We start from the raw sequence: 72089 nt of genomic DNA, 5'->3' as shown, positions 1-72089 counted from the left end.
ACTACTACTAATAATAATAATAATAATAATTAATAATGATAATAATAATAATAATAACAACTAGAAAAGGGACTCGGTAAAGCGTATATCTTCTATAAAATGTTGCACATGAAAAGATAGGCAGTTGAATTGTGTACATTTTGGCACTATTGTATGCAAAATTGAATAAATATTGACCACAATATAGCAAATAGACGTTTTTTTACCTTTCATGACCTTGACTTTGGCTATTAACCCAATCCTTCCAAAAATTTAATCAAATTGTCCTTGGATCATCGCCAATCATCCCACAAAGTTTCATGTGATTCGGTCAAACAGTTTTTCAGTTACGCGAATCACAAATAAACATAAATAAATACACGCCTATCAAAACATAACCTTCTGGCAAAGGTAACAATGATAAGAGAAATAATAACAATTCACAAGATTGAGGAACAGCACGAACAAAACAGAAGTGAAAATATTCTTGGCGTTCTAAACAAATGAATCACCATAAAGAGTCCAGCTATATCTTTGAATGTTCAGTCGTTCAATCACATTGACGGCGTCAATGACCTTGGATGTCAGGATGCCTGAAAACTTTAAATCAATCAATCAATCAATCACATTGAGCACTTGCCCACTTTCAGAAACGTCAGAAGCGAAATAAGCAGCTTTTATAGACATCAAAGTACTTTTTTCTCGTACCTGTACCTTTCCCACTCACGAAGCTTTTGTAATCCACAGCATAAATTTCTTAAAATAAATCCTCTAATCCTCTTTCCCATGGTTATCTAATCTTATTAATGTCTTATACTCGCTATGTTTTCTTAACACTATCTTAAACTATTCAATTAACACACACACACACACACACACACATATATATATATATATATATATATATATATATATATATATATATATATATATATATATATATATATATATATATATATATATATATTATATATATATGTATATATATAATATATATATATATATATATATATATATATATATATATATATATATATATATATATATATATATATATATATATATATATATATATATACCAAGTGTGACCACTTTCTTATATACCAGCGAGTTTTCGCCAACTTCCCAACCAACTATTTGACCTAATCAGCTAAAACTGGCCGGTTTGTGAGACACTGGTATTACCAAGGTAAATCTCAAAATTCAGTTAGCATTTACGGCCTCCACTGCCGTGATTATAACCAGCTTTCCTTTCATTTAAATGAAACAGCGGGGTACTCCAAGGAAATGTGTTGTCACCTATGTTGTTTATCCTACTCATGAATTTTGTAATGTGTAGCACAGTTGGACAGGATGGTGAAGCATTGGACTGGATTGGTAATAGGAAATTAGTTGACCTAGAGTATACTGATGACGCTGTCCTTATCAGCAAAATACCACAGGATTTGCAAAACTTGCTTAATAGAATGCATGAAATATCCCACGAGGTTGGGCTCAAGATAAATAAATGAAAGACGGAAGTGATGAGAACAGAATATGCAATGGAAGAAGAAATATCATTGGAAGGAGAAAGGATTAAAGAGGTAGAATCATCCAAGTATTTAGAATTTAGTTTAATGGAAGATTTAAAAAAAAAAAAAATCAGAACATGACTAGGGTAAATAAAATTTGGAAATCAAATCGTCTGAAGTTACAAATAAAAATCAGGTTTTATGAGTTTATTGCGATCGGTATAAATGTATGGACATTAGTCATGGTATGACAATGAAACATTATCCAACAGATTTTGTAGCTTTTAGAACAAAGCCCTCAGAAGAATATTATACAGGATTAAAAATGAAACTATAAGAGAGATTACTCGAGTGCCATATGTAGATGAGATCATGGTGACAGGTATATGGAGATGGCTTGGGCATGCTTTTCGCACTCCCCAAGAGAGATTAGTTCACCAAACTTTTAACTGGGCTACATAAGGCACTAAAAGAGTTAGAAGACCCACGCCTTCATGACTGAGGACTATGAAGCGTGAAGTAGAAGATGAATGGAGAAATTTTGAATTAAAAGTTCAAGATAGAGACGCCTGGCAAAATCTAATCGAGGTCCTTTGCGTCAATACGCGTAGGATATATATATATATATATATATATATATATATATATATATATATATATATATATATATATATGAGGCCCTTTACGTCAATAGGCGTAGGAGATTATATATACATATATATATATGCGTGTGTGTTTGTGTATATGTACTTTGAAGAGATAAATAAAGAAATTTCAACTCCATTTACTTTATTATTAGACCAAAGGAAATGCAATGCATTAGACTATATCCAGTAATCAAATAATTTCTGAAATATAAAATAATAATTTGTTTTTATGTATGTACAGTATACAAGAATGAAGATAATGTCAATGCTTTATAAATATACATTATTATTTTAATTATTATTATTATAATTATTATGGATGGTGTGAGAGCTGAGATGTTGAAGGGAGGGGGTTTGACTGTACTTGGATGGTTGGTGAGATTGTTTAATATGTGTTTTGTGTTGTCAATGGTACCAGTAGATTGGGTTTGTGCATGTATTGTACCACTATATAAGGGTAAGAGAGATGTGCATGGGTGTTGTAATTCAAGGGGTATTAGTTTGTTGCGTGTAGTTGGAAAAGTGTATGGTAGAGTACTGATTAATAAGATTAAGGTTAAAACAGAGAATGCAATCTTAGAAGTACAGGGTGGTTTTAGAAGAGGTAGGGGTTGTATGAATCAGATTTTTACAGTTAGGCAGATATGCGAGAAATATTTAGCAAAAGGTAAGGTGGTGTATGTTGCGTTTTTGGATCTGGAGAAAGCGTATGATAGAGTTTATAGGGAAGCAATGTGGAATGTGATGAGGTTATATGGAGTTGGTGGAAGGTTGTTGCAAGCAGTGAAGTTTCTACAAAGGTAGTAAATCACGTGTTAGGATAGAAAATGAAGTGATCGATTGGTTTCCGGTGAGAGTGGGGCTGAGACAGGGATGTGTGAAGTCGCGGAGGTTGTTTAACTTGTAGGTTGATGGAGTGGTGAGAGAGGTGAATGCTCGAGTGCTTGGACGAGGATTGAAACTGGGAGGTAAATCAGTTGTTGTTTGCGGATGATACTGTACTGGTTGCAGATTCGGAAGAGAAGCTTGGCCGATTAGTGACAGAATTTGGAAGGGTGTGTGAGAGAAGGGAGTCGAGACTTAATGTGGGTAAGAGTAAGGTTATGAGATGTACGAGAAGGGAAGGTGGTGCAAGGCTGAATGTCATGTTGAATGGAGAGTTACTTGAGGAAGTGGATCAGTTTAAGTACTTGGGGTCTGTTGTTGCAGCAAATGGTGGAGTGGAAGCAGATGTATGTCAAAGAGTGAATGAAGGATGAAAAGTGTTGGGAGCAGTTAAGGGAGTAGTAAAAAATAGAGGATTGGGCATGAATGTAAAGAGAGTTCTGTATGAGAAAGTGATTGTACCAACTGTGATGTATGGATCGGAGTTGTGGGGAATGAAAGTGATGGAGAGACAGAAATTGAATGTGTTTGAGATGAAGTGTCTAAGGAGTATGGCTGGTGTATCTCAAGTAGATAGGGTTAGGAACGAAGTGGTGAGGGAGAGAACGGGTGTAAGAAATTAGTTAGCATCTAGAGTGAATATGAATGTGTTGAGGTGGTTTAGCCATGTTGAGAGAATGGATAATGGCTGTCTGCTAAAGAAGGTGATGAATGCAAGAGTTGATGGGAGAAGTACAAGAGGAAGGCCAAGGTTTGGTTGGATGGATGGAATGAAGAAAGCTCTGGGTGATAGGAGGATAGATGTGAGAGAGGCAAGAGAGCGTGCTAGAAATAGGAATGAATGGCGAGCGATTGTGACGCAGTTCCGGTAGGCCCTGCTGCTTCCTCCGGTGCCTTGGATGACCGCGGGGGTAGCAGCAGTGGGGGATTTAGCGTTATGAAGCTTCATCTGTGGTGAATAGCGTGGGAGGGTGGGCTGTGGCACCCTGGCTGTACCAGCCAAACTCAGTTGAGTCAATTGTCAGGCTGGGAGGAACGTAGAGAGGAGAGGTCCCCTTTTTTGTTTCATTTGTTTGATGTCGGCTACCCCACCCCAAACTGGGGGAAGTGCCTTGGTATATGTATGATGTATGTATGTATAATTATTATTATTATTTGCCAAGCTACAACCTAGTTGCTATGAGCTCAAGGACTCCAACAGGAAAAATAGCCCAGTGAGGTAAGGAAGCAAGGAAATGAAAGAGTTCATTAACAATTGAAATAAAATATTTTGAGAATAGTAACAGCACTAAGCTATAAAAACTGTAACAAAATAAGATAAAGAGAAATAACAAAGAAGTGGCCCCAAGTGTACCCTCAAGCAAGAGAACTCTACCCCAAGACAGTAGAAGACCATTGTACAGAGGCTATGGCACTACCCAAGACTAGAGAACAATGGTTTGATTTTGGAGTGTCCCTCTCCTAGAAGAGCTGCTTACCATAGCTAAAGAGTCTCTTCTACCCTTACCAAGAGGAAAGTAGCCAATTAACAATCACATTCTAGTAGATAACCACTTGAGCGAGGAAGAATTGTTCGGTAATATCTGTGTTGTCAGGTGTATGGGGACAGAGGAGAATATTTAAAGAATAGGCCAGACTATTCGATGTATGTGTAGGCAAAGGGAAAATGAACTGTAACCAGAGAGAAGGATCCAATGTAGTACTGCCTGGCCAGTCAAAGGACCCAATAACTTTCTAGCGGTAGTATCTAAACGGGTGGGTAGTGCCCTGGCCAACCTACTACCTACCTACCATTTGGAACAAAGGAGAAAATATCCTTCCGTGAAATATCTTGAATTTTACTCATACTAGAGAAAACGAGATGGTGAATATGGCCGCCTCTGAACACCAAGGAAATGACGAAGTTGTATTTAGTAGCGAATGTTGAAAATATCATCATTATATATTTCGGTACAACTTGAATTGCAACATGGAATCGTAAGGATGAAGGAAAGGCTAAATCAAAAGTAACAATTGTCTTGTTAAGAAAATCCAATTCTTTTGAATATACTTAAAATGAATAGTAAAAAGAATGTACAAAGATATGAAGATGAAGCAAAGACCAAGAGTTTTAATAAACCAAGTTGAGAATTTAATTTTTAATGAAATATGAAGAAAAAATATTTTTTCCATAAAACAGTGAACGAATAGGGAGACTTTTACTACATATATTTTCTTTTACCATTAAACTGTTTCACGTAAGATGGTGTGACTGCAGATAAAAAAGTCACAGTCACATTCATCCTTTAAATACTCAATCAAGAACGAAACGCTATGCAGTAAAACTTATATACAGCACGCTTCATATACCTACACAGAAGTCTCATCAGCAGCACTTCTGAACCCCCAGCCGCAGCAAATCATGCCATTTACCCTGATATAGCGGCCCCCTCATGCACTTCCTGAATATTGTCATCAATATTACTAGCCAGACTACAACCCTGGCTGGAAAAGCAGAATACTACAAGCGCAAAGGATCCAACACAGAAGGCAAGGTCCTTCCTTTGTGGTGGCCGATGTGGTAACGTCCCTGACTGGCGAACGCCAGACTGGGGTTTGAGTCCCGCTAAAACTCATTAGTTTCTTTGGTCACTGCATCCTCCCCATCCTTGTGAGCTAAGGATGGGGCGTTTGAGAGAGCCTAATAGGTCTGTCAGCTGAGTCATAAGCAGCCATTGCCTGGCCCTCCTTGGTCCTGACTTGGGTGGAGAGGGGGCTTGGGCGCTGATCATATGCCCTGCTTGATAGGGCAATGTCACTGTACCTTGCCTCTGTCACTCATGATCGGCCTTTAAGTCTTTAAACCTCCTTCATCCAATCTAACTTGACTTTTGTAGGCGACTCTTTCCTCCTACCTCCAAGCACTTCTGAAATACACTAACTTATCGCCATCCATTCCATCCAAAATCTCCATATTGCAATTGTGCTGCGTGGTGTGACACTCACTACATGCCATGACGCACCGTGTTTAAAGTACTGTACCCTATATTGTATTAAGAAATAACAGGAAAAGGATGTCAAACCAAATTTTTCATTTTCAAAGAATCTTAGTTTTCATTTTTTTTTTATCGGAATAGCCTTTTTTTTATCATATCTGAAACATTCACCACTATACCCTATATTATGAAGTATAATTCCACCGTTCAAACATGCTTAACCAATGTCGTCCTGACGAGGAATCACGTTAAGGAAGTAGTAGAGTAAAAGGCTAAAAAGTGGGTGACGCTATGAATTGAAAGAAAGCAGCAAAGATTCTTTAGTAGAACCAATGTTCTCTAGTCTTGGATAATGCCATAGCTTCTGTGCCATGGTCTTCCGCTGTCTTGGGGTGGTGTTCTCTTGCTTGAGGGTACACTTGGGTACACTTTTCCATCTTATTTCTCTTCCTCTTGCTTTTTTTAAGTTTTCAAAGTCTAAATATTAAAGATCTGTTTTAGTGTTGTTACTGTCCGTAGAATACTTTACATTAATTGTTCATTACTTCTCTCGTAGCTTATTTACTTATTTCCTTTCCTCCCTGAGGTATTTTCCCTGTTGAAGCTTTTTTTTCCAACTAAGGTTCTAGTTTAGCAAGTAGTAATAATAATAATAATAATAATAATAATAATAATAATAATAATAATAATAATAATAATAATAATAATAATAATGATAATATTACTATTATTATTATTATCATTATTATTATTATTATTAATAATAATAATAATAATAATAATAATAATAATAATAATAATAATAATAATAATAATAATAAACTGCATGTGATGTCCTGGTAGCAATAACCATTTCAAAGCCAGGGGTTGATAGATGTTGAATGCAAATAAAAGAAACAAAGCTGATGCTGCCATGATGAGCTGTTTGGGCAAAGAATGTGGCTTCAATTGATAGTGATAATTGTAGATCATCAAGAGTATTTTGTGGTGGTTTGGTCATGTGAAAAGACGTGATCACAAGTTACCATCAACTGAAATACTAAGAGGTAAAAGAAGAGGAAAATCTAGAGAGGGTTGCATAGATAGTATGAAATGGTTTGGTCATGTGAAAAGACGTGATCACAAGTTGGCATCAACTGAAATACTAAGAGGTAAAAGAAGAGGAAAACCTAGAGAGGGTTGCATAGATAGTATGAAATGGTTTGGTCATGTGAAAAGACGTGATCACAAGTTGGCATCAACTGAAATACTAAGAGATAAAAGAAGAGGAAAACCTAGAGAGGGTTGCATAGATAGTATGAAAGATGTATTTGGAAAGGAAGTACCTTGATAATCATAACTCTAAGAATACTGTACAAGCAAGAAAGGGTTAATGGTACAATGCGTGCATTGCGTTCATCACAATGATGATTAATCGTATGTGAAAGTATGAAGCCACTAATATTGTGTAAGTTTAGCTTCACTGTGTGTTCATTTACAATTGAACAGTTAGGAGATTTATCAGCAGTGATTATTTTTTTTTCTTCATAGCCACCCTCTATTGGGGGAAATGGTTTGAGTAAAAAGAGCTATTGTACACATATGTATGAATGTATCCCATCTTTTGTATTCAGTATAAGAAAAAATATTCAATTAATGATTTGTGAAATCTTTGATAACTCATGGTATGCACTAGACTTACTACAACCTTGGTAGTGTTTATCTCAACTCCCACCGACGTTCTATTTCAAGACGACAGATAACATTATCATTGATGGAGTATTGAAAACTTTATACCTTTAACCTGACGAAAGCTAAGATATAGACACACCAATATAGGGATTGCTTACACTCATCTGCAATTAAATACTGTACTGAATAAAAGACAAATTAATTCCTTGGGAAACGTCTAAATTAAATTATTAGTGGAGTGTGAAGTGCATTTCCGGGGCCTAACATATTGCGTCATTATGACACCACATAAATTTATCGTTATCGTCTTTTTTAACAAGGCTTATCGGATGTACAGCCGACTGCATGAAATCATACACTCTTAACAACACGAAGTTCATGCGTTAAGGAAACTCAAATAGACTCTCTTATTTCTCTTCCTCTTGTTTTGTTAAAGTTTTTATAGTTTATATAGGAGTTATTTGTTCTAAAGTTACTCTTGAAGTATTTTATTTTTCCTTGTTTCCTTTCCTTTTCTCACTGAGCTATTCTCCCTGTTGGAGCCCCTGGGCTTATAGCATTCAGCTTTACCAACTAGGGTTATAGCTTAGCAAGTAATAATACTAATAATGTTAATGACTAACACAAATTTTGTTAAAGTGCTTAAATTTGAAGCCTTGGTGAAATATACTTGGTTACAAAGTCCTATAGACAGAAACAAAGACTGGCACATAAATGTATAAAATTATAGATACACGTTTGTACTTACAGATAATCATAAAATGATGAAATGCACGTGTGGAAAAATTTGGGTTATCTAATCGGGGATCATCATGATATTTTATTTCACTTAGGTTGCAATCAAGGTCAATAGATTAAGAGTTCTTCTCAACCCCGACCAAAATATGTAAACTAAGGATCTTTCTTTTTATAGATTCCCCAAGGATATCACAAGGATATCAACACAAGGAAAACGTGAACTCCCCTATGCAAACGGGAAGATCCTATTGACGAGGAAAACGCTCAGCTTATTATTATTATTATTATTATTATTATTATTATTATTACTTGCTAGGCTACAACTCTAGTAGGAAAAGCAGGATGCTATAAGCCCAGGGGCCCCAACAAGGAAAATAGCCCAGTGAGGAATGGAAACAAGGAAAAATAAAACATTTTAGGAACAGCAACAACACCTAAACAAATATTTCTTATATAAACTAGAAAAGAGTTTAACCAAACAAGAGTAAGAGAAATTAGATAGAATAGAGTGCCCGAGTGTACCCTCAAGCTATGTAATATACTCCTTGAAGCCGATTCATAAGAAAAAAAATTTGATGTATGAATTGCTGAATCGCCCAAAACCTCGATCTCCCAAAAGAATAAAGGAACCATCAACTAGACGTTCACGTTCATCACAACGTAAGAAACCAATATCGTACACTGTTGGTTAAATATTAAGATATAAAAGACGCCTTAATCAACTTATATAGTAAATGATTATTGGATTTCCTCTTTATTAAGGAGAAATAAGTATAGTAGTTTGGAAATCGAGAAACCAGATTTGTTGTCCTCGCATACCATTTGGAAAAAAAAGTTTTGATTGCATTTCGCTTAATTAAAAAAAAAAGTACCATTCATAAATTCTACATTAGTTCAAATTGTTATATATTTACTTATGTCTGAAAATTCCATAGCATTGTTCTCTAAATTCTAACAGTATTGTTCTCTATACGAGTCCATTACTTTAACAATTCAATTTCATCTTAATCAGATACGTCTAGGATAATGAGAACTGGAAAAAGGGACGAAACGACTTGCAGATGAAATCCCTAGTCAAGAACACAAATTATTATTATTATTATTATTATTATTATTATTATTATTATTATATTATTATTATCATTATTACCTGTTAAGCTACTACCCTAGTTGGAAAAGGAGGATGCTATAACTATGCCCAGGGGCTACAACAGGGGAAAATAGCTCAGTGAGGAAAGGAAACAAGGAAATAAGAGAAGTAATTATCAATCAAAATCTGGGCCAACGATTGAAGATTTGCAACATGCAACAGAGCAACTGGAGAAGGAGAGAGATCATAAACAGTAGGAGGAAGATCATGGGGGGTCATGTGGAAGCATGAAAAAAGCAGTCGCAAGTTAATGAAAGATTTTGTGTCACTGAAATTGATATATGAGGAAAATGAAAAACTAAATGGTTGGATGATAAAGTCCTATGGGAAAAAGAAAGGAGTAACTGGGGAAAAGATTAAACAAACATGGAGTGAATTATGAGACAAAAGTGATCTACGGACAACATGAACTTTTAGAAAAGCACATCAACGTTAAGGGTATGCAACACATTAATGTTCAACTAACGGCGCAATTACCGTCCCAAATAACATATAGATAACACGCGTACTTCGGTTGCAAGTTAAGTCTGCTTCAAGATAAGGGCTTTGAAAACACAACCCATTTTTCTCCTTGTAGATATCTGTTTCAAGTCTCGAGTGCCTGGTGATATAGCAAGCCATCAAGAAATTATGCATGTGGTTGAATCTCGTCTCACATAATATAGCGCAACAGGATATGAGTCTAGTATCTAAAGAAATGAAAGTAATTAAAAGAAATAAGCTCTACCTTTTCGAAATAGGCTTAATTATATCTTGCATTTCACTAGTGAACCTGTCGAGAAGGACAAATTAAATCTAATGCGTCTTTTATTATTATTATTATTATTATTATTATTATTATTATTATTATTATTATTAGCTAAGCTACAACCCTAGTTGGAAAAGCAAGATTCTATGAGCCCATGGGCACCAACAGGGAAAAATAGCCCAGTAACGAAAGGAAATAAGTAAACGATATAAGACGTAATGAACAATTAAAAAGTATGTTAAAAGTATTAAAAGCATTAAAACAGATATTTCATATATAAACTATAAAAGGACTTGTGTCAGCCTGTTTAACATAAAATCATTTGCTGCAAGTTTGAACTTTTGAAGTTCTACTGATTCAACTACCTGATTAGTAAGATCATTCCACAACTTGGTCACAGCTGGAATAATACTTCTAGACCACAGTGTAGTATTAAGCCTCATGATGGAGAAGGCCTGACTATTAGAATAAATCACGATAGTCTTAAAACAAAAGTCTGACTACATAAGACAGATGGATGCATGTATTCAACACATATCATCTGCTGCATTTAAGCACCAAATCATATCCCACATTCTGGGCAAAGACAGGACACAATTCAACGCTCAAAGAGATATGATGACACCAGGTTCATTTTTCAGTATTATTATTGTTATTATTATTATTATTATAATTATTATTATTATTATTATTATCTAAGCTACAACCCTACTTGGAAAAGCAGGATGCTATAAGCCCAAGGGCTTCAACAGGGAAATATAACCCAGAGAGGAAAGGAAATAAGGAAATAGATAAACTACAAGAGAAGTAACGAACAATTGATGTAAAATATTCTAAGAACAGTAACAACACTAAAATAGATCTTTCATATATAAACTATACAAAACCTGGTTGAACATAACGTAATCTTTGTGGATGAAGAAAATTCTACCCAAAAAGAGCTGTGACTATCAGCTATGATGTTTTGTTCACCATTGGAATTTAATAATGATTTGCAAAATTAGGAAAATGTAGAATTTAAAATTGAAAAAAATAAGCATTATAAAATGCGCTGTAAGATAGACGCTTACAATATGTAGGTGGTTATAAAGCTTGCAAGTTTCCTCAACGTGAATTCCTTGGGAATATATCAACGAAGGAAGATTGAACGTGGAAAACTACTGCAATCGAGCGAAGAATTTTCCAGTCATTTAAAAACTATGGGAAAACTAATTATCATCAGGGGGGAAAATATCCAAAACTTAGAAAACGCGTAACAGATAAAATGCTGATTTGATTATCAAGGTTTAAAAGCTATGCCATCACATTACCATAAGAAGTAATTAAAGCTTTTGTTATATATTGTGCATTTCTTGGAATTCGTGTTTTGAATAGGAATATTAGTTCATCAAGAAAACCGAAGAAAATTAAAATTCTCGGAACGTGATTAATAAAAGTAATTTGAATAATTATATGTGTATCATTATTCATTCTATCAGTATAAACTATTAAATGCTCGTCAAATTTCAGTTACCTAATCTGTAAAATATTTGTTTGGTTGTTTTAATGTTATAAAGTTACATATTTGTCATCTAACACATTTTCCTAATAAATCCAAATATAAAAACTAAAAAAGTTAAAGAAAAAACAAAAGATAAAGAATGTTTCTTTTATTTTCATGATCCTCAGTGAACTTTCCACTCGGGAGGGTCGTGGGCGTTGTACAAGTCATATGACTTTATCTCTCTGGAATGAGGCCCCGCCACATCACCCCATTCTATCTAGATAATTAATACACCCCCAACCCCTAAAACATATAAGGCCATACGTGTGGCCCTTCCCTCTAAGCAGTTCCGTGGCGAGTGCGAAAGAGTCTACAGCAACCTCATAGATTCCTTAATTCAAGAATGTAAGTTTTGCTTTCGGAGGTCACACGATTATCACTACATTCTTCGTAGTTATGTGTGTGTTTGTGTGTGTGAGAGTGTGTGTGTATTTATTCTCAATCTAAATTTGAATGTTGGTGTCTCCTGCACTACCGTTGCATATCTAGCAGACAACGGTATACTTCTAATTGGAGATTAACATCTGGCAGAGTAGACATGGAATATTCTCTTATGCAAAGACGATTTTTAGCTCTGAAGGACTTCAAAATTTTGAGATTATACCGTATCAAGATTTTCAGATCCAATGATAAATGGAATTTTGCACTAGGTTTGCTGTAAGAAACCTTCAAGCTCCCCCCCCCCCCCCCGAGCTTTTTGCTTCCTATTACCTCCTACTATATTTCACAGCTCTCAGAAAACATCCTTTTAAGGAAAGTTAGTCAATATCATTGTTCAAAATGCGTCCACATCTGAATGAAACAAGATAAGAAAGAGCATTAACGTGAAAGGCAAACTTCCACCGAAGGAAATAGTGTGATTAATGAATTGATTTTTCTGGCAACATACGGTGTTAACATGAAACATAAATCCAGTCTTATAAATCCCCAGTTTAGTGATTTCCTGATGAAGAAAATAAAAAAAGAAAACAAGGTCCAAGAAAGCTTGCCAGTATTTATATTGTAAAAAAGTATATGGACTCCATTAGATCTTTAAAGACTTCCTAGAACTGAAGAACGATTGCGAGATTCAATGCAATTTCGATTTATTATCTTTATGTAAATTAAAAAGAAAAATTTCAGTGATTGTCATCGTTTTCATTATTACTTGCTAAGCTACAACCATCGTTAGAAAAAAAGGGTGCTATAAGCCCAAGGGCTCCAACGCTGAAAGAAGCCCAGTGAGCAAAGGAAATAAATAAGCTACACAAAAATTATGAACAATTGAAATATTTCAAGAACAGCAACACCATTAAAATAGATCGTAAGGGTACACTCGGGCTCACTATTCTATATTATTTCTCTTCCTCTTGTTGTTTCTTCAAAGTTTTTATATTTCATGTATGAAAAATTTAGTTTAATGTTTTATATCTTAATTATTCATTACTTTTATCTTAGTTTATTTATTTCCTTTCCTCACTGGGCTATTGTTGGAGCCCTTGAGCTTATGGCATCCTGCTTTTCCAACTAGGGTTGTAGCTTAGCAAGTAATAATAATAATAATAATAATAATAATAATAATCTATAAAAACATAAAAAAAGAAGAGAAATGAGGTAGAATAGTGCCCGAGTGTACCCTCAAGCAAGAAAACTCTACCAAAGGCAGTGGAAGACCATGGTACAGAGGCTATAGCACTACCCAAGACTAAAGAACCAACAATTGATTTTGGAGTGACCTTCTAGATCTAGAAGAGCTGCTTACCACAGCTAAAGTCTCTTATATCCTTACCAAGAAGAAAATGGTTACCGAACAATTACAGTGTAGCAGCTAACCCCTTGTTTGAAGAGGAATATTTTAGTAATCTCATTGCTGTTAAGTGTATGAGGACAGAGGAGAATGTGGAAATAGGACAGACTATTCTGTGTATCTGTAGGCAAAGGAAAAATTAGCCATTTCAAAGTTATTCATTAATGTGAATATTGGTCATGGATCATACCATCCAATGTTTAGCAAATACTGAAGTCTACATACTCTAAAATTCTGTAGGAAGATATGAAACCATTAAGAGAGAGATTGATAATTATGCCTGAATTCTGAAAATTTCCTTTTTATACTTTTCAATCTCTTTTTAAGGATATCATATGTGGAGACATGCAATTGTGTATCCTTCTTTCAAGTCCTGACCTCACTAGAGCCCCGACCAAATAGTCTTATCGTTTCCAAATCGTGTCCTGGCAATCTTACTGTTAAGAAACCGGACACTGTTCACAAACAGGTTACCAGGCCAGGCCACGGTAAGGAAACCCTCAGATATTAACTTCTGGCACCGTCGTTCAATTAGTTCGATATGCATGTTGCATAAGATTTTTCATAATTCTGATCATCCTTTACATTAAAATCTTCCCGGACAGTTCCATCCTGTTCATAATACTAAGCATACAGTTAATTCTAATAGGCAGGCCTTCACCACGAGGCTCAATGCTACACAGTATTCTAGAAGTTTTATTCCAGCTGTGACCAAATTGTGGAATGATCTTCCTAATCGGGTAGTTGAATTGGTAAAACTTCAGAGGTTCAAACTTGCAGCAAATGTTTTCATGTTGAATAGGCTGATATAAGTCTTTGATGGCTTATATTTGAAATATCTGTTTTGATGTTGTGACTGTTTTTAAAATATTTTATTTCAATAGTTCATTATTTCTCATATTGTTTATATATTTTCTTATTTCCTTTCCTCACTGGACTATTTTTCCCCGTTGGAGCCCTTGGGCTTATAGCATCTTGCTTTTCCAACTAGGGTTGTAGCTTTGCTAGTAATACATACATACATATACCAAGGCACTTCCCCCAATTTTGGAGGGTAGCCGACATCAACAAATGAAACAAAACAAAAAAGGGGACCTCTACTCTCTACGTTCCTCCAGCCTAACAAGGGACTAAACCGAGTTCAGCTGGTACTGCTAGGATGCCACAGCCCACCCTCCTAGTAGTAGTAATAATAATAATAATAATAATAATAATAATAATAATAATAATAATTCGTTGACTGTGGCAATATCAATACTTTCAACGAGATTAATTGTACTTTTCCTCGACAGGTTTTCTCTTCCCGTGAAGGTAGTTGCAATTGCCATCGTGGTATTTGCTGTCTTCCAAACAGGTAAGCTGCTTTTATTTATCTGATCTATTTTCATATTTGGATATCTACTTTTCATATGATGTGTCATGTCTCGAACAACTTTGCTATCATGCTTGCCTCTTCAAGAAAATAGATGTAAAGTCATAAAGCATAAATGGGAGACTTTCATCCCAATTTGATTTATTATTCATTATTAAATGCTTTCTGACGTCAAACTTGGTGGGATCACTGACGCCGACATAAGCTTCATGCAGCAATGTTGCTGTAGAACAGATGAAGCAATGTTGCTGTAAGCTACATTATTCAAAATGCTTTCATTTGAATACCTGAAGTCTAAAAGATTTTGTTGTTGGTGTCAATTAGTGAATGTAGCGAATCATGCAGAAAGAAAATCGTACTAATTATCAAACAACTTAATAACTCTCTCTCTCTCTCTCTCTCTCTCTCTCTCTCTCTCTCTCTCTCTCTCTCTCTCTCTCTCTCTCTCTCTCAATATATATATAATTATATATATATAATTATATATATAATCATATATATACATACATATATACATACTGAACATGTATATAGAGCATATATATCTATCTATCTATCTATATATATATATATATATATATATATATATATATATATATATATATATATATATATATATATATATATATATATATATATATATATATACAGTATACTGTACACACACACACACACACATATATATATATATATATATATATATATATATATATATATATATATATATACATATATATATATATATATATATATTTATATATATACCTATATATAATGCATACATACATATATATATATATATATATATATATATATATATATATATATATATATATATATATATATATATATATATATATGTGTGTGTGTGTATATAATACATGAACACATATATATGTATGTATATATATTATATACACATATATATGTATGTATATATATACATAAATATATATATATATATATATATATATATATATATATATATATATATATATATATATATATATATATATATATAGTTATGCGTGCGTACATGCGCACGCACTTTACCTCCCAAACGTTATTATGCGTTCGCACCAAGAATGGACTAGATTTGAATGTGAAAGATCTTATGAACTTATTATATAATCCCCTGCATAATCCATCTGTAATGTATATGCCTTGAATCAAGATTGTTTACGTTTACAGGTTCACTTATTCCTCACATCATCTTATTATTTCTTCAGGTTACTGCTTGCAGTGTTACCTTGGGGACGACCACAAAACCAATGAGGGAATTTGCCCTTACGCCTGCATGAAGGTTACCGGTAAGTTTAGTGAGTTCGCTAAATGTTTTCCTAAATCTAAAGCCATTACCGGGTCTCTTTCAATATTACCATTAGAAATATTCATATATACTCGTTGAGGGTTGTTGTGGCCTGATTGGTAACGACTCTGTCTGGTGTTTGCCAGACGGGGGTTCGAATCCCGCTCAGACTCGTTAGTGCCATTAGTGTCTGCAACCTTACAATCCTTGTGAGCTAAGGTTGGGGGTTTTGGGGGTGCCTATATGTCTATCTGCTGAGGCAACAGCAGCCACTGCTTGGCCCTCCTTGGTCCTAGCTTGGATGGAGAGGAGGCTTAAGCGCTGATCATATATTATATGGTCAGTCTCTAGGACATTGTGCTGATTTCTAGAGCAATGTCACTGTCCCTTGCCTCTGCCATTCATGAACGACCTTTAAACCTTTAAATAGAATAGTGATGATTAATTTTCAAAGCTTTATCAAATATCTGTCGAGTTCTTTTATTTAAAAAAAAAAAAAAAACCATACATTCAAAATTACGACCGATACAAAAATCTTGAAATTTTTTCTTAAAAACAATGATACATTGTATAAACCCTACCAGGGATTGTTTCATACCAATCTGCTTCAATGTTTAAATTTCATCTCTTATACTTTCAGAATAAATATTAGATTTCTAGAAGCCATTTCTCTGACTGGCGGAAATTTACCATCCCAAATACACTATTTATTTCAATGATATATGAATAGAATTCTTTGTTTTTTAAAGATTTGTTTCCAGGACGAATTGCTAGCTCCGATCCCTTGATCTGGAGGGTATTTGTTAAAGATTTCTATCATTCACTGGTGGTTACTCAACCAATTGCTGACCTTAACCAGACAATAACTCTTGAAAAATCACTATCGTTTCATCGAGCATACTGCTCATGACATGTGTGCAATTTATGCTGTCATGTATTCCTTTCTTAATTACACTAATTCCATATGGCATAAAATAACCTTCTGATTTCAATTAGACGAGCTTTATATTTTATTCCTATATTCTAACCTTTATTTATGCAACTCAGTTAATCTTTCTTTCTTAACAGAGGATAGCGACGGCGCCTCGATTTACGTCTGTTCCCTTTCGAAACATGAAGATGATTGTTCGCCGGGCAAATATCTGGGAGTCAAATCTGAAATCTGCTATTGCAACACTGATCTCTGCAACAGTTCCTCTGTCAGTACAGTGGCCCTACCTCTCCTCTTAGGAGCCCTTCTCATGAAGATGGTGAATTAATCCCAATACAAAACATGAAATAACAACAATAGCATTAATGATAATAATTAGCAAGATTGGGGAATAACATCAACAAAACTTAAGTGAGAATACTCATGGCATTCTAAACAAATGAATCACCATCTAAAGTTCAACTATATCTATGAATGATCAGTGGTTCAGTCACCTTGAGCACTTTCTAAAACCTCAAAAAGGAAATAAGCATTGTTTATATCTTTCAAAGTACTTTTTCAAGCACTCAAAGACCTTGCCCATTTTCTAAGCTTTTGTAAACCAATGTATAAATTTATGAGAATAAATTATCTTTCCCAGTTTTATCTAATCTTTTAATAGCATATTCTTGTGATGCATTCTTAACAATATCTTCAATTAGTGAACACACACATACAGTAAGTATATACATACATACATGCATATATATATATATATATATATATATATATATATATATATATATATATATATATATATATATATATATATATGTGTGTGTGTGTGTGTACACAAACACACACACATATATATATATACATATACATATGTATATATGTGTGTATATATATATATATATATATATATATATATATATATATATATATATATATATATATATATATATATTGCCACACACCCGACCAACCAGGTGCCCTAATGAGGTACAACTCGCTGACGCAGAAGGCAGTGAGTGCTCTTACCAAGGTACATCAAAAAATACAATCACAACTTGGGATCTTCAGTGGCATGATTTTAGATAGCTTCCTTTAATTTATTGATATATTATACACACACACACAATATATATATATATATATATATATATATATATATATATATATATATATATATATATATATATATATATATATATATATATATATTATATATATACACATATACATATATATGAGAGTGTATATATGTATATATATGTATGTGTGTATATATATATATATATATATATATATATATATATATATATATATATATATATATATATATATATATATATATATATACACATATATACATATATACATATGTATACATACATACATATATATACATACATATATATATATATATATATATATATATATATATATATATATATATATATATATATATATATATATATATATATATAACGGATTTTGAGCGAAGCGAAAAATCTATTTTTGGGTGAGATGGCCATGTCGTCCTGATGGAAGTTCCTATAGGGTAGCATCCTAGGGTATATTACAACTACGGCGATATTCCCAGAGAATTTACCTTAAGGTATCAGAATTCTTACTCCTGGAGCGAGTATCCCTCGTGAAAGGGATATCGCGACATATCAGAGGACGTATTCTTGACACGCCATATGGCAATCTGCATCCCGAACAGAGATTTCGTCTCGCACGGGGCAAATGGCAAGAAACGAATTCGGGAAAGAAAAAGGGGGAGCCGCTCCCAAGGCTCCATATCTCCCGATTCGTAAGCGTGCCTGGCGGCAATCCTGGCGCCATCTGTATTCCTTGTAGCGAACACGAGGCGCTACAGATACTGTATGTAGGGAGGGGTCCTACTGCCCTTTCTTAGAAAGGCAAGGGCGGGTCCATCAGGACGACATGGCCATCTCACCCAAAAATAGATTTTTCGCTTCGCTCAAAATCCGTTTTTTGGGCTCAAGCCATGTCGTCCTGATGGAAGTATACCAGAGCATTACTGTATCTGTGGATTCTCAGAACGTGCCGTACTCCCCGGATGTAATTTTTCCCGGTCGACTGAACCTAGAGACCTAAGATGTTACCGTTATACATCTTTTCAACTAACTATAAACCATGTTAGAGCTTCCTGCCCCCTACAGGGAAAAGTCCTACTAGACTCTGGAAAAGTCTCGAAGAGTACATATACCTATGTATGAATACCAGGCAAGCTAATATAGTGGTCTCGCCCTATATTAAGTAGAGCATAGTTTGTAAAGAATCACTGAGTCAATATGAAATATCGACCAGTTCTCCGCACAATACTTGTATTGGACAAAGGTTTTATATCCGCATAGGAGGAAAACCAATGCAACATAGCTTGCATAAAGGAACAATTCTATTAGAATTATCCCAGATAAGGTACATAGAATGAATGCTCAATTATACCAATAAATTGACACAGGTGAAGGAGACGCAAGGTTCTCAAGAACCAGTTTATTGACAGGCAATAAATAGACAGGTTAACCACAATTATATATATATATACATAAGAAGAGGATAACCCAAAACTTCAAGCATAAGTATGATAGTAAACAGAACTTGTTTGTCTGAAAGAAAAAACATTAAATGCCACTTTTAAGATACCGAGGTATCAAAGTCATAAAAGTCTGTATTACAAATCAATGACATTAGCGTTAGAAACGCTCGGCACACATGTCTGCACTTATGCTAGGTTCACCTTTGGAAATGGAACAGTCTACATGGGCAACACAGTGCCCTCACTTAGTTTGTAGTACAGTATGTAACTACACACTCACCCTGGACCCAATTAAAACCACTGTTCCTCGCAGAGTTAAACAGTAGGGTTAACACCCGCGACCCACTGCTACCACAGATCTCTTTAGTTCCTCTACTTGCTTCGCATAGTGGCGAAAGAACACTCTGGAAGACTTCCAGCCAGTGTATGAACGAAGATGTTCAAAATCCATACAATTAAAGAAATTTAAGGATGAGGCAACTTTCCTCGGATCGTGACCTGCGGGTGTACTGTCAGGATCCGCTCTGCGAATAAAATATGTGATTTTCGCTCTGAGTTGATTCAGAGATAAATTTGAGCCTGATGTTTCTCCCCTGAATAGTTGACCACCCTAGAAGTCTGAAGTTCTATAAAGATAGACCTTTAGGCATTCTACTGGACATAGAGATGCATCTTCTTTCAGAGGGCAGATTCTCCAGGGACCCCACCTGTTGGTGGGTAACTCATTCTTGGCGAGAAACCTAGGATCCGGAAACAGGTTCAGTTCTCCCCCATCCAGGAACTGAACACGACCTGCCTCTCTCGAGAGGGCTGCAATCTCACTAACCCTGGCCCCGGACGCGAGTGCAAATAGGAAAATAACTTTTTGTGTCAAATCCTTTAACGCACACTCTTCATTGCTCAACAGAGAAGCGAAATGAAGAACTTGTCTAAAGACCATGAAATGGGCTTTGGAGGTGCTGAAGGTCTGAGCCTAGCGCAGGCTTTCGGGACTTTATTAAAGATCTCGTTACCTAGGTCGACCTGGAAGGCATATAGAATGGGTCTTGTCAAAGCAGACTTACACGCTGAAATCGTGTTAGCTGCCAATCCTTGACCATGGAGGTGGAGAAGAAAGATAAGCAGAAGTCTGTCAAGATCTCCTGCGGATTCTTCGCCTTGACAAAAGGCCACCCATTTTCTCCAAGATGACTCATATTGCCTCTAGTAGATTTGCACTTATATTCCTCAAGGAAGTCTATGCTGGCTTTCGAAATCCCGAAACGCTTTCTCACCGCTAGGGAGAGAAAATCATGCTAGGGAAAACATGCGGGTCCGGGTTTTCTGTAATGAAGCGCAGACAGTTGACTTCTGGACTCGCTGGGTCAGAACTGGATCTGGTAGCTGGTACAAACTTCAGCTACAGTTCCAATGCTCAGGGGGAACCACACGCTGTTCGGCCACTTGTGGGCCACTATTGCCGCTACCCCCTTGAAGGATCTCAGTTTGTTGAGGACCCTCAACAGAAGGTTAGTGTGAGGATGGGAACAGATAAATCTTTGGACCATCTGTTCCAGTCGAGGGACATCGCGTCCACTGCTTCCGCTAAGGGGTCCTCGTACGGGGACACATACAGGGGCAACTTCTTGTTATCTTTCGTCGCAAAGAGGTCTATCTGCAGTTCTGGGGACTTGATTCAGAATGAAGGAGAATGATCCTGCGTCTAAGGACCATTCCGACTCTATCGGTGTGAAACCTGGATAGAGCGTCCGCCGTCACATTGCGGACTCCTTGAAGGTGAACTGCCGGACAGGTACCACTTCTTCTTTTCCGCCAATCGGAAGATGGCCAACATCACCTGGTTGAGAGGTTGGTGACCTCGATCCTTGTCGATTCAAGCATCTCACAACTACCTCGCTGTCCATCACCAACCTTATGTGGATCGAGTGACGCGGGGAGACTTTCTTTAAGGTAAGGAGCACTGCCATAGCTTCTAGAAAGTTTTATGTGAAAGGTCTTGAATAGCTTGGACCAAGTCCCCTGGACTTTATTCCGATGAGAGTGACCTCCCCATCCCTCCTTCGAGGCGTCTGAGTGAATCGTCACCGACGGGGGAGGTGGCTGAAGAACCGACTTCTTTAGATGTCTGGCTTGGGACCTAGGCCTGAGAAGAGTACTTAGCCGAAGCGGAACTGGTCTTCTCAGATCTCTTCGCGCGTTTGATGCATAACTTCTCCAAACTCCGGTTGCATCCTTTAGCTGTGCTCTTAGCACTGGGTCTGTCACCGAAGCAAACTGGAGAGAGCCCAGTACCCTCTCCTGTTCGCGTCTTGATATCCTTTCGGAATCTAGAAGTCTCTTGACAGAACCCGCTATCTCCTTCCTTTTCTTCGCCGGGATGGAGAAACGGTGTGACAAAAGGTCCCAGTGGATTCCCAGCCACTAAAACTTTTGAGATGGAGAAAGTTGAGACTTTTTTCTGTTGATCTTGAAGCCTAGGTACTCTAGGAACTGGATCACTTGACTGGAAGCTTGCAAGCATTCTGTCTCGGATGCTGCCCACACCAACCAGTCGTCCAGGTAGGCTACTACCTGAATTCCCTTTAGGCGTAATTGTTTGAGAGCTACGCTCGCAAGCTTCGTAAAAATCCTTGGGGCTATGTTTAGCCCGAATGGCATGGCTCCGAAGGCGTATAGTCTTTGTTGTAGCCTGAACCCTAGGTAGGGGGAGAGTCGATGGCTAATTGGAATGTGCCAATAGGCGTCTGACAAGTCTATAGAGACGGAATATGCCCTCTTGGGCAGTAAGGTCCTTATGTGTTGCAGTGTTAGCATTTTGAATTTGCAATTCACTATGAACTTGTTGAGTGGCGACAAGTCCAGAATGACTCTGAGCTTTTCCGAGTCTTTCTTGGGAACACAAAACAGCCTCCCTCAGAAATTGATGGGCTTCACCCTTCGGATCACCTTTTTTCTCCAACAGTTCTTGAACGTACTCCTCCATAACGGGGGTGGAGTGTTGGAAAAACCGAAGGCACGGGGGTGGAGTGCTGTACCAGCTCCAGCCCAGTCCATTCTTGAGTAGGCTGTGGGCCCAGGGATCGAAGGTCCTCTGATCCCGAAATTTCAGAAGTCTCCCTCCTACCGGTATCATCTCACTTGGACTGCCGTCCTGAGGTCTTGCCTCCCTGACCACGACCACCCCTGAATCCCCTTCCCCTTGAGGGGCGCCTAAACGAGCCTCTGGCTGCTCCTCTAGGCTTTGCTCGAAAGGAAGTAGACTGCCCTTCGAACGCTGGGGTGAATGCCGTGGACTGTGTCGACACGGCCTGGGGTACCCACTGAAAAGTGGTCGGGGTTTGTGCCACGATCTGGGGCACTGGGGGCAATGGCAATTGCAGTTGCTGTTGCTGTCTAACAGGCTTGGCTGGCCGAGACGGTAGCCTAGTCCTCATAGTCTTCCTCATTGGTTGAGGACCCTTAGGCCGTGGGGCATACAGCAATATTGTTCACTTTTATTTGACCCACCCTGCAACTATCCAATTTTTTTATATGTTATTCAGTATGTTCTTAGCTACAAAAAAATACAATGTTCTCCAAAAATAACTTGCACATTAATTAGTAATTACTAATTATTAGCCTCCTAATATTCAACAGAATTTAGTTCAATTTCTTGCCACTAGATGGCTCTGCACAGGTTCTTATCCAATAAGAGCATTAGAAACGGAATCTCGTGCTGGTGCCACATCTCTAATGCGCTGTTGCCATATTTCTCTCGGATGCGGAAGATAGCGTGTTTTAAAAGGTACAATTCCACTTTACATCATCATAACTCAACATTATCTCAACTCAAGACATCAAATTCTTTTCCGTTCCTGGTATTTTGCTGTAGTGTTGGTTAAAAAGGTTCGTAACTCAGTTTCGTTGATCAATATTGCATATATATGTATATGTGTATGTATATGTGTATATGTATATATGTATGTATGTATGTATGTATTTATATATATGTATGTATGTATATATATATAAAATATATATATATATATATATATATATATATATATGTATATATATATATATATATATATATATATATATATATATATATATATATATATATATATATATATATATATATATATATATATATATATATATATATATATATATATATATATATATATATATATATATATATATATATATATATATATATATATATATATATATATATATATATATATATATATATATATATATATATATATATATATATATATATATATATATATATATATATATATATATATATATATATATATATATATATACGTATATATATGTGTATATATATATGTATATATATGTGTATATATATATGTATATATATATATATATATATATATATATATATATATATATATATATATATATATATATATATATATATATATATATATATATATATATATATATATATATATATATATATATATATATATATATACAGATGAAGATAGCTTGATACAAGATACCGATTTTGATGATGACATTAACGAGGAAGGCGAGCTATGAGTAAGTTGAAAATGATTATAATCAGGCACGATTTTTAGCATGAGGATGAGCATGAGCATGGACTGAAATGGACATTACTAACGATTTTGATTTTAAGAAAAATGTCTTTTACAAAAATTTACTTTAAATGAAAAAAAAAACACTTTTTATCTAGCACAAACGGAAACTGTATCAGCATTAGGCATATTCCCTGATAGAGAAGAAGACTCATTTTTTAAAACTATATTATGTAATTTGTAAAAAAATGTCTATATAAGATATCCTTTTTGGTAAACCATGGACAGAAATTGTGAAAAAAAACATTCCTTCAGTGGAGAAAATGTGAATTTCATAGGTTAATGTATTTCGCCTGTAGTGGGTTAATGTGCAACTTTACAGAGGAGAACATTGAATTTTTGGAAAGAGCACCCCAAAATTACATTAGAACAAGTGTTTTCAGGTAGTTGCGAGGAGGGTCAATCAAACTTCATTATTTAGGCATCTTTTGTCAGCATGCCCCACGGCCTACCTCATCCTGGGAAGACTTTCTTTTGATAGGCAGGCCCCACTTCTGGAGAAGGTTTCTATTCTCCAAGGCGGCCTTATCAACAACTTCTTTGACCAAGTCGGTAGGGAAAAGGTCTTTTCCCCAAATGTTGGAGGAGATTAGTTTCCTTGGCTCGTGCCTCACCGTAGCCGAGGTGAACACGAACTCCCTACAAGCTCTCCTTGCCTTGACGAAGCCATAAAGATCCTTCGTCACTGTGGCCAGATGAGTCTTGGCCACCACCATGAACATTTCATGGACCTTGGGGTCACTTGCCATCGTCTCGAGAGTAGTCTGAAGAGACATTGAGGCAGCCAGTCTTTCTTTTGTCTCGAACTCTCTTCGCAAAAGAAAGTCAGACAGCTTAGGGAGGTCCTCGCCGAACTGACGTCCGGCAATATCAGCCTCCAACTTTCCAACTGAGAACGTAAGATGGACGTCCTTCCAGTCTTTGTGGTCCACAGGCAGGGCCAGCGACAAGGGTTTACACTCCTCCAGGGAGGGGCAAGGCTTGCCGGCCTCGACTGCTTTTAGTACAGCCGCAAACCCTTTCTGTAAAAAGGGGAAGGCTCTAGTAGGCGAGGACACAAAGGAAGGGAGCTTCTTGCTCAATGCGGCTACCTTTGAGTTAGAGAAGCCCCTCTCTTTCATCGAGGATGAAAGTAGAGCTTGAGCCTTAGCATGGTCCATCACTATGACCTCCTTCGGCTCTGTCTCCTCCTTTGAAGCTGGTTCCTTCCTCAGCCGGACATAACAGTCCGGATATGATGCCTTGCTGGGCCAGAATTCCACCTCCTCCAGGGGAACTGAGCCCAGCTTATCCGAGATGACGATCTTTCCAGTCGTCATCGGCATGTGCTCAGCATACCTCCATGGGTTAGCATCTGAGCACAAGGGAAGGTCTTTCACATTGGGCTTTTTCTGGGGCCCATGTGATTCTGCAAGGCACTGCATCCGCAGTTCCATTGCAGCCGCCTTCTCCTGATTCTCCTTCTGCATTTGTTGGATCATTCCAACAATAGAAGAGAGGGCCTGTCCCAGCTCTACTGGGAGACCGGCCGATGTTGAGGGAATAGGCTCCGGAATCTGAACCGGAGTAGCCGACACCTCGTTGACCTCTTCCTCTACAACGTCTGGGGCTTGAACTTCATCCTGGGTTTTTGCCAGGAGGTCTTCCTCCAGACGCTCGTCCACATCAGACATCCTGTCATCTAACTGGATGTCTTGCATCGCGACTGCGACTTCAGCATCCACCTGGATCAGTACTTGGGGGATCTCCTCTTGAGGCTGGGGAATCACTGCATCAGCTGATGCCTTAGGGAAAAGATACGCCCTCATCTTCTCACTTGGAAGATAAGGGCCAGAAGTGTTCTTTTGGAAGCCCCTTACCCAGGTACAAAGCTTCTTCCTAGCTATATCCCTTGATTCCGCCGTCCTAGGGGAATCAAAGGCCTCAGTAATCAGGTTAGTGCACACAGTACATACCTGAGGGTCCAAATACCGGAGATCATCCTTGGAGACAGCGCATGCTGCGTGTCTCCTACAAAACTCATGTCCGCAGAGGTTCTTGCTGCGGACATTGCAGAAAGCACTTCCGCACTTCGGAGGGTCCTTCTGTAAAGAGAAGAAATTTCCATGAGTATCAAGTGAACTATGTATCACTGGATATGCATAGTATAGCATAACAATTCAGAAAGGAAAGACACACACTTGTGTTTCCCTCACAACCCATTGCTGCAGCCTTCCAGATAATAAAATCAAATGGTTAATCTCTTCTAGAGTAACCAATGCAAAGTTTCCAGAGGAAACAGGTGGAGCTCACACCTAAGCAATGATTTTAAAATCCTGGATAATATACAGGAAAGAACTCACTTTCCTATCTGTAGGGCAACAGCAAAGGACTGTGCAAGAAAACACAAAAATGTTAGAACACACAGTGCTGTACCAAAACCCATACTATAGTTTTCTTCTTACTGTATATGTTATACTGAAGAATACTAGTACAGTATAGGAGGATACGTGCCGGCCGGCACACACCCTAACCAGCTTTAAAGTATACTACTTAACAGCTATAAGGCGGCAGAACTCTGGTTCAAATGCATGTGCCGGTCGGCAGCAATTGCCAGCCGGCAACAGCCAATGTCGGCCGGCAATGGCTGCCGGCCGGCAACTACACAAGGTAGTACCCAGCTGCTGGCCACACTCTTGGTGACCGGCAGACAAGGGCTGACATTAGCCGGCCGGCAAAGGTACAGGACCGATGCCAGCCGGCAGCAAAAGAACCAGAGGACTACACCTGCCCGGCTGCCGGCCTATGAGGCCGGCAGCCGGGTCGGGTACAGCACTAGAAGAAAAATAGGATGGATGCCGGGATAAGAGTGTACACTACCTCCAAGCCCGGCAATCCGAAAGAATGCATATAAGGAAGGGGAGAATCTAATTCAGGCTTCCTGGCCAATGCCGTCTGGCTCTAAAGGCAGGCATGGATGAGGGACCAAGGGAGGTCCGGGCAGCACTCAAAAAATAAGACCCTTGCCAGCCGGCAGCTCTGCCGGCCGGCAGGGGGCTGAGTCAATTCCACATCCTAACCTATACTAGGTCCAGATGTAGAACGACGTACAGTACTGTAATGGCTACAGTACTGTAATGGCTAAGCCATTACGGAGATAGAGGGGGAAGGGACAAAAGAGGGTCCTACCAACCTTGCTTTAGTGACGGATCACCCGCAGCCAAGAAACTTATCTTAGCCTAAGGGAGATCTAAGGGGGGAGGCCAGCAATACTTGCCAGCTCCCAGAGCACCAAAGCAAGGAAGGTGTTGCCACTCCCAGGGAAAGAAACTTATCCTCCCCCGAGAACAGCAACAAGGACTAGTCTGGTAGATCACAAAAGAAGGAATCATATCCACAGAAACCTTTGGTAGTGACCTAAGGAGGCTAAGCCACCTTTGTCTGTATCAGGCCAGCGAGGGAGACTCTACCCCAAGCCAGACAAGCACAGACTCAGACTAAAAACTCTGTTGTTCTGTCCCTCTTTGAACCAGACTTACTGGAACAGGAAGGTACAGTAACACCCCAGTATAGTTTTATCGAAAATTAATTCGGAAAAAACCACTTAGGGATAAGCCCAAGGCTTAAACAGAGGGAAAGGGATTGCAGACCTTCTCCGAAGAAAAGAAAGCAACCGGGGAGAAAGTATACTAAGGCTCCATAAGCAACTTAGCCTAGGCACCAAGAGAATCGATTACCTAAATCACCGAAACTCACTCGTATACTATCTTGGATATATTCCACACAATCTTAGATGTATAAAACATAGCCTAAAGCTTCAATAAAATTTTAATACACTCGGAAAAACCAAAATCATGCATAAAGTACTAAGACCAAACGACTAGGCTACATGGCCTAGCGTAGGCCAGAATGGCGAATACTTCGCCAAAATAATACTAAGCACGAAAGGAAATCCAATGTAATGCTAAATAGCTAAAATTTTTTAAAGCAAAACAACCGGGAATGTCGCTCTGACTAACTAAACTTATACCTAGCGAGCGACAGCATCCATGACGCCTCCGGTAGGCTACGGCTCTTGTAACAAAGATTAATCCTATTAATCACTCAAAAAATTACCAAGAGCCTACATTTATACATAAAAGACATGGTACTCAACTTATCGGAGGCCGACGAAGACAAAGAAGCCATGAAAAGCAGAATAAATCCAAGATTTGCGAGAAACACAGGAAAAAACCACGAGTTGTTAAGCTACGCAAAAAGGAATACAGATGGCGCCAGGATTGGCGCCAGGCACGCTTACGAATCGGGAGATAGGGAGCCTTGGGAGCGACTCCCCCTTTTTCTTTCCCGAATTCGTTTCTTGCCATTTGCCCCCTGCGAGACGAAATCTCTGTTCGGGATGCAGATTGCCATGTGGCGTGTCAAGAATACGTCCTCTGATATGTCGCGATATCCCTTTCACGAGGGATACTCGCTCCAGGAGTTAGAATTCTGGTACCTTAAGGTAAATTCTCTGGGAATATCGCCGTAGTTGTAATATACCCTAGGAAGCTACCCTATAGGAACTTCCATCAGGACGACATGGCTTGAGCCCAAATATATATATATATATAATATATATATATATATATATATATATATATATATATATATATATATATATATATATATATATATATATATATATATATATATATATGTCAATGTAATAGACTCTACCATAAGAAATGTGTGCATATAGTGACAGCCATCACTGATAACCTAGATTGGTTATGCCCACACTGCGTACGTGAAGCAAGACACAACAATTTAGTAATATCCAAATTAAAGGAAGATGTGAACGTGAGAGATCTGGCCCTGAATGAACAAGATGCGAAAATAGATGACTTGAAAAACAAACTTGCGGACCTTACCGCAGACACAGAAATTCCACCCAGACCACCGACCTCACTGAGAAAATTGACATTCTTGCCACGAATATGGAATCAATTAAAGCAACACTTCAAACATTGATAGACCCAAACCGGGAGAAACCGATATTTGCTGACAAAGTTAAGGAAAAAAAATCTGTTGATAATCAAATCAACTAATACAACAACTAAAATTACTGAAATAAAACACGAGGTTGAACAAGCACTTGGAGACATTCCTATACTTAACACGAGGTCAACTACGAATGGAAATGTTGTTGTAAACTTTGCAAACAATATGATCAGCGAAGAGGCGGCAAACAAAATTCAGACATTGGTGGCTGACACTGAAACGAGAAGAATCGGAAAACTAAAACCAAAAATAATGATACGCAATGTATACAATGATGAAGATGATGTAGTAAATGCTTTGATTCAAAGAAATCGCTGCCTGGACCAAATCCAAAATATAGAAGAGAAGATAAGTGTAGTCCTGGAGAAAAATGCCTGGGGGGGGGGAGTGGGGGGGGGGGGGCATCCACTATGCGCTGAAATGTGATCCTGAATTTCGGAGAGCTATTCATGATAATAGGGACAAAGTTCCGTTACGTTACGGCGGGAGATGTTCAGGGAGACATTCCACCAGGGAGTGTAATTAGCAAGTGTCCAAGTGTATAAACTGCAAAGTTAAACAAACCAAGTGACCACACAGTAAATTCTAGAGACTGCTAAGCTTATGACTTGGAATTGAAAAGACTCGCGGAAAATACTGATCATCGTTACTAGGGATATCATAAACTACGGCTATGTAAATATACAATCTGTAGGTGATAAGACGGTTCAAATTCGAGAATTGATAAAAGAGAAATATTTGGATATGCTAGCATTATCTGAAACTTGGTTAAATAACTTGGACAAGGCAAAGACCACCAAAATGAGGCCCCCACACATGCCTTCTTTTACATACCGAGAGAAGGCCGGTCTGGTGGGGGTGTTGGACGCTTTATTCATGAAAGATACTCAAATGCCAAAATGTTGAAAAGAATTAGTGTAACAAGCTTTGAATATATAGAAAAAAAAACAGAAGAATATCCTTTGTAACAATCTACAAACCTCCTAGAACAAACACTAGTATCTTTTTTAAAGATTTCGGTGCTCTCATTGATATGATTATCATGGAAAAAACGAATTAGTTATCTGTGGAGACTTCAATTTTTGGATGGACGACGCATCAAATCCTGACGCTTTGCCATTTAGTGAATTACTAGAATCATATCGACTAGTAAATAATGTCGACTGTACAACTACTTTAACTTTAGTTCTAAGTGATGACACGAATAATAACCCCTTGGAGAAAAATAACTGGAGATGACATGCCCCTTGGGGGAAAATAACTGGAGATGACATGCCCCTTGGGGGAAAATAACTGGAGATGACATGCCCCTTGGGGGAAAATAACTGGAGATGCCCTGATCCCTTGGTTAGAAAAATAGCTGGAGATTCCCTGACCCCTTTGAGGAAATATAACCGGAGATACCTTGATCCCTTAGAGGAAAAAGAACTGGATACGCAATAACCCCTTGAAGGGAAAAAACTGGATATGCCCTGACCCCTTGGAGGAGGAATAACTGGAAATTCCCTTACCTTTGGAGGAAAAAAAAAAACTGATAATGTCCTCACCCCTTGGAGGAAAAATAACAGGAGATACCCTGAACCCTTGGAGGAAAATAACTGGAGATGACCTGACCCCTTGGAGGAAAAATAAGTGGAGAGTTACCCTGATCCCTTGGAAGAAAACTAACTGGAGATGCCCTGAGCCCTTGGAGGAAAAATTATTGGAGATGACCTGACAAACTGGAAATCAAAATAACTAGAGATGCCCTAACCCTTGAAGGAGAAATAACTGGAGATGCCCTGACTCATTGGAGGATGAATAACTGGAGATGCCCTGACCCCTTGAAGGAAAAATAACTGGAGATGTCCTGATCTCCCTTGGAGAAAAAGTGACTGGAGCTGACCTGACCTCTTGGAGGAAAAATAACTGGAGATGCCCTGGCCCCTTGGAGGAAAAATAACTGAAGATGCCCTGATCCCTTAGAAAAAAATAACTGGAGATGCCCTGATCCCTTGGAGGAAAAATAACTGGAGATGCCCTGACCCCTTGGAGAAAAATAACTGGAGATGCCCTGACCCCTTGAAGAAAAATAACTGGAGATGCCCTGACCCCTTGGAAGAAAATAACTGGAGATGCCCTGACCCATTCGAGGAAAAATAACTGGAGATGGGCTGTCCCGTTGGAAGAAAAATAACTGGAGATCCCAGCCCCCTTAGAGGAAAAATAACTGGAGATGCTCTGATCCCTTGGAGGAAAATTAACTGGAGATACCCTGTCCCCTTCGAGGAAAAATAACTGGAGATGCCCTGATCCCTTGGAGGAAAAATAACTGGAGATGCCCTGACCCCTTGGAGGAAAATAACTGGAGATGACCTGACCCCTTGAAGAAAAATAACTAGAAATACCCTAACCCTTTGTAAGAAAAATAACTGGAGATGCCCTAAATCCTTAGAGGAAAAATAACTGGAGATGCCCTGTCCCCTTATGTCAGCCTGTTCAACATAAAATCATTTGCTGCAAGTTTGAACTTTGGAAGTTCTACTGATTCAACTACCTGATTAGTAAGACCATTCCACAAATTGGTCACAGCTGGAATAAAACTTCTAGAACACTGTGTAGTATTAAGCCTCATGATGGAGAAGGCCTGACTATTAGAATAAAACAGGATAGTCTTAAAACACAAGTCTGACTACATATAGACAGAGGGATGCATGTATTCAACACATATCATCTGTTGCATTTAAGCACCAAATCATATCCCACATTCTAGGCAAGGACATGCACTCTTAGGATCAAACTTCAACACTCAAAAGAGATATGATGACACCAGGTTCATTTTTCAGGATTATTATTATTATTTTTATTATCATTATTATTATTATTATTATTATTATTATTATTATTATTATCTAAGCTACAACCCTACTTGGAAAAGTAGGATGCTATAAGACCAAGGGCTCCAAGAGGGAAAAATAGCCCAGTGAGGAAAGGATATAAGGAAATAGATAAACTACAAGAGAAGTAATGAACAATTGATGTAAAATATTCTAAGAACAATAACAACACTAAAATAGACCTTTCATATATAAACTATTAAAAACCTGGTTGAACATAACGTAATCTTTGTGGATGAAGAAAATTCTACCCTAAAAGAGCTGTGACAATCAGCTATGATGTTTTGTTCACCATTGGAATTTAATAATGATTAGCAAAATTAGGACAATGTAGAATTTAAAATGGAAAAAAATAAGCATTATAAAATGCGCTGTAAGATAGACGCTTACAATATGTAAGTCGTTATACAGTTTGCAAGTTTCCTCAACGTGAATTCCTTGGGAATATATCAACGAAGGAAGATTGAACGTGGAAAACTACTGCAATCGAGCGAAGAATTTTCCAGTTATTTAAAAACTATGGGAAAACTAATTGTCATCAAGGGGAAAATATCTAAAACTTAGAAAACGCGTAACAGATAAAATAACTGATTTGATTATCAAGGTTTAAAACCTATACCATCACATTACCATAAGAAGTAATTAAAGCTTTTGTTATATATTGTGCATTCCTTGAAATTCGTGTTTTGAATAGGAATATTAGTTCGTCTAGAAAACCGAAGAAAATGAAAATTCTCGGAACGTGATTAATAAAAGTAATTTGAATAATTATATGTGTGTCATTATTCATTCTATCAGTATAAACTATTAAATGCACGTCAAATTTCAGTTATCTAATCTGTAAAATATTTGTTTGGTTGTTTTAATGTTATAAAGTTACATATTTGTCATCTAACATATTTTCCTAATAAATCCAAATATAAAAACTAAATCCACAGCGAACTTTTCACACGGGAGGATCGTGGGCCACGGCGGCGTTATACAAGTCCGGTGACTTTATCTCTCTGAAATTGGGCCCCGCCATATCCCCCCCCCCCCCATTCTATCTTGATAATTAACATACCCCCAACCCCTAAAACATATAAGACCATACGTGTGGCCCTTCCCTCTAGCAGTTCCGTGGCGAGTGCGAAGGAGTCTTTAGCGACCTCATCGATTCTTTTATTCAAGAATGTAAGTTTTGCTTTCGGAGGTCACACGATTATCGGCTACATTCTTCGTACTGTTATGTATGTATGAGAGTGTGTGTGTATTTATTCTCGATCTAAATTTGAATGTTGCTGTCTCCGGCTCTACCGTTGCATATCTAGTAGGCAATGATATACTTCAAATTGGAGATTAACATCTGGCAGAGTAGACATGGAATATTCTCTTATGCCAAGACGATTTTTAGCTTTGAAGGACTTCAAAATTTAGAGATTATACCGTATCAAGATTTTCAGATCCAATGATAAATTGAATTTTGCACTAGGTTTGCTGTAAGAAACCTTCAAGCTCCCCTCCCCCACCCCCCATCCCCGAGCTTTTTGCTTTCAATTACCTCCTACTATATTTCGCAGCTCACAGAAAGCATCCTTTTAAGGAAAGTTAGTCAATATCATTATTCAAAATGCGTCCCTATCTGAATGAAACAAGATAAGAAAGAGCATTAACGTGCAAGGCAAACTTCCACCGAAGGAAATACAGTGTGATTAATGAATTGATTTTTCTGGCAACATACGGTGTTAACAGGAAACATAAATCCAGTCTTATAAATCCCCAGTTAAGTGATTTCATGATGAAATAAAAAAAATCAAGGACCAAGAAGCCTTTCCAGTATTTATATTGTAAAAAGGTATATGGACTCTATTAGATCTTTAATGACTTCCTCGAACTGAAGAACGATTGCAAGATTCAATTCACTTTCGATTTATTATCTTTATGTAAATTGAAAAGAAAAATTTCATTGATTGTCATCGTTATCATTATTACTTGCTAAGCTACAACCATCGTTAGAAAAAAAGGGTGCTATAAGCCCAAGGGCTCCAACGCTGAAAGAAGCCCAGTGAGGAAAGGAAATAAATAAGCTACACAAAAATTATGAACAATTGAAATATTTCAAGAACAGCAACACCATTAAAATAGATCGGAAGGGTACACTCGGGCTCACTATTCTATATTATTTCTCTTCCTCTTGTTGTTTCTTCAAAGTTTTTATATTTCATGTATGAAATATTTAGTTTAATGTTTTATATCTTAATTGTTCATTACTTTTATCTTAGTTTATTTATTTCCTTTCCTCACTGGGCTATTGTTGGAGCCCTTGAGCTTATGGCATCCAGCTTTTCCAACTAGGATTGTAGCTTAGGAAGTAATAATAATAATAATAATAATAATAATAATAATAATAATAATAATAATAATAATAATAATCTATAAAAACATAAAAAACAGAAGAAAAATGAGGTAGAATAGTGCCCGAGTGTACCCTCAAGCAAGAAACCTCTACCAAAGGCAGTGGAAGACCATGGTACAGAGGCTATAGCACTACCCAAGACTAAAGAACCAACAATTGATTTTGGAGTGACCTTCTAGATCTAGAAGAGCTGCTTACCACAGCTAAAGTCTCTTATATCCTTACCAAGAGGAAAATGGTTACCGAACAATTACAGTGTAGCAGCTAACCCCTTGCTTGAAGAGGATTTTTTTTAGAAATCTCATTGCTGTTAAGTGTATGAGGACAGAGGAGAATGTGGAAATAGGACGGACTATTCTGTGTATGTGTAGGCAAAGGAAAAATGAGCCCTTTCAAAGTTATTCATTAATGTGAATATTAGTCATGGATCATACCATCCAATGTTTAGCAAATACCGAAGTCTACATACTCTAAAATTCTGTAGGAAGATATGAAACCATTAAGAGAGAGATTGATAATTATGCCTGAATTCTGCAAATTTCCTTTTTATACTTTTCAATCTCTTTTTAAGGACATCATATGTGGAGACATGCAATTGTGTATCCTTCTTTCAAGTCTTGACCTCACTAGAGCCCCGACCAAATAGTCTTATCGTTTCCAAATCGTGTCCTGGCAATCTTACTGTTAAGAAACCGGACACTGTTCACAAACAGGTTACCAGGCCAGGCCACGGTAAGGAAACCCTCAAATATTAACTTCTGGCACCGTCGTTCCATTAGTTCGATATGCATGTTGCATAAGATTTTTCATAATTCTGATCATCCTTTACATTAAAATCTTCCCGGACAGTTCCATCCTGTTCATAATACTAAGCATACAGTTAATTCTAATAGGCAGCCTTCACCACGAGGCTCAATGCTACACAGTATTCTAGAAGTTTCATTCCAGCTGTGACCAAATTGTGGAATGATCTTCCTAATCGGGTAGTTGAATTGGTAAAACTTCAGAGGTTCAAACTTGCAGCAAATGTTTTCATGTTGAATAGGCTGATATAAGTCTTTGATGGCTTATATTTGAAATATCTGTTTTGATGTTGTGACTATTTATAAAATATTTTATTTCAATTGTTCATTATTTCTCATATTGTTTACATATTTTCTTATTTCCTTTCCTCACTGGACTATTTTTCCCCGTTGGAGCCCTTGGGCTTATAGCATCTTGCTTTTCCAACTAGGGTTGTAGCTTTGCTAGTAATAATAATAATAATAATAATAATAATAATAATAATTCGTTGACTGTGGCAATATCAATACTTTCAACGAGATTAATTGTACTTTTCCTCGACAGGTTTTCTCTTCCCATGAAGGTAGTTGCAATTGCCATCGTGGCATTTGCTGTCTTCCAAACAGGTAAGCTGCTTTCATTTATCCGATCTGTTTTCATATCTACTTTTCATATGATGTGTCATGTCTCGAACAACGTTGCTATCATGCATGCCTCTTAAAGAAAATAGATGTAAAGTCATAAAGCATAAATGGGAGACTCTCATCCCAATTTGATTTATTATTCATTATTAAATGCTTTCTGACGTCAAACTTGGTAGGATCACAGACGCCGACATAAGCTTCATGCAGCAATGTTGCTCTAGAACAGATAACAGATGGAGCAATGTTGCCGTAAGCTTAATTATTCCCAATGCTTCCATTTGAATACCTGAAGTCTAAAAGATTTTGTTGTTGGTGTCAATTAGTGAATGTAGCGTATCATGCAGAAAAAAAATCGTACTGAATATTAAACAACTTAATAACTCTCTCTCTCTCTCTCTCTCTCTCTCTCTCTCTCTCTCTCTCTCTCTCTCTCTCTCTCTCTCTCTCTCTCTCTCTCTATATATATATATATATACATATACATATATGTATATATATAATATATATATACATATACATATATGTATATATATAATATATATATATATACATATACATATATGTATATATATATATATATACAAAATTATATATCTATCTATATATATATTATATATATACTGTATATATACATATAGATATATACTTTATATATACATATAAATATACTGTATATATGCATATATATGTATATATATAAAAATAATATATATATATATACAGTATATATATATATATATATATATATATATATATATATTATGCATCCGCACCAAGAATTGCCTAGATTTGAATGTGAAAGATCTTATGAACGCATTATATAATTCCCTGCTTAATCCATCTGCAATGTACATGTCTTGAATCAAGATTGTTTATACAGGTTCATTTATTCCTCACATCATCTTATTATTTCTTCAGGTTACTGCTTGGAGTGTTACAATGGGGGCGAGGAGACTACCACAAAGGCACCTTGCTCTGGTTCCTGCTTGAAGGCAACCGGGAAGTTTAGTGAGTTCGCAAAAAATATTTTCCTTAGTGTAAAGCCATTACCGGGTCTCTTTCAATATTTACATTAGAAATATTCATATTTATTTGTTGAGGGTTGTTGTGGCCTGATTGGTAACCGCTCAGACTCGTTAGGGCCATTAGTGTCTGCAACCTTACCACCCTTGTGAGCTAAGGTTGGGGGTTTTGGGGGTGCCTCTAGGTCTATCTGCTGAGGCAACAGCAGCCACTGCCTGGCCCTCCCTTGTCCTAGCTTGGATGGAGAAGAGGCTTGGGAGCTGATCATATATCATATGGTCAGTCTCTAGGGCATTGTCCTGATTGCTAGGGCAATGTCACTGTCCCTTACCTCTGCCATTCATGAGTGACCTTTAAACCTTTAAATAGAAAAGACTAGTTATATATGAGGGAAGTATAGAATCAATGCAGAAAATATAAATTAATTGTGATGGCAGTTAATAGAATCAGCGTATTAAAATAATATTCCTTCAACTAAACACTTACAAAAATTTATCAAAAGCTGCACGAAAGTTTTGTTCTTAGTGGTTTCATTCTGTTAGAAAAAGCCCATACATTAAAAATAACGAACGATACAAAAATCTTGAAAAGAAGATTTTAAAGCAATGATACGTTATATAAACCCTACCAGTGATCGTTTCATACCAATCAGCTTCAATGTTTAAATTTCATCTCTTATACTTTCAGAAGCATATTAGATTTCTAGAAGCCATTTCTCTGACTGGCGGAAATTTACCATCCCAAAGAAAAATACACTTAATTTCAATGATATATATACAGAATTCTTTGTTTTTTAAAGATTGGTTTCCAGGACGAATTGCTAGCTCCAATCCCTTGATCTGGAGGGTATTTGTTAAAGATTCCTATCATTCACTGGTGGTTACTTAACCAATTGCTGACCTTAACCAGACAATAACTCTTAAAAAATCACTATAGTTTCATCGAGCATACTGCTCATGACGTGTGCGCAATTTATGCTGCCATGTAATCCTTTCTTCATTGCACTAATTACACATGGCATAAAATAACCTTCAGATTTTAATTAGACGAGCTTTATATTTTCTTCCTATATTCCAATCTTTATTTATGCAACTCATGGTTAATCTTTCTTTCTTAACAGAAGATAGCGACGAAGTCTCGATTTATGGCTGTAACATTGTAGAACAAAAAGAAGAATGTTCGTCGGGCAAATATCTGGGAGTCACAGCTGAAATCTGCTATTGCAACACTGATCTCTGCAACAGTTCCTCTGTCAGTACAGTGGCCCTACCTCTCCTCTTAGGAGCCCTTCTCATGAAATTGGTAAATTAATCCCAATACAAAATATGAAATAACAACAATAGCAATAATGATAATAATTAGCAAGATTGGGGAATAACATCAACAAAACTTAAGTGAGAATACTCATGGCATTCTAAACAAATGAATCACCATCTAAAGTTCAACTATATCTATGAATGATCAGTGGTTCAGTCACCTTGAGCACTTTCAAAAACCTCAAAAAGGAAATAAGCATCGTTTAAATCTTTCAAAGTACTTTTTCAAGAACACAAAGACCTTGTCCATTTTCTAAGCTTTTGTAAACCAATGTATAAATTTATGAGAATAAATTATCTTTCCCAGTTTTATCTAATCTTTTAATGGCATATTCTTGTTATGCATTCTTAACAATATCTTCAATTAGTGAACACATACAGTAAGTATATACATACATACATACATATATATATATATATATATATATATATATATATATATGTGTGTGTGTGTGTGTGTGTGTGTGTGTTTTTGTGTGTCTGTGTATGAAGACAAACATATATATATATATATATATATATATATATATATATATATATATATATATACTATGTGTGTGTGAAGACAAACATATACATATATATATATATATATATATATATATATATATATATATATGTGTGTGTGTGTGTGTACACAAACACACACACACATATATATATATATATATATATATATACATATATACATATATATACATATATATATATGTATATATATACATATATATATATACATACATACATACATATATATATATATATATATATATATATATATATATATATATATATATATATATATTCAGCCACACACCCGACCAACCAGGTGCCCTAATGAGGTAGAACTCGCTGATACGGAAGGCAGTGTGTACTTCTTTTAATTTATTGATATATTATACACGCAATATATATATATATATATATATATATATATATATATATATATATATATATATGTGAATGTATATATGTATAAATATATATATGCATATATATACATATATACATATATATATACATACATATATATAATATATATATATATATATATATATATATATATATATATATATATATATATATATATAAATCAAGCGACCATAAAAGAGTGAGAAGCTAAATTATTTCAGATCTAAGGGAAAAAAAAGATAAAAATTTATTAAAATAAATGAAATAAACACTCCTGTAATAAGGGAAAAAATCTGATGAGTTTAGTAAAGCAATAAAAAATATGTTCTCTCCGTTACATATTGAAATGGAAGCTCATAAAGAAGATATGACCAGTAATTTAACAAAGTTAGTGGAATCAGCACAAGAAAAAGATGGAAAAGTTTATAAATAAGATCAAGGAAAAAGAACAGAAAAACCAAAAAACCTAATAAAGAAATGAGGGTAAAATCCAAGAGATGAAATAGAATTAGTGAAACTACCCAAAACAATAAATACACAAAAATCAAAAGACACTAGTAAACACAAAAGGCCAAAATTGAGGAAACACTAAAGAAAGGAAGAAGCATCACATCGATGTAAAAGAAGACTCTGAACCGGGCGCCAGCGGTTGTTTGCTTTTAGGGATAAAAATGAAAATATTATCAACAATAGAGATGGAATGATAAGAAATGCAGAGGATTTCTATACAATACTATACAATAGTGGTATAAGAAGTAACTTTGCCAATAGAAATAGTGAAACGCCTGAGCCAGTACCACAAGTAACAGTGGGAGAGGTAAAGAAAGCATTAAAAGGCATGAAAAGAGGCAAAGCACCAGGAGGAAATGGCCAAGCATTTTATTTAATAATAGATGAAGGAGATTTCATAGTTGTAAACTAGCTGAACTTTACACAAATGTCTGCTGTGTTACTAGAAGAGACGAAATAAATAAATTAGGATAAATAAGGAATGAGTGAAATTGGAACTGGAGAATCTTTTAAAGTTATATTTTTGCTTTAAAGGACATGAAAGGAACGAAAAAAATGGAGTGGGTTTTCTTAATGATAAAAATCTTCCGTTAACATTGATAAATTTTGTATTATTGGTGATAGAATTGCAGGATTGTTTATCAAACTAAATAAGAAGTATAAACTGAAGATCATTCAAACATGGGAACCAATAACACCCCATAAAGAGGAATCCATCTGGAGAGATCTTTGAAAAAAAAACACTTAGATTTGTTTCAAGTGATTTCAGTATTAAAGTTGGTTAAAAGAAGAGGAGAATCAGCAGTAGGTAAATTTGGAATAGGCATAAGAAATGACAGATATGCTTGAAGAAATTGCTGAATGAAAGATTTTAAAATCATGTACAGTTTTTCTTATAAAAAGGAACATACAAAATGGATATGGAGGAGCCCAAATGGAGAAACTAAAAACGAAATAGATTTCTATTTTTTTTTTGAGTTAAAAACTTAATTTAGTTAAAAATGTAAGTGTTACACAAGTTAAAGTCAAGCAACCATAGAATGGTGAGAAGTAAAATCGGTCCAGATCTAAGGAAATAAAAAGAAAAACTAATTCTAAGAAAGAATATAAACACTCCTATAATAAGAGAAAAATTTGACGAAGTTAATGTAGCAATACCTGAAAAATTACCGCCCAATTAGTTTACTCTCCGTGATATATAAAATATTTACAAAGGTCATATTATGTCAAATGGAAAGACAACTAGACCTTGATCAACCAAGAGAACAGGCAAGGTTTGGAAGTGGGTATCCAATATCTGACCATATTCATGCAATTAACTGGCTAATAGAATAATCAACAAATTATGTCAAACCACTATGTATGGCATTTATAGGCTATGAAAAAGCTTTTGATTTTGTCAAATCCTCAGCAGTAATGAAAGCCCTTCAAAGACAAAGAATATAGGTAGTAGGTCGACTAGGACACCAGCCACCCGTTGAGATACTCCCGCTAGAGAGCTATGGGGTCTTTTGACTGACCAGACAGTACTACATTGGATCATTCTCTCTCGTTACGGTTCATTTTCCCTTTGCTTACACACACACACACACATACCAAATAGCCTGGCCTATCCTTTACATATTTTCCCCTGTTCTCATACACCTGACAACACTAAGATTAACAAATAATTCTTCTTCACCAAGGGGTTTACTGCACTGGAATTATTCAGTGCCACTTTCCGCTTGGTAAGGGTAGAAGAGACTCTTTAGCTATGGTAAGCAGCTCTTTTAGGAGAAGGACATTCCAAATTGAAACCATTATTCTCTGGTCTTGGATAGTGCCATAACCTCTGAACCATGGTCTTCCACTGTCTTGGGTTAGAGTTTTCTTGCTTTAGGGAACACTATTTATTTTAATGTTGTTACTCTTCCTAAAATATCTTATTTTTCTTTGTTACCATTTCTCAGTACGCTATTTTCCCTGTCGGAGCCCTGGGCTTATACCATTCTCTTTTCTCAACTAGGGTTGTAGCTTAGCAAGTAGTAATAATAATAATAATAATAATAATAATAATAATAATAATATTAATAATAATAATGGTAGTAGTAGTAGTAGTAGTAGTAGTAGTAGTAGTAGTAGATGATGCTTATGTTAGAACACTTGGAGATATCTATACAGGATATACAGCATCCTAAAACTACATATAGTGAGAATGTGCCAATTGAGAAAGGAGTTACAGGGAGAACCATCTCTCCTAAATTATTCACAGAATGCATATAAGAAGTTTTTAAGAATTTAGAGTGGAGACATGTAGGGATTATTATCAATGGGGAATACCTTAACAACTCAAGATTTGCAGATGCCATGGTTTTATTTTGTGAATCATGGGAGAAATTGCAAAAGATGATGGAAAATTTGAACAGAGAAAGCAGAAATGTAGGACTGAAATTGATTATGATTAAAACTAAGATAATCTTCAATGAAATTGCATACAATTTAGTTAGGGACGAATCTCTAGACATTGTAGTACTTAAGACAGACAGTAAGTGTACCCACAGGACACGAAATCGAAATTAAAAGAAGGATTAGTATAGCATGGAGAGAATTTGGTAAACAAAGTTATATTATGAAAATTAAAATGCCACTTTCTCTAAAACGAAAAGTAGTTGATCAGATGACGACACCAGATTCAACTAATACATCAGAAACTTGAAGTCTTACTAAGCCTTAGAACATAAGCTAGTTACATCTCAAAGATCTATGGAAAGAATAAAGATAGGAATAACACTAAGAGACAGAAAAGGAGCAACATTGATAAAAGAAAAATCAAAGTAGAGGATATTGTAATATGTAAGAAAAATAAATGGTCATGGGCGCGACATATAATGAGAATAATTGACATTAGATGGATATTAAGAATAACCGAACGGGTCCCTAGAGATCACAAAAGAAGCACGAGAAGGAAGAGTAGACGATGGATTGACGAACAAAGAAAGTTTGCTGCTGTGGACTGGCATAGAAAAACTATAAACAGACACAAGTGGTTGGACATGTTTGAGGCCTTTGTTCTGCAGTGGACTAGTAACGGCTGATGATGATGCTATAGACCTAAAACATTGAGCCATTTCTCATAACATGGGGGGGGGGGCTCTAGAAAAGAACACATCAGTCATCTCTGAATCTATCATTCAACTGCTTAATCGTGGATAATTTCCTGCGCAGTAAAGTTTCTTATCATTGGTTGTTTATACACCAACTTAGCAAGTTCACCGGCAAGCCAAACTGCTTGAACAACTGAGTCAGTCACTCCTATCTGAATTCTTATAATTTTCGTATATAGACTTATTTTCCAATCTTTCAATCCACCATTACAACCCTTTATAGACCTTTCCTTACTCCTTACTAATGACGCCTTTGAATATTTTATTTTTACTAACCAATATCTGTTTTTTTTTATCTAATTCTCCTCGCCAGCATAGCAAACTAAGCTATGTAGTCATAATAAAATTAACCCTTTTCTTACCAATGTTATAATAACTTTACCACAACCTAGAATGAGAAAAAATATCATCTAATCCGTGAACACAAGAATGACATTATTTTGCAATCATAAGACCAGCCTAAAAACTCTGCCATTAAAGGAAGATACAGTGTATATACTGTATGTGTATATATATATATATATATATATATATATATATATATATATATATATATATATATATATATATATATATATTGTGTGGTGTGTGTATTTCCGTGTGGTAGAATCTCAGGAAAGTTCGAAAAATAAATTGCTAGTGGTCTCATAAACTGACACCATTATAACATTAAGTAAATGAGAATGATCAAATCTTATTTAACTTCAAATAATTAACGGTATAAACATTATTGAAACCATCTACAGTTACAGCAATTGGTTTTACATAGAAAGAAGTCTATAAAACATCAAAGTTTGTGTTCAAACTAGCCATACCTAAGCATACACCTGTTACTAATGCAATATTTATAGGTATACTACTTTCGACAGATCGTACAATCAATTCTACTAAGGTTAGTTATACTGAGCTTTAAATTCTGGCATTCAACAACACAATGAAATTACAGAACACAGACAAAACTAACAATTCGGAAGGTTCAATGCACAGCAAAATTCCGGTGTGTAAAGAATTTAAAATTAGCTACTAATCATTATTCATTTCCTTGTTTCCTTTCCTCATTGGGCTATTCTCCCCGTTAAAAAGTACTTCATTCCCCTACACTCGTTAGAGAGAGAGAGAGAGAGAGAGAGAGAGAGAGAGAGAGAGAGAGAGAGAGAGAATAAGGATAAGGATTTCCTTGTCGATTAATTACTAATTCGCTGCACCAGTTTCAGGAATAGCTTAAGTAACGGTGCTTGAGAACACAAGCATTCTCACTTTGAAAAGACCAAGCCCTTTTGTTCACCTTGTCCGGCCCGAGTCTCGAACGCAGTTCTTCAGACAGTCAGTTAAAAGCGTTGCCAACTACAGGTAAATAGAAAATAATAAAAACTTCAACCATTCGAATGATTTTCCCGCTATTCGATTCACTTACCAGATTAACCAGTTGCATCTCGACTCCAGATAGGTCTAACAACTCTGAAATAATTCGCCTAATAATTTGCTCATGTAAGCACTGATAAGCTTTGTTACTGTGAGGTTAGTTTAGGATGTATATATAACTAAACACCAGTTTTATTATGGTCTATCGGCACTGGTACAAACACCTTTCCAATATAGTCCAAAATGACGTAAATTTACTACATCTCCATACTTATAGATCGGGTGATTTTCGATTGCCACAACACAAGGCTGGAACACCCAACACGAGCTCTCGAGTTGGCAGGCCGTACGTCCCCACACTAATCACCCAAAGATGACCTAGCATTATCGATTATCTCTTATAACTCTAATCTGTGAAAGAAAGATAGAAAATTTCGTATTGAAATGGGAATGGATAAAAATAAAAACTTTTACCTTGCAAAGATAAGAAGGTATGGTGCTAGTGTGTGGACGGGTTGTGTGGAGCTCTGTCATACACGCCCAGAGTCGTGTTTAGCTTTGTGTTTCTCGCTTAGAATATCATTGAAAAGATATTAGTTATTCTTATGGAGAAACCTAAGTGATAAGAAACAGTACAATAAGTTTGCTCTCAACTATATCTACCTATATATAATGTAATAACACGGAGGGAGAACGGAAAAAATGGATAGTATGTGAATGTAATAGACTCTACCATAAGAAATGTGTGCATATAGTGACAGCCATCACTGATAACCTAGATTGGGTATCCCCACACTGCATACGTGAAGCAAGACACAACAATTTAGCAATATCAAAATTAAAGGAAGATGTGAACGTGAGAGATCTGGCCCTGAATGAACAAGATGCGAAAATAGATGACTTGGAAAACAAACTTGCGGACCTTAGCGCAGACGCACCAAATTCCACCCAGACCACCGACCTTACTGAGAAAGTTGACATTCTTGCAATGAATATGGAATCAATTAAAGCAACACTTCAAACACTGATAGACCCAAAACGGGAGAAACCGACATTTGCTGACAAAGTTAAGGAAAAAAAACTGTTGATAATTAAATCAACTAATCCAAAACTAATATTACTGAAAGAAAACACGGGGTTCAACAAGCACTTAGAGACATTCCTATACTTAACACGAGGTCAACTACGAATGGAAATGTTGTTGTAAACTTTGCAAACAATATGATCAGCGAAGAGGCGGCAAACAAAATTCAGACATTGGTGGCTGACACTGAAACGAGAAAAATCTGAAAACTAAAACCAAAAATAATGATATGCAATGTATACAATGATGAAGATGATGTAGTAAATGCTTTGATTCAAAGAAATCGCTGCCTGGACCAAATCCAAAATATAGAAGAGAAGAAAAGTGTAGTCCTGGAGAAAAATGCCTCGTACCCACTATGTGCTGAAATGTGATCCTGAAGTTCGGAGAGCTATTCATGATAATAGGGACAAAGTTTCGTTACGATGGGGTATCTATAACACACGTGATAGGTACCACGTGATTACCTGCTACCACTGTCAGAGGTATGGACATTTTGAAAAAGATTGCAAGTTTCAGAATGATAATAAAGTCTGCGGGAGATGTTCAGGGAGACATTCCACCAGGGAGTGTAATTCGCAAGTGTCAAAGTGTATAAACTGCACAAAGTTAAACAAACCAAGTGACCACACAGTAAATTCTAGACACTGCAAAGCTTTTGACTTGGAATTGAAAAGACTCGCGGAAACTGCTGATCATCGTTACTAGGGATGTCATAAACTGCGGCTATGTAAATATACAATCTGTAGGTAATAAGACTATTCAAATTCTAGAATTGATAAACGAGAAATATTTGGATATGCTAGCATTATCTGAAACTTGGTTAAATAACCTGGACAAGGCAAAGACCACTGAAAACACGCCCCCCACATATCATGCCTTCTTTTACATACCGAGAGAAGGCAGGTCTGGTGGGGGTGTTGGACGCTTTATTCATAAAAGATACTCAAATCTCAAAATGTTGAAAAGAATTAGTGTAACAAGCTTTGAATATATAGAAAAAAAAAAACAGAAGAATATAATTTCTAACAATCTACAAACCTCCTAGAACAAACACTAGTATCTTTTTTGAAATTTCGGTGTTCTCATTGATATGATTATCATGGAAAAAACGAATTAGTTATCTGTGGAGACTTCAATTTTTGGATGGACGACGCATCAAATCCTAACGCATTGGCATTTAGTGAGTTACTAGAATCATATCGACTAGTGAATAATGTCGACTGTACAACTACTTTAACTGGGCATACGTCAGATTTAGTTCTAAGTGATGACACGAATAATAACCCCTTGGAGGAAAATAACTGGAGATGACATGCCCCTTGGGGGAAAATAACTGGAGATGACATGCCCCTTGGGGAAGAATAACAGGGGATGACATGCCCCTTGGAGGAAAATAACTGGAGATCCCCTGATCCCTTGGTTGAAAAATAGCTGGAGATTCCCTGAACCCTTTGAAGAAATATAACTGGAGATGCCTTGATCTCTTAGAGGAAAAAGACCTGGATACGCAATGACCCCTTAAAGGAAAAATAACTGGATATGCCCTGACCACTTGGAGGAAAAATAACTGGAGATGCAATGACCCCTTGGAGGAGGAATAACTGGAAATTCCCTTACCTTTGGAGGAAAAAAAAAACTGATAATGTCCTCACCCCTTGGAGGAAAAATAACAGGAGATATCCTGACCCCTTGGAGGAAAATAACTGGAGATGACCTGACCCCTTGGAGAAAAATATGTGGAGAGTTGCCCTGATCCCATGGAAGAAAACTTACTGGAGATGCCCTGACCCCTTGAAGGATGAATAACTGGAGATGCCCTGACCCCTTGAAGGAAAAATAACTGGAGATGCCCTGATCCCTTGGAGGAAAAGTGACTGGAGATGACCTGACCTCTTGGAGGAAAATTAACTGGAGATGCCCTGATCCCTTAGAGGAAAAATAACTGGAGATGCCCTGATCCCTTAGAGAAAAATAACTGGAGATGCCCTGACCCTTTGGAGGAAAATAACTGGAGATACCCTGACCCCTTGAAGAAAAATAACTGGAAATGCCCTGACCCCTTGGAAGAAAATAACTGGAGATGGCCTGACACATTCGAGGAAACATAACTGGAGATGGGCTGTCCCGTTGGAAGAAAAATAACTGGAGATGCCCTGACCCCTTGGAGGAAAAATAACTGGAGATGCCCTGATCCCTTGGAGGAGAATTAACTGGAGATGCCCTGTCCCCTTCGAGGAAAAATAACTGGAGATGCCCTGATCACTTGGAGGAAAAATAACTGGAGATGCCCTAACCACTTGGAGGGAAATAACTGGGGATGCCCTGTCCCCTTACGTCAGCCTGTTCAACATAAAATCATTTACTGCAAGTTTGAACTTTTGAAGTTCTACAGCTGGAATAATACTTCTAGAACACTGTGTAGTATTAAGCCTCATGATGGAGAAGGCCTGACTATTAGAATAAATCAGGATAGTCTTAAAACAAAAGCCTGACTACATAAGACAGATGGATGAAAGTATTCAACACATATAATCTGTTGCATTTAAGCACCAAATCATATCCCACATTCTGGGCAAAGACAGGACACTCTTAGGATCAAACTTCAACGCTCAAAGTGATATGATGACACCAGGTTCATTTTTCAGGATTATTATTATTATTATTATTATTATTATTATTATTATTATTATTATTATTATTATCTAAGCTACAACCCTACTTGGAAAAGCAAGATGCAATAAGCCTAAGGGCTTCATCAGAGAAAAATAACCCAGTGAGGAAAGGAAATAAGGAAATAGATAAACCACAAGAGAAGAAATGAACAATTGATGTAAAATATTCTTAGAACAGTAACAACATTAAAATAGATCTTTCATATATAAACTGAAAAACCTGAGCTGTGACTATCAGCTATGATGTTTTGTTCACCATTGGAATTTAATAATGATTTGCAAAATTAGGACAATGCAGAACTTGAAATTGAAAAAAATAAGCATTATAAAATGCGCCGTAAGATAGACGCTAACAATATGTAGTTGGTTATAAAGCTTGCAAGTTTCCTCAACGTGAATTCCTTGGGAATAGATCAACGAAGGAAGATTGAACGTGGAAAACTACTGCAATCGAGCGAAGAATTTTCCAGTTATTTAAAAACTATGGGAAAACTAATTGCCATCAAGGGGAAAATATCTAAAACTTAGAAAACGCGTAACAGATAAAATAACTGATTTGATTATCAAGGTTTAAAACCTATACCATCACATTACCATAAGAAGTAATTAAAGCTTTTGTTATATATTGTGCATTCCTTGGAATTCGTGCTTTGAATAGGAATATTAGTTCATCAAGAGAAGCGAAGAAAATGAAAATTCTCGGAACGTGATTAATAAAAGTAATTTGAATAATTATATGTGTCATTATTCATTCTATCAATATAAACTATTAAATGCTCGTCAAATTTCAGTTATCTAATCTGTGAAATATTTGTTTGGTTGTTTTAATGTTATAAAGTTACATATTTGTCATCTAACATATTTTCCTAATAAATCCAAAAATAAAAAATAAAAAAGTTGAGGAAAAAAAAAGGATAAAGAATGTTTCTTTTATTTTCATGATCCACAACGAACTTTTCACTTGGGAGGGTCGTGGGCCACGGAGGCGTTGTACAAGTCGGGTGACTTTATCTCTCTGAAATTAGGCCCCGCCATATCCCCCCATTCGGAGGCCTGGGCACTATGGTATCATGAGAAGTCGTTACGTCTTTCTATCTAGATAATCAGCATCCTCCACATCCCCTAAAACTTATAAGACCATACGTGTGGCCCCTCCCTCTAGCAGTTTCGTGGCGAGTGCGAAGGAGTCTACAGCGACCTCTCCGATTCTTTTATTCAAGAATGTAAGTTTTGCTTTCGGAAGTCATACGATTATCGACTTCATTCTTCGTACTATTATTTGTGAGTGTGTTGTGTGTGTGTATTTATTCTCGATCTAAATTTGAATGTTGGTGTCTCCTGCACTACCGTTGCATATCTAGCAGACAACGGTATACTTCTAATTGGAGATTAACATCTGGCAGAGTAGACATGGAATATTCGCTTATGCCAAGACGATTTTTAACTTTGAAGGACTTCAAAATTTAGAGATTATACCGTATCAAGATTTTCAGATCCAATGATAAATTCATTTTTGCACTAGGTTTGCTGTACGAAACCTTCAAGCTCCCCCCGCCCCAAGATTTTTGCTTTCTATTACCTCCTACTATATTTCGCAGCTCACAGAAAACATCCTTTTAAGGAATGTTAGTCAATATCATTATTCAAAATGTGTCCACATCTGAATGAAACAAGATAAGAAAGAGCATTAACGTGCAAGGCAAACTTCCACCGAAGGAAATACAGTGTGATTAATTAATTGATTTGTAGTTTTCTGGCAACATACGGTGTTAACATGAAACATAAATCCAGTCTTATAAATTCCCAGTTTAGTGATTTCCTGATGAAAAAAAGAAAAAAAGAAAACAAGGTCCAAGAAAGCTTGCCAGTATTTATATTGTAGAAAAGTATATGGACTCCATTAGATCTTTAAAGACTTCTTCGAACTGAAGAACGATTGCAAGATTCAATTCACTTTCGATTTATTATCTTTATGTAAATTGAAAAGAAAAATTTCAGTGATCGTTATCGTTATCATTATTACTTGCTAAACTACAACCATAGTCAGAAAAAACAGGGTGCTATTTCAAGGGACTCCAACGCGGAAAGAAACCCAGTGATGAAAGGAAATAAATAAGCTACACAAAAATTATGAACAATTGAAATATTTCAAGAACAGCAACAACATTAAAATATATCTTAAGGGTACACTCGGGCACACTATTCTATATTATTTCTCTACCTCTAGTTGTTTCTTCAAAGTTTTTATATTTTATATATGAGATATTTAGTTTAGTGTTTTATATTTTTAGTGTTCATGACTTTTATCTGTCTATTTCCTTTCCTCACTGGGCTATTGTTGGAGCCCTTGAGCTTATAGCATCCTGCTTTTCCAACAAGGATTGTAGCTTAGCAAGTAATAATAATAATAATAATAATAATAATCTATAAAAACATAAAAAACAGAGGAAGAAAAATGAGGTAGAACAGTGCGCGAGTGTATCCTCAAGCAAGAGAACTCTACCCAAAGGCAGTTGACGACCTTGGTACAGAGGCTATGGCACTACCCAAGACTAGAGAACAATGATTTGATTTTGGAGTATCCTTCTAGATCTAGAAGAGCTGCTTACCACAGCTAAAGAGTCTCTTATATCCTTACCAAGAGGAAAATGGCAACTGAACAAAAACAGCGCAGCAGTTAACCCTTTGAGTAAAGAGGAATTGTTTGGTAATCTCATTGCTGTTAGGTGCATGACGACAGAGGAGAATGTGGAAATAGGACAGACTATTCTGTGTATGTGTAGACAAAGGAAAAAAGAGCCATTTCAGTTATTCATTATTGTGAATATTGGTCATGGATCATACAATCCAACGTTTAGCAAATACCGAAGATTACATACTCTAAAATTCTGTAAGATGATAAAAACCATTGAGAGAGAGATTGATAATTATGCCTGAATCCTGCAAATTTCCTTTTTATACTTTTCAATCTCTTTTCAATGACATCATAGGTGGAGACGTGCAATTGTGAATCCTTCTTTCAAGTTTTGACCTCACTAGAGCCCTAACCAAATAGTCTTATCGTTTCTCAATTGTACAAACCGTGTCACACGATCATACATAGTAATGACATTTCCTTTTTTGTATATATTATGCTTGTATCTTTGCTCTCCCCTCGCACTGATAAGGACCTGAAATAACATGTCTGTTTTTCTCACCGTTAACTGTTAACCGGTGCGGTTGTCGGTTGAACATGAAATTGACTGTTATGTTTCTTATGCCCTTTTTGCCTGGAGTTTATGTATATATAAACGGATGTTCTGTAATAAAGTTACTCCCTTTTCATCCTACCTTCTTAGTCACAGCCTCTCTCAGCCCGTCACATTGGTGACCCCGGAAGTCGACTCGTTCCTCCCGCCTTCCACCCCCCCACCCCACCCTCCGTTATTGATAATATGGCGTACTCCCCGGAAGTTGGCGCCGCACCATTGAAACTTTCGTCGTTCGCCAGCGGAGAGGCGTTTGCTTGGTTTCAGCGCGCAGAAGTCCAGTTCGGCAACAAGGGCGTGACTCGCTCAACCACCAAAGCAGATTATGTTCTCGCAGCGATACCCGAGGACACCTTCCCCGAAATATCCGACTGGTTTTGTGAACAAGGAGACACCCCAATAGCGTATGACGCCCTCAAAACATACCTTCTGCAGCAGTACTCGCCGTCGCCAGCCGCCCGTATAGCAAAGCTTTTTTAGCTCTTTCAACAACCATTGCAGGACCAAAGGGCTTCGCTCGCCCTCAAGGAAATGACTACTATCACTCGCCTGCAACCTGCCGCAGACGGCTCTCCTCGTGAGGTGAACCTACTTTGTGCCCTTTGGATACGCCGTTTACCCGAACCTGTACGTGCTGCCATACCCGATGTCGATAGTTTACCAATAATAGACTTGATGACCAAAGCCGACGCCCTTATGGACAGCCACTTCATGACTTTCAAGACCTCCATCAATACCTTCACTGATAGGGACCTGAAATAACATGTCTGTTTTTCTCACCGTTAACCGTTAACCGGTGCGGTTGTCGGTTGAACATGAAATTGCGAGTTATGTTTTTATGCCCTTTTTGCCTGGAGTTTATGTATATATAAACAGATGTTCTGTAATAAAGTTACTCAGTTGCTTTCATCCTGCCTTCTTAGTCACTGCCTCTCTCAGCCCGTCACACAATCGTGTCCTGGTAACCTTACTGTTAAGAAATCGGACACTGTTCACAAACAGGTTACCAGGCCAGGCCACGGTAAGGAAACCCTCAAATATTAACTTCTGTCACCGTCGTTCAAATAGTTCGATATGCATGTTGCATAAGATTTTTCATAATTCTGATCATCCTTTGCATTAAAATCTTCCTGGACAGTTCCATCCTGTTCGTAATACTAAGCATACAGTTAATTCTAATAGGCAGGCCTTCTCCACCACGAGGCTCAATGCTACACAGTATTCAAGAAGTTTTATTCCAGCAGTGACCAAATTGTGGAATGATCTTCCTAATCGGGTAGTTGAATTGGTAAAACTTCGGAGGTTCAAACTTGCAGCAAATGATATAAGTCTTTTATGGCTTATATTTGAAATATCTGTTTTGATGTTGTGACTGTTTTTAAAATATTTTATTTCAATCGTTCATTATTTCTCATATTGTTTATCTATTTCCTTATTTCCTTTCCTCACTGGACTATTTTTCCCCGTTGGAGCTCTTGGGCTTATAGTATCTTGCTTTTCAAACTAGGGTTGTAGCTTTGCTAGTAATACTAATAATAATAATAATAATAATAATAATAATATGGTAGTTCTGTAATTCTCAGACGAGGGGAAACGCAGTTTAATGAGGAACTGTAGTGCAAGCACAAATCGAAACATCATCTTCATCCAATCACCTTTAATACAGCGTTTCGGACAATTTGTCCATCATCAGGTTCTGTAAAGTTAAAAACATGCAATGATACAAGCAATAAAAAACATTGGTAAAAGACATGAGAAAAATAAGATAATTTAAAATTATAAATAATACTTAAAACACTTTTCTGCTGAAAGCAGAGTTATCTAGGTTTAGTTTGGGTTGAAGTTTTTCTATGTAAAATGTTTCCAATAATTTGTGTGTCCGAAGTGTAGTTCGGAATATGTGGGTAGTTAGACAAAATTGTTGTCTACCAGAACCTTTGAACATAGGGGAATTAGTTCAATGACCCTTCTACCGCTAGGTAAGCCTTCTCATTTCTCTATAAGAGATCATTGCCATGGAGTGTGTAACACCAATTTTAATCATCTTGATTTAAGTAATATATGTAAAGCTCGATTTGAGACCGAGCTAAGAGTATTGGAAACATTTTACATAGAAAAACTTCAACCCAAACTAAACCTAGATAACTCTGCTTTCAGCAGAAAAGTGTTTTAAGTATTATTTATTTACAATTTTAAATTATCTTATTTTTCTCATGTCTTTTACCAATGTTTTTTATTGCTTGTATCAATGTATGTTTTCAACTTTACAGAACCTGATGATGGACAAATTGTCCGAAACGTTGTAATAAAGGTGATTGGATGAAGATGATGTTTCGATTTGTGCTTGCACTACAGTTCCTCATTAAACTAATAATAATAATAATAATAATAATAATAATAATAATAATTTGTTGGCCGTGGCAATATCAATACTTTCAACGAGATTAATTGTACTTTTCCTCTACAGGTTTTCTCTTCCCATGAAGGTAGTTGCAATTGCCATCGTGGCATTTGCTGTCTTCCAAACAGGTAAGCTGCTTTTATTCATCTGATCTATTTTCATATTTGGATATCTACTTTTCATATGCTGTGTCATGTTTCGAACAACTTTGCTATCATGCTTGCCTCTTCAAGAAAATAGATGTAAAGTCATAAAGCATAAATGGGAGACTTTCATCCCAATTTGATTTATTATTCATTATTAAATGCTTTCTGACGTCAAACTTGGTGGGATCACTGACGCCGACATAAGCTTCATGCAGCAATGTTGCTGTAGAACAGATGGAGCAATGTTGCTGTAAGCTATATTATTCCAAATGCTATCACTTGAATACTTGAAGTCTAAAAGATTTTGTTGTTGGTGTCAATTAGTGAATGTAGCGTATCATGCAGAAAGAAAATCGCACTAATTATTAAACAACTTAATAACTCTCTCTCTCTCTCTCTCTCTCTCTCTCTCTCTCTCTCTCTCTCTCTCTCTCTCTCTCTCTCTCTCTCTCTCTCTCTCTCTCTCTTTATATATATATATATATATATATATATATATATATATATATATATATATATATACATATATATATATATATAATTATATATATACATATATATATACATACTGTTTATGCATATAGAGCATATATATCTATCTATCTATCTATATATATATAAATATATACTGTATACATATATATACATATATATATACATATTTATATATATATATATATATATATATATATATATATATATATATATATATATATATATATATATATTCAAATAAGCCAAGTGGCTTAGTCACTGTCTATACAAGCTTGCCGACCAGGGTTCGATTCCCGGCCGGAGCCAAGCTCTTGTCTTTGTGTGATTTCGCCTGGGGCTCTGATCCCGAGGTCGTTAAGAGAATCCAGACATTAATGTATCAAAAAAAAAAAAAAAATATATATGGCTTATTTGAATATGAAAAACACGTAAAAATGTGCAAAATTTATCATATATATATATATAATATATAAACACATATATGTATGTATATATATAATATATATACACATATATATGTATGTATATATATAAACAAATATATATTTATTTATATATATATATACCGTATATATATAATATATAAACACGTATATGTATGTATATAAATAATATATATACACATATATATGTATGTATATATAAACATATATATATATATATATATATAATATATATAAACACATATGTATGTATGTATATATATATATATATTATATATATACACATATATATGTATGTATATATATAATATATATTTATTTATATATATGTATATATATAATATATAAACCCATATATGTTATGTATATATATAGTATATATACACATATATGTATGTATATATATACACATATATATGTATGTATATATATAAATATATATATATATATATATATATATATATATATATATATATATATTGTTATGCGTGCGTACATGCGCACGCACTTTACCTCCCAAACCTTATTATGCGTTCGCACCAAGAATTGCCTAGATATGAATGTGAAAGATCTTATGAACGCATTATATAATTCCCTGCTTAATCCATCTGCAATGTACATGTCTTGAATCAAGATTGTTTATACAGGTTCATTTATTCCTCACATCATCTTATTATTTCTTCAGGTTACTGCTTGGAGTGTTACCTTGGGGACGAGGGGACTACCATAACGACACCTTGCTCTGGTTCCTGCAAGAAGACAACCGGGAAGTTTAGTGAGTTCGCAAAAAATGTTTTCCTTAGTGTAAAGCCATTACCCGGTCTCTTTCAATATTTCCATTAGAAATATTCTTGATAATTCGTTGAGGGTTGTTGTGGCCTGATTGGTAATGTCTCTGTCTGGTGTTTGCCGGACGGGGGTTCGAGTCCCGCTCAGACTCGATAGCGCCATTACTCAACCAATTGTTAACCTTAACCAGACAATAACTCTTAAAAAATCACTATAGTTTCATCGAGCATACTGCTCATGACGTGTGCGCAATTTATGCAGCCATGTAATCCTTTCTTCATTGCACTAATTACATATGGCATAAAATAACCTTCTGATTTTAATTAGACGAGCTTTATATTTTCTTCCTATATTCTAATCTTTATTTATGCAACTCATGGTTAATCTTTCTTTCTTAACAGAAGGTAGCGACGAAATCTCGGTTTACAGCTGTAACCTTTTGAATCATGCAGAAGAATGTTCGTCGGGCACATATAAGGAAGTCACAGCTGAAATCTGCTATTGCAACACTGATCTCTGCAACAGTTCCTCTGTCAGTACAGTGGCCCTACCTCTCCTCTTAGGAGCCCTTCTCATGAAATTGGTGAATTAATCCCAATACAAAACATGAAATAACAACAAGAGCAATAATGATAATAATTAGCAACATTGGGGAATAACATCAACAAAACATGAGTGAGAATACTCATGGGATTCTAAACAAATGAATCACCATCTAAAGTTCAACTATATCTTTGAATGATCAGTGGTTCTATCACTTTGAGCACTTTCAAAAACCTCAAAAAGGAAATAAGCATTGTTTATATCTTTCAAAGTACTTTTTCGAGAACACAAAGACCTTGCCAATTTTCTAAGCTTTTGTAAACCAATGTATAAATTTATGAGAATAAATTATCTTTCCCAGTTTTATCTAATCTTTTAATGGCATATTCTTGTGATGCATTCTTAACAATGTCTTCAATTAGTGAACACACATACAGTAAGTATATACATACATATATATAAATATATATATATATATATATATATATATATATATATATATATATGTGTGTGTGTGTGTGTGTGTGAAGACAAACATATATATACATATATATATATATATATATATATATATATATATATATATATATATATATATATATACATATATATATATATATATATATATATATACATATTTATATATATATACATATATATATATATATATATATATATATATATATATATATATATATTTAGTAACACACCCTAATGAGGTATAACTCGCTGGTACGGAAGGCAGTGAGTGCTCTTACCAAGGTAAATCAAGAAATACAATCAGAACTTGGGACCTCCAGTGGCATGATTATAGATAGCTTCCTTTAATCTATTGATATATTATAAACACAGACAAACAATATATGTATATATATATATATATATATATATATATATATATATATATATGCATATATACATGCATATATATGCATATATATACATATATATATAAATATATATATACATATATATGTATATATATATATATATATATATATATATATATATATATATTCATATATATATGCATATATATACATATATACATATATACATATATATATATATATATATATATATATATATCTATATTCATATATATATGCATATATATACATATATATATATATATATATATACATAGATATATATATATATATATATATATATATATATATATATATATATATATAAAATCAAGAGACCATGAAACAAAGAGAAGCTAAATTATTTTAGATCTAAGGGAAAAAAAGAGAAAATTCAATTCCAAAAAAAATGAAATAAACACTCCTGTAATAAGGGAAAAAATCTGATGAGTTTAGTAAAGCAATAAAAAATATGTTCTCTCAGTTACATAATGAAATGGAAGCAAATAAAGAAGAAATGACCAATAATTTAACAAAGTTAGCGGAATCAGCCCAAAAAAAAAGATGGAAAAGTTTATAAATAAGATCAAGGAAAAAGAACAGAAAAACCAAAAAACCTAGTAAAGAAATGAGGGTAAAATCCAAGAGATGAAATAGAATTAGAAGAACTACCAAAACAATAAATACACAAAAATCAAAAGACATTAGTAAACACAAAAGGCCAAAATTGAGGAAACACTAAATAAAGGAAGAAGCATCACATCGATGTAAAAGAAGACTTGGAACCGGGCGCCAGCGGATGTTTGCTTTAAGGGATAAAAATGGAAATATTATCAACAATAGAGATGGAATGATAAGAAATGCAGAGGATTTCTATACAATACTATACAATAGTGGTATAAGAAGTAACTTTGCCAATAGAAATAGTGAAACGCCTGAGCCAGTACCAAAAGTAACAGTGGGAGAGGTAAAGAAAGCATTAAAAGGCATGAAAAGAGGCAAAGCACCAGGAGAAAATGGACAAGCATTTTATTTAATAATAGATGAAGGAGATTTCATAGCTGTAAAAGTAGCTGAACTTTACACAAATGTCTGCTGTGTTACTAGAAGAGACGAAATAAATAAATCAGGATATAATAGGAATGAGTGAAATTGGAACTGGAGAATCTTTTAAAGTTATATTTTTGCTTTAAAGGACATGAAAGGAACGAAAAAAATGGAGTGGATTTTCTTATTGATAAAAATCTTCCCTTAACATTGATAAATTTTGTATTATTGGTGATAGAATTGCAGGATTGTTTATCAAACTAAATAAGAAGTATAAAATGAAGATCATTCAAACATGGGAACCAATAACACCCCATAAAGAGGAATCCATCTGGAGAGATCTTTGAAAAAAAAAAACACTTAGATTTGTTTCAAGTGATTTCAGTACTAAAGTTGGTTAAAAGAAGAGTAGAATCAGCAGTAGGTAAATTTGGAATAGGCATAAGAAATGACAGATATGCTTGAAGAATTTGCTGGATGAAAAATTTTAAAATCATGTACAGTTTTTCTTATAAAAAGGAACATACAAAATGGATATGGAGAAGCCCAAATGGAGAAACTAAAAACGAAATAGATTTCTATTTTTTTTTTGAGTTAAAAACTTAATTTAGTTAAAAATGTAAGTGTTACACAAGTTAAGTCAAGCAACCATAGAATGGTGAGAAGTAAAATCTGTCCAGATCTAACGAAATAAAAAGAAAAACTAATTTTAAGAAAGAATATAAACACTCCTATAATAAGAGAAAAATTTGATGAAGTTAATTTAGCAACACAAAATAGGTACTCCCAGCTACATGACGAAATGGAAGCAAGTAAAGAAGAAATTAATAGAAATTTAACAAAGCGCTTTAACTAACGCTTTCCTGCATTTAGATATTATTTACCTCTTCATGGTACATTGCAAAGTGATTTACAGGTGAAGGACGTTAATGAGTGAGCAATAAGAAAATGAAAGAAAACGCTTATCGACTAACTAGCATAATAGTAATGTACCCTGAAGATATTAAGTTAAAATACACGAAAGCGTTAAGGCAGGTTTACACGGCCGAGCAGCTCGCCGAGCCCGGTTGTCGAACCTACTTGTAGAACGGCTCGAAGAGCTTTCAGTCAGTACATCGAGCCTCAGTGTGCCTCGTGCTAAAACAACGTCAACATGTCTCTCGACCAGGACGATTTGATAGCCATTGCTTTAGCAGTGGCACTAAGAAGGGAAAAAAAAAAGATCAAAGTGGAGGAAGGATTGGCAACTAAAGAGAAATTTTCACACACCAACTTGCTTATTGCTTTAAAATTAAGGCATTAAAATTAGTTCTTTCAATATTTCATGCAGAGCCGCTATTCCTTTGTTTCTGGCTACTTTATTGGAATAGTCTTTTGATTTAACTTTCCATAAAGCTGGATGAGCCCGATATGTATGTATGAAATCAAAGTACGACTTCCTTCTCATTCTTGCTTTCATTAATGGCAGCCATTATTCATTTCTTTGATGATGTTTCCTCTAGCAGGTTTGAATAACAACTGAGGTTCGATGCTCGACACCCGTTCACATGTTCACACCGCTCGTCAAACAATGTAGCTCCGCCCACAAAAGTCAAGATGAGCCTGACATTCATCAAGCCGTTCGACGAGCGCGCTCGACAACCAAATAGCCCGTTTACAAGCTCGAACATCAATTCAAACACAGGGTTGTCGAGCCAGGCTCGACGAGCTGCTCGCCCGTGTAAACCCCGCTTTAGGCACTAAAATATTTCAATATTTCCTACTAACTTTTACTATACACATACATATACTTAAGAGTATACCTATATATAAGTGTGTAAATATAAGTGTCAGGATAATGATTATTACTAGCTAATGTACAACCCTAGTTGTAAAAGCAGGATGCTATAATCCCAAGGGGTTCAAAAGGGGAAATAGCCCAGTGAGGAAAGTAAATGAGAGTGTGCTAAGTTTACACTCTAACAAGAGACCTATAGCCCAAGACAGTGCAAGACAATCATACAGAGGTTATGGCACAATCCAATTTTGGAGACCTATGGTTTGATTTTGGAGTGCCATTCTCCTTGAAGAGCTGAAGACCATAGCTAAAGTCTCTTGTATCCTTAGCAAGAGGAAAGAAGCCATTGAACAATTACAGCGTAGTAGTTAAATTCTTGAGTAAAGAATGAAATTTTAGTTTATCTTATTATTGTCAGGTGTATGAGGAAAGAGAGAATGTGTGAAGATTAGGACACACTATTCGATGTATATATGTGAAGGCTGGAAAAGAAAAAATGAGCCGTATCGAGAGAAGGACTTGATGTAGTATTATCTGGTCAGTCACAGGACCCAATAACTCTAGCGCTAGTATTTCAATGGGTGGCTGGTACCTTGGCCAACCTACTGTGTGTGTGTGTATATATATATATATATATATATATATATATATATATATATATATATATATATATATATATATATATATATATATACTGTATATATATATATATATATATATATATATATATATATATATATATATTAGATGGAGGAGATTTCGTAGTAGTATAACTCGCTGAAATCTAAACCAAATATCTGCAAGAATGCTCTATACCTACAACTTGGAAATACTTTATTATCATACTAATTCAAAAATAACAGGGGGGGGGACACAAAAGACCTGAAAAATTACCGCCCAATTATTTTACTCTACGTGATATATAAAATATTTACAAAGGTCATATTATGCCGAATAGAAAGACAACTAGACCTTGATCAACAAAGAGAACAAGCAAGCTTTAGAAGTGGGTATCCAATATCTGACCATATTCATGCAATTAACTGGCTAATAGAATAATCAACAAAGTATGTCAAACCACTATGTATGGCATTTATAGGCTATGAGAAACCTTTTGATTTTGTCAAATCCTCACCAGTAATGAAAGCCCTTCAAAGACAAAGAATATAGGTAGCAGGTCGACTAGGACACCAGCCACCCGTTGAGATACTACCACTAGAGAGCTATGGAGTCTTTTGACTGACCAGACAGTACTACATTGGATCATTCTCTCTATTTACGGCTCATTTTCCCTCTGCTTACACACACACACACATACTAAATAGCCTGGCCTACTCTTTACATATTCTTCCCTGTTCTCATACACCTGACAACACTAAGATTAACAAGCAATTCTTCTTCACCCAAGGGGTTACTGCACTGTAATTATTCAGTGCGACTTTCCTCTTGGTATGGGTAGAAGAGACTCTTCAGCTATGGTAAGCAGTTCTTCTAGGAGAAGGACATTCCAAAATCAAACCATTATTTTCTGGTCTTGGGTAGTGCCATAACCTCTGAACCATGGTCTTCCACTGTCTTGGGTTAGAGTTCTCTTGCTTTAGGGTACACTATTTATTTTAATGTTGTTACTCTTCCTAAAATATCCTGTTTTTCCTTGTTACCATTTCTCACTACGCTATTTTCCCTGTCGGAACCCTGGGCTTATAGCATTCTCTTTTCCCAACTAAGGTTGTAGTTTAGCAAGTAGTAATAATAATAATAATAATAATAATAATAATAATAGTAGTAGTAGTAGTAGTAGTAGTAAATGATGCTTAAGCTAGAACACTTGGAGATATCTATACAGGATATACAGCATCCTAAAACTACATATAGTGAGAATGTGCCAATTGAGAAAAGAGTTACAGGGACAACCATCTCTCCTAAATTATTCACAGAATGCATATAAGAAGTTTTTAAGAATTTAGAGTGGAGACATGTAGGGATTATTATTAATGGGGAATACCTTAACAACTCAAGATTTGCAGATGACATGGTTTTGTTTAGTGAATCATGGGAGGAATTGCAAAAGATGATGGAAAATTTGAACAGAGAAAGCAGAAATGTAGGACTGAAATGTATTATGATGAAAGCTAAGATAATCTTCAATGAAATTGCATACAATTAAGTTAGGGACGAATCTCTAGACATTGTAGTACTTAAGACAGACAGTAAGTGTACCCACAGAACATGAAACGGAAATTAAAAGAAGGATTAGTATAGGATGGAGAGATTTTGGTAAACAAAGTTATATTATGAAAAATAAAATGCCACTTTCTCTAAAACGAAAAGTATTTGATCAGATGACCACACCAGATTCAACTAATATATCAGAAACTTGAAGCCTTACTAAAGCCTTAGAACATAAGCTAGTTACATCTCAAAGATCTATGGAAAGAATAAAGATAGGAATAACACTAAGAGACAGAAAAGGAGCAACATTGATAAGAGAAAAACTAAAGTAGAGGATATTGTAATATGTAAGAAAAATAAATGGTCATGGGCGGGACATATAATGAGAATAACTGACATTAGATGGATATTAAGAATAACCGAACGGGTCCCTAGAGATCACAAAAGAAGCACGAGAAGGAAGAGTAGACGATGGATTGACGAACAATGAAAGTTTGTTGGTGTGGACTGGCATTGAAAAACTATGCACAGACACAAGTGGTTGGGCATGTTTGCGGCCTTTGTTCTGCAGTGGACTAGTAACGGCTGATGATGATGCTATATACCTAAAACATTGAGCCATTTCTCATAACATGGGGGGGGGGGGGCTCTAGAAAAGAACACATCAGTCACTTCTGATTCTATCATTCAACTGCTTAATTAATCGTGGATAATTTCCTGCGCAGTAAAGTTTCTTATCATTAGTCGTTCATACAACAACTTAGTAAGTACCCCGGCTAGCCAAACTGGTTGAACAACTGAGTCAGTCGCTCCTATCTGAATTCTTATAATTTTTGTATGTTGACTTTTAATTTCCAATCTTTCAATCCACCATTACAACCCTTTATAGACCTTTCCTTACTCCTTACTAATGACACCTTTGAATATTTTCACTAACCAATATCTGTTTTTTTTCTTTTAGCTAATTCTCCTCACCAGCATAGAATGTGTGAAACTAGGCTATGTAGTCATAATACAATTAACCATTTTCTTACCAATGTTATAATAACTTTACAACAACCTAGAATGAGAAAAAATATCATCTAATCCGCGAACAGAAGGCGGCCATTATTTTGCAATCATAAGCCCAACCTAAAAACTCTGCCATTAAAGGAAGATGCAGTGTATACACTGACTGTATGTATGTATGTATGTATGTATGTATGTATATATATATATATGTATATATATATATATATATATATATATATATATATATATATATACATTGTGTGCGTGTGTGTGTATGTGTGTATTTCCGTGTGGTAGAATCTGAGAAAAGTTCGAGAAAAATTGCTAATGGTCTCATAAACTGACACCATTATAAAATTAAGTAAATGAGAATTATCAAATCTTACTTAAGTTCAAATAATTAACGATATAAACATTATACCATGGGGAATGAATACCTTAACAACTCAAGATTTGCAGATGCCATGGTTTTGTTTAGTGAATCATGGGAGAACTTGCAAAAGATGATGGAAAATTTGAATAGAGAAAGCAGAAATGTAGGACTGAAACTGATTATGATTAAAACTAAGAAAATCTTCAATAAAATTGCATACAATTAAGTTAAGGACGAATCTCTAGACATTGTAGTACTTAAGACAGACAGTAAGTGTACCCACAGGACACGAAATCGAAATTAAAAGAAGGATTAGTATAGGATGGAGAGAATTTGGTAAACTAAGTTATATTATGAAAATTAAAATGCCACTTTCTCTAAAACGAAAAGTATTTAATCAGATGACCACACCAGATTTAACTAATACATCAGAAACTTGAAGCCTTACTAAAGCCTTAGAAACATAAGCTAATTACATCTCAAAGATCTATGGAAGGAATAAAGATAGGAATAACACTAAGAGACAGAAAAGGAGCAACATTGATTAGAGGAAAATTAAAGTAGATGATATTGTAACATGTAAGAAAAATAAATGGTGACGGGCGTGACATATAATGAGAATAATTGACATTAGATGGATATTAAGAATAACCCAACGGGTCCCTAGAGATCACAAAAGAAGCACGAGAAGGAAGAGTAGACGATGGTTTGACGAACAATGAAAGTTTGCTGGTGTGGACTGGCATAGAAAAACTATACACAGACACAAGTGGTTGGACATGTTTGAGTCCTTTGTTCTGCAGTGGACTAGTAACGGCTGATGATGATGCTATATACCTAAAACATTGAGCCATTTCTCATAACATGGGGGGGGGGGGCCTCTAGAAAAGAACGCATCAGTCATCTCTGAATCTATCATTCAACTGCTTAATCGTGGATAATTTCCTGCGCAGTAAAGTTTCTTATCATTGGTTGTTTATACACCAACTTAGCAAGTTCACCGGCAAGCCAAACTGCTTGAACAACTGAGTCAGTCACTCCTATCTGAATTCTTATAATTTTCGTATATAGACTTATTTTCCAATCTTTCAATCCACCATTACAACCCTTTATAGACCTTTCCTTACTCCTTACTAATGACGCCTTTGAATATTTTATTTTTACTAACCAATATCTGTTTTTTTTATCTAATTCTCCTCACCAGCATAGCAAACTAAGCTATGTAGTCATAATAAAATTAACCCTTTGCTTACCAATGTTATAATAACTTTACCACAACCTAGAATGAGAAAAAATATCATCTAATCCGTGAACACAAGAATGACATTATTTTGCAATCATAAGACCAGCCTAAAAACTCTGCCATTAAAGGAAGATACAGTGTATATACTGTATGTGTGTATATATATATATATATATATATATATATATATATATATATATATATATATATATATATATATATATATATTGTGTGGTGTGTGTATTTCCGTGTGGTAGAATCTCAGGAAAGTTCGAAAAATAAATTGCTAGTGGTCTCATAAACTGACACCATTATAACATTAAGTAAATGAGAATGATCAAATCTTATTTAACTTCAAATAATTAACGGTATAAACATTATTGAAACCATCTACAGTTACAGCAATTGGTTTTACATAGAAAGAAGTCTATAAAACATCAAAGTTTGTGTTCAAACTAGCCATACCTAAGCATACACCTGTTAATAATGCAATATTTATAGGTATACTACTTTCGACAGATCGTACAATCAATTCTACCAAGGTTAGTTATACTGAGCTTTACATTCTGGCATTCAATAACTCAACGAAATTACAGAACAGACAAAACCAACAATTCGGAAGGTTTGATGCACAGCAAAATTCCCGTGTGTAAAGAATTTAAAATTAGCTACTAATCATTATTCATTTCCTTGTTTCTTTTCCTCACTGGGCTATTCTCCCCGTTAAAAAGTACTTCATTCCCTTACACTCGTTAGAGAGAGAGAGAGAGAGAGAGAGAGAGAGAGAGAATCTTGAAAAGGTTTCAACCACTTAGAATAAGGGTTTCCTTGTCGATTAATAACTAAATTCCTAATTCGCTGCACCAGTTTCAGGAATAGCTTAAGTAACCAAGCTTGAGAACACAAGCATTCTCACTTTGAAAAGAACAAGCCCTTTTGTTCACCTTGTCCGGCCCGAGTCTCGAACGCAGCTCCTCAGACAGTCAGTTAAAAGCGTTGCCAACTACAGGTAAATAAAATAAAATAAAAATTCCAAGCATTCGAGTGATCTTGCCGCTATTCGATTCGCTTACCAGATTAACCAGTTGCATCTTGACTCCGGATAGGTCTAACAACTCTGAAATAATTCGCCTAATAATTTGCTCATGTAAGCACTGATAAGCTTTGTTACTGTGAGGTTAGTTTGCGATGTATATATAACTAAATACCAGCTTTATTTTGGGCTGTCGGCACTGGTACAAACACCTTTCCAATATAGTCCAAAATCACGTACATTTACTACATCTCCATACTTATTGATCGGGAGATTTTCGATTGCCACAACACAAGGCTGGAACACCCAACACGAGCTCTCGATTGGCAGGCCGTACGTCCCCACACTAATCACCCAGAGATAGGTCTAGCATTATCGACTATCTCTTATAACTATAATCTGTGAAAGAAAGATAAAAAATTTCGTATTGAAATGGGAATGGATAAAAATATAAACTTTTACCTTGCAAAGATAAGAAGGTATAGTGCTAGAGTGTGGACGTGTTGTGTGGAGCTCTGTCATACACGCCCAGAGTCGTGTTTTAGCTTTGTGTTTCTCGCTTAGAATATCATTGAAAATATATTAGTTAGTCTTATGGAGAAACCTAAGTGATAAGAAACAGTACAATAAGTTTGCTCTCAACTATATCTGCCTATAATGTAATAACACGGAGGGAGAACGGAAAAAAATGGATAGTATGTGAATGTAATAGACTCTACCATACGAAATGTGTGCATATAGTGACAGCCATCACTGATAACCTAGATTGGTTATGCCCACACTACGTATGTGAAGCAAGACACAACAATTTAGCAATATCAAAATTAAAGGAAGATGTGAACGTGAGAGGTCTGGCCCTGAATGAACAAGATGCGAAAATAGATGACTTGGAAAACAAACTTGCGGACCTTAGCGCAGACGCACCAAATTCCACCCAGACCACCGACCTCACTGAGAAAGTTGACATTCTTGCAATGAATATGGAATCAATTAAAGCAACACTTCAAACACTGATAGACCCAAAACGGGAGAAACCGACATTTGCTGACAAAGTTAAGGAAAAATAACTGTTGATAATCAAATCAACTAATACAACAACTAATATTACTGAAAGAAAACACGGGGTTCAACAAGCACTTAGAGAAATTCCTATACTTAACACGAGGTCAACTACGAATGGAAATGTTGTTGTAAACTTTGCAAACAATATGATCAGCGAAGAGGCGGCAAACAAAATTCAGACATTGGTGACTGGCACTGAAACGAGAAAAATCGGAAAACTAAAACCAAAAATAATGATATGCAATGTATACAATAATGAAGATGATGTAGTAAATGCTTTGATTCAAAGAAATCGCTGCCTGGACCAAATCCAAAATATAAAAGAGAAGAAAAGTGTAGTCCTGGAGAAAAATGTCTCGGGGGGGGGGGGGCACCCACTATGTGTTGAAATGTGATCATGAAGTTCGAAGAGCTATTCATGATAATAGGGGCAAAGTTTCGTTACGATGGGGTATCTATAACATACGTGATAGGTACCACGTGATTACCTGCTACCACTGTCAGAGGTATGGACATTTTGAAAAAGATTTCAAGTTTAAAAATGATAATAAAGTCTGCGGGAGATGTTCAGGGAGACATTCCACCAGGGAGTGTAATTCGCAAGTGTCAAAGTGTATAAACTCCACAAAGTTAAACAAACCAAGTGACCACACAGTAAATTCTAGAGACTGCAAAGCTTTTGACTTGGAATTGAAAAGACTCGCGGAAAATACTGATCATCATTACTAGGGATGTCATGAACTGCGGCTATGTAAATATACAATCTGTAGGCAATAAGACTGCTCAAATTCGAGAATTGATAAACGAGAAATATTTGGATATGCTAGCATTATCTGAAACTTGGTTAAATAACCTGGACAAGGCAAAGACCACTGAAATGAGGCCCCCACACATGCCTTCTTTTACATACCGAGAGAAGGCCGGTCTGGTGGGGGTGTTGGACGCTTTATTCATAAAAGTTACTCAAATCTCAAAATGTTGAAAAGAGTTAGTGTAACAAGCTTTGAATATATAGAAAAAAAAACCCAGAAGAATATCCTTTGTAACAATCTACAAACCTCCTAGAACAAACACTAGTATCTTTTTTGAAGAATTCGGTGCTCTCATTGATATGATTATCATGGAAAAAACGAATTAGTTATCTGTGGAGACTTCAATTTTTGGATGTACGACGCATCAAATCCTGACGCTTTGGCATTTAGTGAGTTACTAGAATCATATCGACTAGTGAATAATGTCAACTGTACAAATACTTTAACTCGGCATACATCAGATTTAGTTCTAAATGATGACACGAATAATGACCCCTTGGAGGAAAATAACTGAAGATGACATGCCCCTTGGGGGAAAATAACTGGAGATGCCCTGATCCCTTGGTTAAAAAAATAGCTGGAGATTCCCTGACCCCTTTGAGGAAATATAACCGGAGATGCCTTGATCCCTTAGAGGAAAAAGAACTGGATACGCAATAACCCCTTGAAGGAAAAAACTGGATATGCCCTGACCCCTTGGAGGAAAAATACCTGGAAATGCAGTGACCCCTTGGAGGAGGAATAACTGGAAATTCCCTTACCTTTGGAGGAAAAAAACAAAACTGATAATGTCCTCACCCCTTGGATGAAAAATAACAGGAGATGCCCTGACCCCTTGGAGGAAAATAACTGGAGATGACCTAACCCCTTGGAGGAAAAATAAGTGGAGAGTTGCCCTGATCCCTTATAAGAAAACTAACTGGAGATGCCCTGAGCCCTTGGAGGAAAAATAAATGGAGATGACCTGACAAACTGGAAAAAAAATAACTAGAGATGCCCTGACCCCTTGAAGGAGAAATAACTGGAGATGCCCTCACCCCTTGGAGGAATCATAACTGGAGATGTCCTGACACCTTGAAGTAAAAATAACTGGAGAAGTCTTGACCCTTTGGACGAAAAATAAATGGAGATGCCCTAACCCCTTGAAGGAAAAATAATAGGAGATGCCTTGACCCGTTGGAGAAAAATAACCGGAGATGCCCTGAACCCTTGGAGGAAAAGTAACTGGAGATGCCTTGACCCCTTGGAGGACAAATAACTAGAGATTTTCTGACCACCTGTAGAAAAATAACTGGAGATGACCTGACCCCTTGAAGGAAAAATAACGAGATGCCCTGATCCCTTGGAGGAAAAGTGACAGGAGATGACCTGACCTCTTGGAGGAAAAATAATTGGAGATGCCCTGATCCCTTAGAGAAAAATAACTGGAGATGCCCTGATCCCTTGGAGGAAAAATAACTGGAGATGCCCTCACTACTTGGATGAAAATAACTGGAGATGCCCTGATCCCTTGGAAGAAAATTAACTGGCGATGCCCTGACCACTTGAAGAAAAATAACTGGAGATACCCTGTCCTCTTCGATCAAAAATAACTGGAGATGCCCTGATCCCTTGGAGGAAAAATAACTGGAGATGCCCTGACCCCTTGGAGGAAAATAACTGGAGATGACCTGACCCCTTGAAGAAAACTAACTAGAGATACCCTAACCCTTTGTAAGAAAAATAACTGGAGATGCCCTGACCCCTTGGACGAAAAATAACTAGAGATGTCCTGACCCCTTGGAGGTAAAATAACTGGATATGCCTTCACCCCTTGGAGGAAAACAACTGGAGATGCCCTGAACCCTTGAAGGAAAAGTAACTGGCGATGCCCTGACCCCTTGGAGGAAAAATAACTGGATATGCCCTGACCACCTGGAGAAAAATAACTGCAGACGCCCTGAACCCTTGGAAAAGAAATAACTGGAGATGCCCTGACCCCTTGAAGGAAAAATAACTTGAGATGCCCTGACCCCTTGGGGGAAAAATGACTAGAGATGCTCTAAATCCTTGGAGAAAAAGTAACTGGAGATGCCTGCCCCTTATGTCACCCTGGTCAACATAAAATCATTTGCTGCAAATTTGAACTTTTGAAGTTCTACTGATTCAACTACCTGATTAGTAAGACCATTCCACAAATTGGTCACAGCTAGAATAAAACTTCTAGAACACTGTGTAGTATTAAGCCTCATGATGGAGAAGGCCTGACTATTAGAATAAATCAAGATAGTCTTAAAACACAAGTCTGACTACATAAGACAGATGGATGTATGTATTCAACACATATCATCTGTTGCATTTGTACCAACCGTGTGTCACACAATTGTACATAATTCCTTTTGTATATATTATGCTTGTATCTTCGCTCTTCCCTCGCACTAAAACGAACATGAAAATTCATGTCTGCTTTTCTCCTCTGTAACATTGTCAATATTTGAACATGAAAATTCTTGTTGCTTTGAGATTTTGTGTATAAAGGAGAGTGATCTTTAATAAACAATTCAGTTGATTGCATCCTGCCTTTAAGTCATAACCTCTCTCTCGGCACCGTCACACATTAAAGCACCAAATCATATCCCACATTGTAGGCAAAGACAGGACACTCTTAGGATCAAACTTCACCGCTCAAAGAGATATGATGACACCAGGTTCATTTTTCAGTATTATTATTATTATTATTATTATTACTATTATTATTATTATTATCTAAGCTACAACCCTACTTGGAAAAGTAGGATGCTATAAGCCCAAGGGCTCCAACAGGGAAAAATAGCCCAGTGAGGAAAGGATATAAGGAAATAGATAAACTACAAGAGAAGTAATGAACAATTGATGTAAAATATTCTAAGAACAATAACAACACCAAAATAGACCTTTCATATATAATCTATAAAAAACCTGGTTGAACATAACGTAATCTTTGTGGATGAAGAAAATTCTACCCAAAAAGAGCTGTGACTATCAGCTATGATGTTTTGTTCACCATTGGAATTTAATAATGATTTGCAAAATTAGGACATTGTAGAATTTAAAATTGAAAAAAATAAGCATTATAAAATGTGCTGTAAGATAGACGCTTAAAATATGTAGGTGGTTATAAAGCTTGCAAGTTTCCTCAACGTGAATTCCTTGGGAATATATCAACGAAGGAAGATTGAACGTAGAAAACTACTGCAATCGAGCGAAGAGTTTTCCAGTCATTTAAAAACTATGGGAAAACTAATTGCCATCAAGGGGAAAATATCTAAAACTTAGAAAACGCGTAACAGATAAAATGCTGATTTGATTATCAAGGTTTAAAATCTATGCCATCACATTACCCTAAGAAGTAATTAAAGCTTTTGTTATATATTGTGCATTCCTTGGAATTCGTGTTTTGAATAGGAATATTAGTTCATCAAGAAAAGCGAAGAAAATGAAAATTCTCGGAACGTGATTAATAAAAGTAATTTGAATAATTATATGTGTCATTATTCATTCTATCAGTATAAAGTATTAAATGCTCGTCAAATTTCAGTTATCTAATCTGTGAAATATTTGTTTGGTTGTTTTAATGTTATAAAGTTACATATTTGTCATCTAACATATTTTCCTAATAAATCCAAAAATAAAAAATAAAAAAGTTAAAGAAAAAACAAAGGATAAAGAATGTTTCTTTTATTTTCATGATCCACAGTGAACTTTCCACTCGCGAGGGTCGTGGGCCACGGAGGCGTTGTACAAGTTGGGTGACTTTATCTCTCTGAAATTAGGCCCCGCCATATCCCCCCATTCGGAGGCCTGGGCACTATGGTATCATGAGAAGTCGTTACGTCTTTCTATCTAGATAACCAACATCCTCCACATCCCCTAAAACTTATGAGACCATACGTGTGGCCCCTCCCTCTAGCAGTTCCGTGGCGAGTGCGAAGGAGTCTACAGCGACCTCTCCGATTCTTTTATTCAAGAATGTAAGTTTTTCTTTCGGAAGTCATACGATTATCGACTTCATTCTTCGTAATATTATTTGTGAGTGTGTTGTGTGTGTGTATTTATTCTCTATCTAAATTTGAATGTTGGTGTCTCCTGCACTACCGTTGCATATCTAGCAGACAACGGTATACTTCTAATTGGAGATTAACATATGGCAGAGTAGACATGGAATATTCGCTTATGCCAAGACGATTTTTAACTTTGAAGGACTTCAAAATTTAGAGATTATACCGTATCAAGATTTTCAGATCCAATGATAAATTCATTTTTGCACTAGGTTTGCTGTACGAAACCTTCAAGCTCCCCCCGCCCCGAGCTTTTTGCTTTCTATTACCTCCTACTATATTTCGCAGCTCACAGAAAACATCCTTTTAAGGAAAGTTAGTCAATATCATTATTCAAAATGTGTCCACATCTGAATGAAACAAGATAAGAAAGAGCATTAACGTGCAAGGCAAAC

General features: G+C 35.9%; 3 protein-coding genes across 6 annotated transcripts in view; all 3 read left to right on the top strand.

Moving 5' to 3' along the window:
- Positions 1-12052: 12052 nt before the first annotated feature.
- On the top strand, positions 12053-38780 carry LOC137615369 (uncharacterized). Of its 3 annotated transcripts, none has more exons than XM_068345186.1 (4): positions 12053-12192; positions 36050-36111; positions 37048-37137; positions 38273-38780. In XM_068345186.1, coding segments are annotated over exons 1-4 (345 nt in total). In that variant the 5' UTR covers positions 12053-12190; the 3' UTR covers positions 38464-38780. The 3 variants fall into 3 exon arrangements, with proteins under 3 accessions (XP_068201287.1, XP_068201288.1, XP_068201286.1); XM_068345187.1 differs by lacking the exons at positions 36050-36111; positions 37048-37137; positions 38273-38780 and adding exons at positions 14926-14987; positions 16235-16315; positions 17383-17890 and having other exon boundaries at positions 12098-12192; XM_068345185.1 differs by lacking the exon at positions 12053-12192 and adding an exon at positions 33341-33480.
- Positions 38781-49277: 10497 nt separating this feature from the next.
- Positions 49278-56585, top strand: LOC137615368 (uncharacterized). Its single transcript, XM_068345184.1, has 4 exons — positions 49278-49377; positions 53870-53931; positions 55573-55662; positions 56078-56585. Coding segments are annotated over exons 1-4 (345 nt in total). The 5' UTR covers positions 49278-49375; the 3' UTR covers positions 56269-56585.
- A 14915-nt stretch (positions 56586-71500) lies between these two features.
- LOC137615363 (three-finger toxin 3b-like) overlaps positions 71501-72089 on the top strand; it is a 35634-nt gene continuing 35045 nt past the window's right edge. For both annotated transcript variants that reach the window (XM_068345178.1, XM_068345179.1), the window contains exon 1: positions 71501-71607. In XM_068345178.1, the coding sequence (XP_068201279.1) occupies positions 71516-71607 (92 nt within the window). In that variant the 5' untranslated portion in view covers positions 71501-71515. The remainder of the gene's footprint in view (positions 71608-72089) is intronic.

Source organism: Palaemon carinicauda, chromosome 21 (genome assembly GCF_036898095.1).
Source record: "Palaemon carinicauda isolate YSFRI2023 chromosome 21, ASM3689809v2, whole genome shotgun sequence".
NCBI classification, from domain to species: Eukaryota; Metazoa; Arthropoda; class Malacostraca; order Decapoda; family Palaemonidae; genus Palaemon; species Palaemon carinicauda.
Note: the sequence above shows the minus strand (reverse complement) of the source record. Positions and strands in the feature narration are given on the sequence as shown.

Excerpts from the sequence above, each read along its gene's own strand:
- LOC137615369 (XM_068345186.1), top strand. Across the intron at positions 36,112-37,047 it reads ATTTGCTGTCTTCCAAACAG|GTTACTGCTTGGAGTGTTAC; the intron begins GTAAGCTGCTTT and ends TTATTTCTTCAG. Across the intron at positions 37,138-38,272 it reads GAAGGCAACCGGGAAGTTTA|AAGATAGCGACGAAGTCTCG; the intron begins GTGAGTTCGCAA and ends CTTTCTTAACAG.
- LOC137615368 (XM_068345184.1), top strand. Across the intron at positions 53,932-55,572 it reads ATTTGCTGTCTTCCAAACAG|GTTACTGCTTGGAGTGTTAC; the intron begins GTAAGCTGCTTT and ends TTATTTCTTCAG. Across the intron at positions 55,663-56,077 it reads GAAGACAACCGGGAAGTTTA|AAGGTAGCGACGAAATCTCG; the intron begins GTGAGTTCGCAA and ends CTTTCTTAACAG.